This window comes from Calliphora vicina, chromosome 1, assembly GCF_958450345.1.
Source record: "Calliphora vicina chromosome 1, idCalVici1.1, whole genome shotgun sequence".
In the NCBI taxonomy this organism is placed as follows: domain Eukaryota; kingdom Metazoa; phylum Arthropoda; class Insecta; order Diptera; family Calliphoridae; genus Calliphora; species Calliphora vicina.
The window spans coordinates 49,572,110-49,644,198 of record NC_088780.1 but is presented as its reverse complement, the minus strand read 5'-3'; the positions used below and the strand labels follow the sequence as shown (position 1 = coordinate 49,644,198).

Genomic DNA, 72,089 nt, shown 5'->3' with positions numbered 1-72,089 from the left:
TCCAGGAACCCACATAAACGTTATTCTATAATGTCTCGCTATCTCATTTAGGGATAACCGGCATTCTTCGGTTAACCTAGATGTCGTGAAGACACCCGCTATACCGTTAACGGCAGCATTGCTATCATTGAAGTTGTTTACCAATAAGTTGTTTGTCGGCAATTGGAAGGATTGCTCTTACTAATGAGCAATCCTTGAAGTAAAATGGACTTTACTTTGATTATTCTCACCACAGCTACTGATCCTTGGATGCACCGATAGACTAGATGATAGTAGGCTGGACTCTCAGTCTGAGAGTCGTGGGTATCATTCTTGCCAAAGCTTCTGGATGTTTCTGCAGTCAAGGCATAAAAAATAGAAGCCTTTTGTTCGATATTAGACATAGAAGTTAAATTTATTTGGAATAAATTTAACTTCTCTGTGTAAGACTCTGTTAAGAAAAACAACCATTTGTGTTATAGTTAATTGGCAAACCCACCACGTAACTATCACATTTAAAACGTTTGTGTTGATGAAAACTTTTGCGTGCATAACGTCATCTATTCAGAATTATAATTCTTGTTGTTGTCGTCGTCGTCGTAATTGTGTAGAATTATTTATATTTTGGGGCGACACCAGCCAGCCAGTCTTTTTTTTTTGTTTTGTTGTATGAAATATTGTATGCTTTTTCTAACATGTAAATAAAAGACAGCCAGACATAATGGCATATTTTCCATTTTCATACTCCCATTTTTACCAACTGCTGTTACAGTATTCCCATGACGTACTCTGTCATTTAAATGAAGTGTGAGAGTGAAAGACTTACTCACACTAACAAAGGCATAGACACGCATACACACCCTTGCACAATTCAAACTTTGTGATGAGACAACATTTTGGCGCTAATTTCTTTAGCTTAAACAAGTAAGAAATATTAATTAGTTTGTAATAAGAGAATGGTTATAGAACTATTAACTTCACTATATAAGATGAAGGCTGGGTAATATATTCTTTGAACCTATATAAATAGAAACCAAACTAAGGGTCATATTTTATAAATCCAAACGTGATAGAAATAATCACTTTCTGAGTCGACTAATCGATATCCGTTAATACGTCTGCTGGCTGATTTGCTGTCCATGTAAACCTTGTGCGCAAAGTACAGGTCGCAATTTTGAAGATATTTCGATAAAATTTGGTACTTATAACTTTTTGGACCCAAGGACCAAGCCTATTGAAACTAGCTGCAATCGGTTCACTATTTCACCCACAAATATCCTTTCGAAATTGGACTTTATCATATTAACATCACTTGACGACGAAATTATGGAGAACTTTAAATTGGCCATGTAAAACATGTATACCAAATATTATTGAGTGCGGAAGAGTAAACGTTACAAAATTATTTTTTTATTGTAATTTATTAGTCCAAAATTTAAACTAATCAGGTTTAAGTTAAAAATTCTTTGTACTCATTTATTACTCTATTATAACAATCAAGTAAAGTTTTATTTAATTATCCACCTGTCACTTTAATTATAATATCTAGCAAATGAATATTTAACAATATTAATTAAAGAAATTTAAAACTAAGAAATTGTTTTTTGTTTCAAAAGTTGTTTTTCTATTATTTAAAACAGTAATTAAATAAATTAAAGTTTCAAATTCGTTTTTAAAAAAAAGTTTTAATTGAAAAAAACAACTAACATTATTTTGCTCTGTTACTGTGAGTCGAACGTAATGTAAATTCAAATGAATTTTAATAATGGTTACAAAAAATTCTCAACTTTTTGTTGTTATAGTAATAGTAGATAGAAAATGAGAAATTAATGATGTCAAGCTGATGGCATGAGTGTCAATGATTGATGATTTTTCTTTTAAAAACAAAACAACTTGAAATAAAACTGAATTTAATAATAAAAAAAAGTGATTATGTTTGTGGTAAAATAATTATAAGATTTCAACAAAAATAAAAAAAACCGAAAGAAGTCATCGCATACAAGGACAACAATGTAATGGTCAGCATGATATAAAATCAAAAAAGATTATAAAAACAACAATTTAATGTAAAAGAAAATCATTATCATTATTATCATCATTAACATTAAATGAAAACCATTTTTAATAGCAACACCTAAAAGTATGCAACAAATGAAGCATAAAAAACCTTCATTTAACAGCAACAGCAAGCAAATCAAACAACGATTAACTGCCCTTAATTACAGCAATAAAAACAAGCAACAACATCAGCAGCAGCAGCAACAATTGTCTAACAAAATAAATTAATACAAAATTATACCAACTAATACTATTATACAATCAACAGCAAACCGACAACAGATCAATTTACATATATAATTAATTTATAAAAATCAAAAAATCATTATTTATCAACAAAAGCACAAATAATTTAATTTCATACTAATAAAAATTAACACCAAAGTTTAAAATTTCTCCAAAATAAAACGAAACCAAAATATTAACATCATTATTTTACAATTACAGCAGTACTTAGCAGAGAGACTAAAATTTAATTTTATCATTTCTACTTATTCCATATTTCAAATATATTTGATTTAAAGTTTAATTTTTTATAGTCTTTTTCGTTTCCTCTTCAATATCTACTACAAGAGAAAACATTTTCATTTAAGTGTGTATTAATTTTCTTGCCATCATCATCTAAAACGAATAACCACAAAATCATTAAATTAAAAACATAACATAAAAATCAAAAAATATATGGATTTCTTCATAAAAGTGTTTTAAAAATACTTTGAAATATACAAAAAAAAATAAACGAATGTAAATGGTATGTGCTTGCAAACGATGATTTTCTAACTGAAAGTAGTTTTAACTCAAAACTTCACTAACATCATTAACAGGAATCGATAGAAAATTCCAAAGCAAATCACTATAAAAATCACATCAGCAATTATCACCAGCATTAATAACATCAACAGCATTGAAGCATCAAAAATATAGTTATCAACTTTGAAGTAAAGGTTTGTATGTTTTATTTTTCGAAAAAAAAAAATTAACGAAAATTTTGTGTAAGAAGATCAATTGCACAGTTTTGTGCATAATTTGCTTTTATATATCCCGGGAATTCCCGGCTAGAAGAAACTAAATTTTAAGAATATAGACTTCGTTAAAAAGCTAAACAATTTCTTTTGTTTTAAAATGTAATTGGATACAAATAAAAATATCCAATAAAAATTTAATATAAAGAGACTCGATATCTAATTTTGGTTATAAACAATCCTGTCACCATTGTCATCTGTATTGGAATGGCATAAATTTCCATTAAATTTTGTTCTACCTTCATTAGATTCCATTTAATTCTGTTAGTTCGCAAAAAATATATTTTATTTTTTATTTTGAATTGGCAATGCACAGTGCTTTAGGAACTTTTTTTTGGAAATAATTTGGTATCTTGGGAACTATTGGAGATATTGTTACGAAATGTCACATGGTCTGAGCTGAGATGTTTTCGAGTTGATTTGTACAGCTTCCTAGCGCTAATGGGGGTCAGTAGCCCCTCAAAGTTGGATTTTTTAAAAAAATCGCCAAAAATCCATTTATTATCCGAATGAGCTGAAATTTTGAACATAAATAGTCCTTAATTTGTCGCTGAAGCTGAACAAACGTAAATCAACTCGAAAACACCTCATCTCAAACCATGTGAAATTTCGTAACAATATCTCCAATAGTTCCCAAGATACCGAATTATTTTCAAAAAAAAGTTTCTAAACCACTGTGCAACAGCAGACACTAGAGGTGTGAAAGTATTGAGTATTTGGTTTTCCTGGTAATCAGTACCAAAATGTAACTACTCGATACGTTGTTTCAGTGTTGCAGTTTTCAGTCAAATAAGGTAAAAAACTTCAATATTTTTCAGTGAAAAAATGCAACTATGTTTTTAAAATAAAAATTTATATTATCAAATATTTTATGTTTCTAAATTATCATAATATTTAATAATCTAGCTCAAAACTGAAAAGACGTTCGGTTTTCATTATGTTAATTTTGGAAACTCAAAATTTCAGTTATCTACAATAAATAAGCATCTTAAAATAATAGAAACATTTGTGTTTGAAAAAAGGTACACTAATGATAGCGAACGGTACACACTTTGAAAATCAAAGTACACATATCCCTCGATTTACACGATAGATGCGTTCCTGAAAAAATCGTGTAAATCGAAATTAAAAATTTTTGTATGAGAAATCGTGTAAATCGAAAAAAAGGCTCAAATACAAATAAATTAAAAATTTTGTTTAGAAAATTAATTTATTTTAAAATAAAGTATATACTGTAGTTAAAGCATTTAATAAAACAAAATAAATGGAACTCATAAAAACCATGTCAATTCATTAAAAAAAAACAATTATAAATATATTTCTCTTATTTATAGTATATATCAGTAATTAAAAAAAAAACGATTTCCCAATTTTCAGCCTAAGCCTTCACTAATATTTCTTGTTGACAGTGCTACTGATTTCGTAATTCCTTCATCGGAAGGAACATTTAAGTCTTCAATATCACCTGCACAAAATTCATTAAAACCTTCTCACAACATCTGGCCACAAATTTTTCCAACGGCCTTTGAGTGTTGATTGCCTGTGTTATAAGTAGTTTTTTGCATTTGTGACAAATATATTATAGATAAATATTGTTGATAACACTGTGCTAGTTAAAAACAAGTAAGAAAGTATGGTCGGTCAAGCCCTACACTAACTAAGTAAAAAGCAAAAACATTTTAAAATTTCAATAATTTATATTTTTGAGTGATTTTCGGAAGTGGGCCTTATATGGGAGCTATGACCAATTATGGACCGATCACCATGAAATTAGGTCGTGTAATTTATGTCTATATTAAAGTTAACTATGTTGAATTTTGTGTGTATACCTACATTTTCAAGCGATTTATGCACCCTCCCCACTATGGTGGTGTAGGGTATAATACGTTTATGCAGAGGAGGTTGCACAACATATATTCGCGTAACTCAAAAACGATTTAGTCTATTGAACAAACTGAAAAAACCGAAATTCCACAATAAAATTACCTTAAGTAAGGCTTGACATGTTTTTAATCCTTGCAGTTATTTTAGATATATTAATTTTTTTTAGAAACATTTCGAAATTTTTGGTTTTTATTTAAAACGGCATTAAAATTTGGAAAATGAATATACGCTCTTAATTTTTAAATTCAAATAAATATAACTTTGGAGTCAGTCACGATTTGTAAACAATTCTTTTTTTGTTTGATATATACATTTGTAGTTAGTCCCGCTGTTATCAAAAAACTGGAGTATAGTGGGTAATTAAATTATCAACATTAATTTAATTTTCAAATGCGAATATCTCCTAAGCTATAAGAGATAGTTGATAGCCACGGCGAGGTTTTTTGTAGTGCTCGATGAGGAGGTTCTATATGTATAAGCTTTTTGAAATCGAAACACAAATAGGATCGTTTTAAAAATTTATCATACCCGAGTCCTACTATGGGGACCCCTGGCCGCACCTCTTGTGGGCTTATGCGGTCAAAATTCAAACCCTACACTCGACAACACTTCTTCTTTGCACATGTCAAATTTCATTCAAATCGGACTAAGTGTTTAGATTTATTTCCCTCTTTTCTTTCTATATCGTTTTTTGGTTGAAAAACAATAAAAACCATTGTGAAATATTAGGACTTATGACAATATGACATGATAAGAGACCTTGTGAATTGACCAATTATATAAACATGTTGGATAATTTACTGAAAAAAGTATCGTGTAAATCGAGGGATAGGTGTAAATTGTTCAGTATGATTAAAATACGCATTAAAATTTGTTAGTTAAAGCCACATAATTTTGATGTGAATTAAAATGTTCAGTCACATTATTGTAACGATCGCATTGTACTGATAGCAAACAATGATATACGTACCAGAACGCGACATTGGAAAATGAATTTAAAGCTTCAATTTAGAATATTCATATGCATATCCATGTTTTTTTATATTTCTATCCATCGTTTCATATTTCTATTTTTTGTGCGCACATTTAAAGTTGTCCTGATAATAAAGTATATATCTGAATGTATATATGTATATATTCTTCAAATATACAAATATATTAAGTTACATACGATTGTGTACATTTTATACATATGTGTTGACTTAGACCGCATAAGTTTGGTTTTTACAACTAATTCTATTAGTTGCCACGTTCACATGTGGCATTTTTCAGTTTTCAACACAAATTGTGGCTTCATGTTGTTCTCACTCGTAAGTGATTGCGAAAATAGTTTCGAATTTACCAAAAAATATTTACTTTATGTGTGTTTACCAAGGTCTTTAGTGGATAATAAATACAATGTAATAAGATAAAGAAACTATTAGGCCACATACAAACATACTGAGGTGTAATTATAGTTTAATTAACACGTTAAATAAAATTTGGAACATGCAACATGTAAAACAACATGGATTAAATTGGCATATATAACTAAAAAAAATCGATTAAAATTATTTTTATTCTTCAACTTTTTAGCAGCAGAGTATGTAAAATAAAAGTTAATGAATATATTGAATTTTTTCATACCCTACACCACCATAGTGGGGAGGGTATTATGCGTTTGTGCAGATGTTTGTAACGCCCTAAAATATTAGTCTAACACCCACCTTAAAGTATACCGACCGACTTAGAATCAGTTTCGACTAAACGATGTCCGTCCGTCTGGTTGGCTGCCTGTCCATGTAAACCTTGTGCGCAGAGTACAGGTCGCAATTTTGAAGATATTTCAAATTTCAAATTTGGTACATATTATTTTTTCGGCCCAAGGACCAAGCCTATTGAAACTGGCTGAAATTAGTCCATTATTTCACCTAGCCCCCATACAAATGTCCTTCCGAAATTGGACTTTATCGGACATAAAAAATATTCTCAAATCTTTCGAAAGGCAGTTAAATATTATTTGAAGTTAGTTTAGTTTTATATAAAACTAAGATTCGTAAGATTTATTTTCCTTAAAATGTTTGGTAAAATCCATTCTTGATTTATGTCCATAATTGATGAGATGCCGAATAAAATTCTTCATTGTCAATCAAATAATTTCATGCTGGCATTAAATCGATTTTACTTAAGAAATTTCCACTCAATCTTGGGTATAAATTAAATGAATATTAGTAAAAGCTTGATAATTGCTATTAATATAACTCGTTCCCGACCGTTTCCAGTGCACCAAAAACTGAACATTGGACAAAAAATTGGAAAAACAGCATCATAGAATTAATTAGACTTTTATTTTATTTGGGAACAACTACAACATTTCTATCACCACCATCAAAAAAGATGGGGGTATATTGATTTTGTCATTCCGTTTGTAACATATCGAAATATTCAAAGACGAACTATCAGAACCGGTTAAAATTTAACATGAGCGTAGCCAAGGAGTCGAGTTTAACTTATTAAAATGGACCCTATAAATTTCCCAGGGTCGGCGCTATGGGGGCTCAAAGTATGGTTGGTTGGTGTACGTGGTAGTTCACTACGTGCGAACAATCAAGTAGAATCGAAGGGACCCCGTTTTGATGAGACCACACCACTCCTCAGATATAATGTCGTTTGCTAAAATGTGCTAGCTAGACCCAACCTGCAGCTTTGAGATATCTCAGTATGTCATTGAGTTTAGACCCGGCTACCTCACCAAGGTTGGTCAATGTATAGTTGCCCATGAATTTATGTCTCTTGAAGTATGGTACCTTGGACATGTACAATTTTTAAACATGTGCCATTTCCCATCAGATTTTCATATTTTTGGAAAGCGCTTTCTCATAATATACAAAAGATTTCAGAGCAATATCTATTATGGATCAAAAAATAAACAAGTTTCAATTAAAAAATTTTAAAAATAGTAGATTTTTGCTGTTTTTTGTGCGAAAAGGTGACTTAACTCTTTTTTATTTAAAAAAAAATTTTCAAGAATAAATAACCATTTTATGTTTTTCTATAAGCTACTTTTACGGAGAACATTTTGGTATAAAAAACATGTCCTATTTTTCGAATATGTCGGATGTATCCTTTAAAAATTGAGCTATTTTTTTTACCAAAATTTAAATTTTGGGCCACATGTTCTAAAATCCCAAAGCAGGGATTAGAAAACCGAAAGCAGCCTTGGAAACCTTGATGAGCTTTCTATTTAACCCCAAAGTATTTTCCCAGCCCCGAAGGAAATGTGGACCCTATGTGCAAAATTGTAAAAAATACCATTTTTGGGATTTTCGCTAAAATTTTTAGGAATTGCATATTTATATATACAAGGTGGCGCAAAAGTAAACTTCCGATGTTTTTTGGCTGTAATTAAAAAAAAAAATAGTCAGCAATATTCCGCGTTCTGGAGCAGTGTAGCGTAACATTGTTTATTAACGTGTATTTCGCATGTGTTTACTACACAAATGTCAAAACAGAACTGACATTAGGGGCCAATCGCAAAATGTATAGCATTTTCTGATAAGAGGATTACTTTTGCGCCACCTTGTACATATTTATTGAGTTTTTACAACTAAAATTTGTATCAAAATATTAATAGAGTTGCAAATATTAGGAGCAAGTTGATCCACATTTATTCCGAAGTTAATTTTTGGTCTGACAAAAAAAATTCAAGTCAATATCTCAATTGGATTCAAAAATATGCCACTTTAAATCTTCGTCCTTAAAAATATTGCACTTTTTTATATCAAAATTTTGTATAAATTTTGTTAATATTTTATTCAACAACAAGTTGAATTTATACAAAATTTTGATATGAAACTGGCATATTTTTGTATCTAATTCAGATATTGACTTGAAATTTTTTTTGTAATACCAGAAATTTAAATAAAAAAATTAGTTCGGAATAAATGTGGATAAAATTAATTGATTTCCTATTCAAATTTTGATACACATTTTAGTTTTAGAAACTCAATAAATATTTAATATGAAATAAAATTTTTATTTATTAACAAAACTCAATGAAAGGTTCAATGTTTTTTAAATTTATCATTCTAAATAACAAAGTGTTTCCAAAGCAATTCCTAAAAATTGAAGCTAAAATCTCAAAAATGGTATTTTTTACAATTTTGCCCACAGGGTCCACAATTACTTCGGCGCTGGGAAAATACTTTAGGGAACACATCAGGGTTTCAAAAGCTGATTTCTGTTTTCTGATCCCAGCTTTGGGATTTTAGAACATGAGGCCCAATATTCAAATATTGATAAAAAAATAGGTCAATTTCCTAAGAGCGTAAGACCGACATATTCGAAAAATGAAACATATTTTTTACACCAAAATGTTCTTCGTAAAGATGCCTTACAGAAAAACATAAAATTGTTATATATTCTTAAAGAAGGTTTTTTTAATAAAAAAAGAGTTAGTCAGCTTTTCGCCCAAAAAACGGCAAAAATCGACTATTTTTTGAATTTTTAAATTGAAAATCGTTTATTTTTAGATTGATAATCGATATTGCCCTGAAATCTTTTGTATATTATTGGTAATTTAGTTGTCTAACTAACAAAAGTACTACCTATATTTTTAAAAAAGCGGACGAAGGTATGTCAAAATGTTTAAATTTTAAATTGCCTATAACTTGGAAATTATAAGAGATTGTTTTCCCAAGACCTAGCCGAGCGCTTTCCAAAAATATAAAAATCTTTGAAATCCAATGGGAAACAAAAATGGCACGTGTTTAAAAATGTTACATGTCGAAGTTACCCTACTTTGAGCCTCTGGAGCATATGAAGCCCCATTTTAATAACTTAAACTCAAGTACTCCTTGGCTACGCCCATGTCAAATTTTATTCCGATCGGACGAGCCGTTTGGAATGTCAGATTTATTGCCAAAAAATATCGATTCTGCTCCACTAGGCAGTAGAAGCTTTTACTTATCAACAATGTTGATAGCATTCAGTTATTAGCATTGTTTGTGAGTATGGCAGCACTAAATATTTAAGCTGCTAATAATAACATCGAAAGCTCTAGAATTCGAATATACGAGTTTTGACTGTTAAGAACAATCTAGGCTACTCGAATGAAGATGGCAGTATGTATAAATAGTGATAAATAGTCAATTGTTTTGTCCATTATAAAGAGTGTGTGTATTAAAAACACATAGTGACTATTTAAACTGCTGTTATGTATATTTGAATAAATAAATAGTTTTTTGCAGAAAAATCTGTCACGTGTCACGTACGATATTAAATTTTATTTATTATAAAGTCATCTAAATACTGTTTTTATTTAAATATGACGGATTGTAAATATTTCGTTTAGTGTAAGAAATTAAAAGACAAAATAACGCATCTCACGATTCGAAAATTTTCGCATATTTCTACATGTACCTCAAAATGACTTCCGTTTTATGTCACGTACGATATACCCTTATTTCGCTCGGTATTTTGGACAACAATGTTTCGAAAGAACTTTTTATTATTTTAAAATATAGTACTCTCTGAATAGAACATAAAGACCAAATTATTTTTCAGATACTCTTATTTTGTCAAAAGTTATTCCAATCCATAGGCGTATAAATGTCACGTAAGATGATATGGAATTGCCCATATGTGATTCGTTAGTGTAACGTATTATGGTTACCACAGTCATGTAATGATTGTGGTGATAATGTGCAACTATGTATATATTTTCTCTGGGTGTAAGGTTACTGTAAAATACTCTTTCTACATGGCTGGCTTCTAACTAATCTAAAAATTGAAATTCGTGAAAATTTGAAACACATATGTACAATGTAATCGTATTCGTAACAACATCCATCATCAACCTCATGTTTACAATGTTGCTAATAATGATGTTGGCAATTTATAGCGATGTACATACATACAAGTCTTATTTGTCACACGGTCACGCTTGTCCTGCATTTATTGCGTCAAGTATTTTTTTTCTCTCTACACTTCTTGTTGAAAACATTAAAAACGACACTTTTAAGGATGAGCTTGTTTGGCTGTGACATGGCAGTAAAACTTTGCAACTCTGTGGTAGAAAAATAAAGAAATAAAACTTGTTATACAAACTTAGAACTCTACAAAAATGTAAAATAAAAAAAAAACTTTATCATTTCCCTTCTAATAACTTTTACGAGTACAAGCTTGAAGGTTGTGTAGATAGATTGTTTCAAAAAGAACTCGGAAATGCATTTGAAACTAAATGAATGTCTGTTTTTCGTCTTCATCGTTTTTTTGTTTTCTCTATCACTAGCACGTAATTTTTGCCTCACTGTTGTCAACAAATCCGGCTAATGTAGTTTGCTACAAGAAATTAAAGTTTTACTCGTTTTATGTACAATCTAAAACTCTATAATTTATGTTTTTTATGGGAATTTATGGGAACAGCAATAATATAGCACTAAATACACATTTAATCTAATAAAATCTTGGAAAATTGCTTAATTTAATATAATTTATTTCCTCTTGATGCGTATTGATCCTCTTAAAAATATGTTCATAAAATATTTTATTTCTTTTTTCCCATTTTTTAGGTTGTTTTCAGTTGATTTAAATGCAAAATTATTGCGTCTGTTCCTTTGTTCAATGTTCACTTATTTACGCTCGTGTATTATTTCGTAATAAAAATCTACAACTGTTAAAAAGAGTGCTGCTTTTCGATAATCCAGATTTGATTTTATTTGTATTTATCGCTAAGCCTTTTGAATCGATTTTAACATTTAAATAAATAAAACATAAAATGTCTTTAGGCAAAATACTTTGTATACTTTTATGGGGTTTTTGCTTTAAAACATTTCACGATGTGTATCTTTAACCCTTTATAAGGCAATGGGAATATTTTTGTTGACGTTTAGTACAGACAGAGAAAGTTCATTTGTTTAATTCACTAAAAAAAAGAATAGACATAGAGTGGAAACTCTCATGCCAAGGACCTAACTCAGTTGTGAGCATGTATTAGTTGAAAAAACTATGTGAAAATAAAAACAATACTTGTATGATTATTTTGAATAATTTTATTTTGTTTGAGTTTTATTCTAGTTTCCGCTCTATGATTCGCTATGTTCATAAACGTTTACATATGTTGAGTTAAATATTATTATTTTGCTTTGGCAGCCGCTATTCAAAGAAACTTACTTAGGCCAATCCAAAACTGATCCCATTGCGAGTTAATAGCAGATCTCTTATTCGGCATTCGTTGTTTCCATAACAAACCAACCAACTTCTGTCATGAAAGTATAGCCGTATCTAAGACTTAACGTCGACAGCTCCTCCAACCACTAGAGGATGCCAAATAAACGCTCGCTCATATGACAGCCGTTGAACTGCACACTTAGCCTCATTGGGGTCGATCGGACAAAAGTGATAATAAATCTGTAATTTCTAAACTACTAGTAAGATTTCAAAATGATTTCAAAGTACGCAGATGCAGTTTTTGTTTCCATCCGTGGTATAGCAAGTCTGTGGTATAGCAAGTTCTTCAGAGGTCTGTTTCCATTGAAATCTTCTTTACCAAAGAGCTGCCTTGTATTTTCGAGATATTAATGGAACAAAGATTCAAATATTGATGTTAAGTTCTTGACTGAGAACTGTAAACTACTTGGTGGATTTCTATAAGATATATGGGGGATTTCATGTCAAGTGAAACAATTTTCAAAATCGATGTCTATCGATCGGGATGAAATTTGCACCAAGGTTAGACCTATTGGATACTAATTCAGATTTTTCAACAAGATCGGTCAAGAACTCTCTAACCGATAACTTATTACCTATTTTTCTTAGCAATAGGTAATAAGTTATCTTCAATCTTTCGAAAAAAAATATCTAAAAAAAAAAAATTTCAATATTTTTTTCCGAAATCAAACTTTTTGACTTTTTTTCAAAATGTGCCCTTTTTTCTTAAAAGAAAGCTTAGATATTTTCCTTGAAGACTTAGTTGGTCGCTTAGTGGGATATCTATCAAAATAAATGTTTTGTAATTCAAAACAAGCTTTTTTGACATTTTTTGCAAAATCAAAAACTTTGTTCCCTTTTTTTAAAAAATGTTTAAATTTTGTTAGCTGTTTAAATTTTTTAAGCTTTCTTTTGAGCAATATATTTTCATCCCGATCGGAAACTTCGATTTTAAAAATTGGTTCATTTAACATGAAATCCCCCATATTCTTCGGCCGGCGAACGACTAATTATGAAAAAATACGGCTATGGATAAAATATGAGGAAATCAATTCTTCTTATAATCCGGTCGGCTAACTACGAATTTTGGCTACGGTATTAGTACGAAGTAAGGTTGTACTCAAAGTATAACTAGATCGGTAATTCGCACAGTAGTTAGGATCTTTTTTTTTCGGAAATATTTCGGTATCACGAGAACTATTGGAGATATTGTTACGAAATTCACATGGTTGGAGCTGATGTGTTTTCGAGTTGATTTGCGTTTGTTCAGCTTCTTAGCGCTAATGGCGGCCAGTGCGTAGCTCCTCAAAATAGGTCACCTTGGGTCTCAATTTTTTTTTTAAAAAATCGCCAAATTGATTATTAATCCGAATGAACTGAAATAAATATAAATAGTCCTTGAGAAGATCTACAAAAATACGCTTACATGTGTAGGTTATCTCTATTAGTTGAAGAGATACTCAGGTTTATTGATTACACAGAGGAACAAAATTGACATTTTGGTTTGGTGCCGCGGAAAATGTTTTTGGTAAAACATGATTGGGACATTTCATAGTCAAAACTATCTTTAGTTTTTTTTGAGCAGCTCTTGTTTTTAAGGTTATTTATATTTTATTTTTTTGGTTATTCTGTATTTTTTTCTCTTTTTGTTTGATTATTTCATAAATGGAGACTAAAATTAAAAATTAGTTTTTGTACTGCTATTCTACACAAAATTATCTTTTCTTTGACATCAATTTTGTTTATCTAAATTTCAGGATATATTGGTGATATCGCAAGGATCTTGAAAATTAACTTTTTTCAGTTTCATCCTTATAAGCTTGACCGATGTTTAAAGGGTTAACATTTTTGTCACTATATACAATAAAAACATATCAATAAACTAATTTATATAAAAATATTGAAAATTCGCTGAAAATATACAAAACTATTTGGCAAATAACTCAAAGTTTTACAATATTTTTCAAATGTTTTTCGTATTAAAAAATTATACAAATGTTCGTAACTTGAATGTTTTACACCTGCAAGATTATACATAAACTAAAGATTTAATGAAAAATGTTTTTTTTTTTCCTAAATATAATTTCTCTCGTTATATTATTTCATTATAGCTAGTAAGATGAGATGCTGTGTTAAAGATCCTAATATGTTTTCTTACATTTGTGGCGAATATATATTAAAATATCAGCGAAAATCAATTACATACCCTGTTTTCCAATTGTATTTAGCTTACTTTGGTATTCAAATTATCAACTTAGACAATTCCTGGATATATAATGTAGAAATAAATCTATATGTTTGTAAAAATTTTAAGATATTTTCACCAAAAACGCTGTAAATCACGTAAATACAAAATTCGCAATATTTTAAAAATGTCAAATGAAGTATTTATATAGCTGTAGTTAGATCTAAATGTGTATTAATAAATAAGACTAATGACTACCTAAAAATTTACTTATAAAAGAATTGTTTTTTAGGATGTAAAATTCCGGGATATTATCTAAATATTTCATTAAATTTTTAACTAATTTTTCATTTTAATTAAAACTATGTTCGCTATAATGCCTTGAATGTTCAGTGCTAAATTTTTATTTAAAATTTTCATAATGCACAATTTAATTAAGGATAAAGATAAAAGAGTCAAATTTCAACTTTCCTGAAAGATCAGACAAATATGTCAAAACATGCATTAGAATTATTATAGTCAAAATACGTAGACCAGTCTCATGCTAAAAAAAATTTCACATTCTTAGCTGCATTACCCAATTTTTTTAAGAAAAACACCAAAAAAATAGGGTATTCAATGAAAATATAAAAACCGCGATATTTCGAAAACGCTAGCTGACTGGAAAAAAAACAGTATAACATAGTAATGAGGGATCATCAGCTTGTACAAAACGTAGTTCAAATCTCGGGCACCAAAATCTCTTTTCCGCAGTGTTATTTAAGTTAAATTTTGCTCGAACTTTTTATGGTTTTTCAGATATGGCGGGCCTACAGCGGGTCGAAATTTATTTTTAAAATATCAGCTATACTGGCGATAAAATTCTAAATAAAATAAAAACCACTTGCTAACAGTAATCTCGTCCCTATAAAAAGTTATACGCGTACAAAGTTGGAACATGTAAAAAGGGCCGTATTTTTTAAGTTTTTTCTCAAAAAAGTGCATATATCGTCGTTTGTAGAAAAAAATTTTCTTTGGGTCAATATAAAATTTTTATATGATCCGGAAAAACAACTTAATGCTAAAGCGTGTAAAGTAAAATTTGGCTCACTAAAGCAGTTACAACACCTCCCAAACATATAAGAACATGGCCAATTTTAAAAAAAAAAAAAATCGGTTTGAGTAAAAAATTTTAAAAAGGTAAAGCAGCGATCCCCGAAAGAGCTCCAGATTTATATAACCTCATGTTTTTTAAATAATTACAGAGTTTTTTTACTATCACCGGTAAATAACGTCACAGTAAGCAATTTTCTAAAAATAATCAGTTTTTGGAACACATTTTCCGTTTTAGGAATTTCGGTATTTTAAAATAAAAAATGTCAAAAATTATAACACCATTTATTTAAGGACATTTGAGTTTATATTGGTTCCAAATTTCGTTATGATATCTTTAACTATTAAAATTTTACATTAATTCAAATTCTATATTTTTATCCATGGATAATCACCATATTATATTTTTTTTTAGTTTTTAAGGAAAATGACATCCGAAAAATTTATAAAATTATTTAATTTTACTAAAATATCTATCTTGAAGTCCTAAGGTTTTCAACAATATCAAATACTTATATAAAAATCCTTTATTTACTCCTCAGAATTTCCACAAACCTTGCCCCCTTTGACAAATTTATAAGTTTTTTCATATGTATATTCCATGCAAATCCTAACAGTTCTATCTGGAAAATGAATTTTAAAGCTTGCATGAGGAATGTCAGAAAGGGCTCAATCTCCTCATCGCAGCCCATCTGGCCGATCATTAATTATAATCAGAGCACCGTAAGGGTGTCTTACCCTGCAATTTATAGTCAATCTTGATGGCGAAATTAACTGCAGAATTGCTACCAATTTAGCTTCTCATAAAATCTCTTTAGACCTACAATGCAGATTTTTTATTCATAGTTTATTTTAAGTGAGAAATACTATCTTCATATTAATTTGGATAATCAAAGTTTAATTGACAATTAATTTAATATTCGTAACCTTTTGCCTTACTTCTCGTACACAAAATTGATAAAGATCTGTTATTAAGTTTTTCATGTTCCAAAGAATTTAGTTTTTTCTCTGAGAATTTCCACAAACTTTCCTTACAATTGATTGGCAGGTTTAGTTGCAGGATGTTTATTATTAAAAAGATACAAACACGAATTTAAAAAAAAAAAACAGTTTTACAAAGAATGATATCTGTCGTGTGAAAAAAACTTTAAATAATTTATTGTTTTTTTTTGTTACTTATTGACTTTGTTTGTACTTGAAGGTATTTACAACATGCAGCTATTTTTTATTTTTTTTATTTAAATTAACCACCAAATATTTCAAATAATTTACTTTACTAATTACCTACAAAATATCATTCGAAAAAAAGTAAAATGTTTATTAATAGCTGAGGTTTTTTATCTTTGTTGCCAGCAGGCCTGTAATTTAAAGGTGTTTGTTTCAACATTTTTCTTAATGTGTAATTAATTGTTAGAAATTTGTAATATTTTTTTAAGTACATTACTTTCATATAATGAAATAAAAACGCAATATATTTTGGTTAATAATATGTTTAATAAAGTGGAATTTTTCTACCTTGGAAAATTGTAACTTGAGAAAAAGAAAATCATGTGACAGATAGTAGGTTGAAAAGTCAAGTAGGACATGAAAATTTGAACTGTAATTTGAGGACTACATATTTAAATGCAAAAGACCTAGCAACAATATAAAAGAGTTTGACTAAAAAATGTGGGTTGCTGCTGTTTAATTAATTTCGAAAGTAAATATTTTCCAAATATTTCCAAATATTTCCAAATACTGTTTTCTATACGAACTGATGCATAAAAAACCCCAGAATTTCAATCTGCATCATATTACGTATATCAATATGGAGGATGTTTAGTAAAATTAACAAGTGTTGCAAAGTTATTATGGCAGATAAGTTACGATTTAACTCAGAGCACACACCCAGAGGAAAAATATAGTTTTACATGTTTACTGTAATCATTTCAATATATTTAGAAGATTTTTTACAATTTTATAGTTAGAATAATTACTTATATGATTGTGGTAACCATCATATGGTAAAGTTAAGACTCACATGATTGTTTCAATCATATATATTGTATGACTGTAGTTAATAAAGATATGTTTATGGCAATCATGTTTATAATGAATCTGTATATCATATGTTGTTCTCAGATTATGATACCAATAAGCCGAGAACAACATAATCATAAAAATGGTTGTCATCAACATATACTTATTTATTGAAATCATATATATGATTGCTACAATCATTTCAATCATAACATTACCATATTATGGCTACCGCAATCATATACATAATTACAGTGACCATAATATTGTAAAAAATCTTCTAAACATTTTGAAATGGTCACAGTAAACATGTACAACAATATTTATTCTCTGCGTGCAGTGGGCCGGATCAAAATATTTTGGAAATAAATCTGCGATTTCTAATTGATAATAAATTTCACACAGTCGTAGCAGATGACCATTCGAGCTTACTTAATGAAGACATACACACATCGAAGAATTCTTAGGAGATACACTCATAGATTAGGGCACCTAGAACATGGAAAATGGATAAAGGTTTGCGAATTTTTTGTGGTTTGTCTAAAATCAAAGGTATTGGATGTGTGACTTAAAAACGCGGAATTTATAATAGATGACGTATTTTTTGAACGCGGCTTTTGTTTTTAATAACTTATTTGATAAGCCGCAGATCAAAAGGTACTTTTTGAATTTTTTTACAAATTGATTTTTTGGTATTTTTATAATATTTGGGTTGAAAAAATCAATTTCCCAATTTTCCAAAAAGTACCTTTTGTTCTGCGACTCCTCATTTGTCATTTCTAAGGGTATATATCTGTTATTTATTCTCACTTAATTATTGAATATTACAGTGTAAACAACAAAGTTTTTTTTTGCTTCGAAACTATCGTATTTTACTTGTTTAATTTGAAAAATAATGCCGCTGAAGCACACCTATTGCTAACCAAAGCTTATGGTGAATTTGTTCAATCGGTTTCAACGTGCGAGAGATGTTTTGTGAGGTTCAGAAGTGATGATTTTGACACGGAAGACAAAGATCGCTCAGGCCAGCCCAAAAAGGTGGAGGACCAAGAATTCGAGGCATTACTCTATGATGATTGTTGTAAAACTCAACGAGACCTTGCAATATCATAGGGAGCTACTCATGCAGCAATTTCAAAATGTTTGTAAGCAGCAGGATTCATCTAAAATCTGGGAAAATTATTACCATACGAATTGAAACCGTTAGAATTTGAAAGACGATTTTGCATGTCTGAAATGATGCTTCAACGCTATAAATGAAAATAACTTTTCCACTGAATCATTACTTGCATTAAATGGATCCATTACAATAACCCGGAGCGTATGAGGTCGTATGTGAAGCCCGGCCAACTAGCCGAATCGACACCAAAGCGTAATTCTCAGTATTTTGTGGGAGAAAAAGAGTCATATCTATTAAGGGATGCTGAAATCTGACCATAATACCACGGCGAACCTGTATCAAATACAACTGATTCGCTTGAAGCGAGTATTGGCCGAGCATTGGCAGAATATGCTGCCAAACTCCATCATGACAACGCTCTACCACATATTGCAATATCTGTTAAAAAGTATTTGGAATGAAGTGGATGATAAGCTTTGCCTCACCCGCTTTAAAGTCCAGACCGTACTCCGTCCGAATACTATTTGTTTCGATCGAAGCAGAACACTCTCTCTGGGATACAATTCACTTTGGAACAGAGTATCCGATATTGGCTTGATTCGTTCTTGGCCTCAAAAGATTAGCAGTTCTTTTGGTTCGTAATCCATATGTTGCCAGAAGGATGGGAAAAAGTTAAAGCTAGCAATGGCCAATATTTTCAATAAATTTATGTTGTGCAAATATTTCAAAATGAAAATGTCATACATATTTCCGATTTTGTGAAATGCGTTTCACAGCAATATCTTTTAAGAGTCCAAAAATAATCGGTTTTGAATTTTAAAATTAGGAATATGTTGAATTTTAATATTTTCATATACATATTTTGACTATTACAGAAACACTAAATTTCATAGATTTTTAGTCAAAGGCCCACGTTCAAATCTCTTCTATATTTAACCAATTTTATGTGGAAATTTCAGATTTATCTTATTTGTTTCAAAATCCCATAGCAAGCACTTCCAAACAGAATATAGTTTTATATTCTTCAATGTGTTTAAAATGTGTCATATAAACCTTTTACCAGCTCCAAACCAAATGTGGTCCCAATGGGCAAAAATCTTAAACTTCACATTTTTGGGAATTTTTAAATAATTTTTGGAAATTTTTATCAGTTAACTGTTCAGAATAACATATTTCACCTACGATATTATATTATATATTGTGAAATACTTACATATTTAAAGTCTCTTCTAAAACCCCAGTTTTAAATAACATTTCCGGCCAACCAAATTACTCCCAGATCATGAGTATGCTATCTTTTCTAATATCATAACACTATTCATTTTCACTTTGTTTTCAATTCTTAGATATTTGCAAATAATATTCTGAAAACTTAACTCTCACTCTATAGAATATTAAAATTTTATACAAGTTGGTACACAAGTTTTAATCAGTTCTATGTATTATTTAGTGCATTCATCAATCGTCTTCATTATGATGCTCATTATTTCCTTTGTACACCCTGGCGTATGTTTAATATTTAATTTATCTGTAATAACAATCATACGCCTTCCCATCTTCGCCTTCCATATAATCCCTATGAATATCTGTGTACACCCAGGCGTATGTTTAATATTTAATTTCTCTTTAATAACAATCATACGCCTCCATATCAAGAAACAAACAACTTTAATTAATTCAATTTTTATATGCTTCCATTTTAATATCATTTCAATTCTTATCATTAGACAAACAACACAAACAGCCTCCTAAATAAATAAAATGAACAATTAGAAATAAATTTCTGTTAAATTTTAAATGAAGCAATCTCTTGTATTGGGCGCTATTCAGAAATTAATGTTGTGCTTGTATCCCTGCCGCGCAAAACAATTTAATTTCGAGAATAAAACACCACTTAAAAATTCCATGCTTTCAAATGCGAAAGGAAACGATATAAAATTAACTAAACAATTGTCTAGCAATAAAATTGCTGTAATAGAAAATGAAAAGCGTGGAAAAGATAATAAATTTGATTTGAGAAAGCAAAATATTCATGCCATAAATAAATGTTGTTACAGATTTACGAGCCAAATTCCCCAAACCTTTTGCGAACAACACCTTTTCTTTGCTGCAGCAGCATCGTCTTAATTTATTTTTTGTTAAATCAAACCAATCTTAGCATAAACCCTAAACCTCTTACTGGGCCAAAACTCTTCCTCAACTTCTGCCTCAATTGCTGTAATTTATAATTTTAGCCAGCCAAAGAGTCCCTAAAGGAAAGAAGACAGAAAAAAACATGATAAGATGGCAAAAAGTAAAAACTCTTCATTTACAAACATTTACTTATTTACCTTCTCTCTTCCTTTCGGCTTGATTTTTATGTTTTCAAAACGCACAAAAGTAATAGAAAAAGAAGAACTCTTCGAGTAGTAAACAATTTGTCCTTTATCAAACTATGTTGGCTGAATGAGATAAATTTAGAGAAATGAAAAATGCAGAAGAAATCAAATGAATCCAACCAACAACAAATATATAAAAACAACTTAACCGTCAGATAAACACAACAAAATGACAACCAAAACAACACGATACCACAACAACAACTATATGGCAAATAGCCAAAAGGGAAAAAAACAATTTTTAAACATTTTTTGTAGGGCTAAGTCGTAACTAAAATACACTAAAGCAATTTAAATGGTTTTGGAAGTGATATTTGAATTTTAAGGTATTTGACCTGAAAATAGAAACTATATTTATGAATTTTTATGTAATACCTACACAGAATTTTGATAGGACCTGTAGGATTAGAATATTGACAAGAAAAGACTGCACAGCGAACTCTGTCCTTGTTAGCAACTATCGGCAAAAGACACGGGCATAGGCTCGATCGCTCTCAGACTGCTAGATGCCTGCATTGTTTTCCGGACAGAGGCCTATACCATTAACAAAGCCTCGATAAGAATCCAGGAATGAACTGGTTTAAGGAAAACATCCGGGGAATTTACATTGCTGATGTATGTGCAACTAACGGGATATTCAAACTAATTCACCTTGGTTCAGGTATTTCAACCCAATTTCACGGCAAATGAGTTTGAGCTAGAAGAATGGCCAGCTTCAGCAGCCCAATTCGATATTGGTCCTGAGGATGTTAATAAAGTAATTAAAAAAAAATTGCGATTGAAAAAATCACCGGGATATGATTTATTAACACCATCAATGATTAAAAACCTGCCAAATGTTGCATTACTTGTGCTTTGTATATTTTTTGATGCGATCTTGAAACTATGAATTTATCAAAAAAATTGGAAATTTTATCAAATAATAATGATACCTAAACCGGGTAAAGATTTAACCTTGCCATCTTCTTATAGACGTATTAGCCTACTCCCTTGTTTGACGAAGCTATTCGAGATAATATTCCAAGAAAATATCATACCTTTCTTGAATGATGGCAACAGTATCCCAGTACACCAATTTGGTTTCCGTGTACGTCAGGAAACCATTGAATAGGCCAATCGATTAACTGGAGAGATTAGGAAATCTTTTGAATTAAAGAAATATTGTTCTGCCGTCTTTTTAGACGTTACTCAGGCTTTCGACAAGGTATGGCATAAAGGTCTAGTACATAAAATCAATTATTTACTACCACTATGTACTAATATATTGCTGGAGTCTTATCTATCGCATAGACTTTTCAGAGTTAAGTACAATGATTATGTGATGAGAGAATACAAAATTAGAGCTGGGAAGTGTACTAAGACCTACGTTATATTTGATTTACATCTCTGACTTGCCTACGTGCGATAAATTAACAATTTCAACATTTGCTGATGATACCGCCATAATTAGCTCACACGAAAATCCACTCATGGCATCTATTCAACTACAAAATTATCTCGTACGTGTGGAGTCATGGTAGAAAAACTGTCGAATAAATGTGAATGAGTTGAAAAGTAAACATATTACGTCCGCTCTAAGGATAGGAAATTGCCCACCTGTCACACTCAACAACGTTAATATACCGCAGTCTGATTATGTCACCCACCTTTGTATTCATCTAGATAGACGGCTTACTTGGCGCCGTCACATAGAAACCAAGAGACTTCACATGAAGTTAAAAGCCTCTCCAGCTTTCATTAGTTAATCAGTGACCAATCAAAATTAAGCCTTGAATATAAAGTCATCCTGTATAAGACCGTTTTAAAACCAATTTGAACATATGGAATTCAATTATGGGGAATGGCTAGCAACAGCAGTGATCTTATACAGAGGGCCCAATCTAAAATTCTTAGGACCATAACGGGAGCACCATGGTATATAAGAAATGAAAACATCCATAGGGACTTAGAAGTGTCATTGGTTATGGAAGAGTTCAAGAAAGCCCATAAGAAATATATTGTAAAGCTGCAAAGCCATCCCAATGAACTTGCAAGACAACTTCTGCAGATCCAAACCGGATCCAGCTCCGTAGAGCTAAGATGAGTGTCAGTTAACCATGAAGGCTCTTTTGTTGAAGAGCAAATAGTTTTTATTTTAGTTATAAGATTTAAATACTTTTTGTAAGGTCTATAAAAGACAGGTGCAATAAATAAAGCGTTAAAAAAAATCTTGGTTCAGGTATCTTTCATGATCTGGACTGTCTCAGGTTTAGAGCTTGCAAAAAATATTCTGCAATCGTATTCACTATGATCCCCACGATTTTCTTTGTACACACAGTCGTATGTTTAATATTTAATATAATTTTTATAACAATCATACGCCTCCCCATCCGCAACTTCGATATGATATAATTTAATTGTTCTGTAATAACTTTAATTAATTAAAATTGTATATTCTTCCACTTTATTATCAGTTCAATCAATTCTTATCATGAAGAAAATAATAAAACACAAAGGTGATTTGAAATCGTTTTCGATCCAGGAACTATGTTGCAAGGTATTGCGACATGTGGCCGAGCGTTGTCATGATGGAATATTATGGTATCATGGCATATAGAGGCGTCCTGTTTAAACCACATGTGGTTAGTGTCCATATCATCAAATTAAAGCCAAAGGAAGTTAGTAATCATCGAACTATATCGCTCGCCGTTGACAGTGATGACCAGCCCAAAATCGGGATGCGTTGTAAGCTCAATAGGTCCTACGATTTTTCATGTTGACGTACACATTCATCCAGAAATGGGATTCGTCGTAAAATGGTTGAAGCAGCAGGAACGTTGCCCGAACAGAACACTAATTTTGATAAAACTATTTTACCATTCGCACGTGTTCCTTTATGTTATATCAGTTCATGGTTATTTGACAAAACAAACTGAATAAATGTCAGCCAATTCGATAGATGTAGTTTTAACAATATGACCGCTATCAACAGTCAAAGTTTGGAACAACCTATTATTAAATCTTTTATAAAATAAAGCTAACTATAATGCAATATTTCAGTTTGAAGTTGAGGCTGATACCATAGTAGTTTAATGGTTTACATTATTGAAGACTATAAAGCAGATGAACACTGCAGGACACCAAAAGTTTATTTATATAAATAGCTAAATATATAATATTTTCATCGGATTATTACTGTGCTTCTCATCCTAATTTTCTTTTACTTATTTCTCCATAGACAGCTAAAAACCAATATTGGCGAGTTGACACTTTCATCATTCCGAAGAAATCGACTATCATTTTAACAAATGTAAAAAATATAAACATAGTCCTACCTGTTTTCGTGGCCGATAAAACCATTACTCATTTAATACAATAAAGTTCGAGTTGTCGGGATTTCATGTATTATGTTGGTGGGAATTTTTTTATTCAGTTCATGAGAGGTAATGTTGTCGTTTTCTAATTCTAATGGAGGTTAATTTGCACTAGCAGTATTATTTTTCTAAAGTGATTCATCCTGGCACTGACTAATCTCGGACTCCCGCTCCTTTCTTGACATAGGCTGGCTGTTATCTATGGTTTCATCTCGTTTTGGGGAAGCTTCTCTCTGTCGGAATTGAAGCATTTATTTTTGGAAAAATTTCCTTGTAACAAATAAAATAACAAAGTGTATATAACCACATAATTTAGGTGGTAGTTAAGTATAAAAACAAGTTAAAGGAGAGAGAAAAAATACAATTTATAAAAAGTGTTGGTATAAATTTCTTGACATAAAGTTGTACAGGAGTGTTTGAAGGTATACATTTGTATTAAACGTTAAATGAAAACGAAACAAAAGTTGGCAAAAAAAAAAACTTGGCTACATTTAACAAAAATATTTGTTTTTTGTTTGTCTTGTTTTATAGAAATACGGTTGGTTAAATTGTAAACTTATTTATGTGAGCCTGTGTTGTAATTTCCTTCGTATTTATGAGTCAGCTTGAAAATATACCCAGCAGTTTAACAAGTGGTCCATGATAGTAATTTTTGGATTAAATATTAGTCAATTGGTTACTTTATACATCCGAGGTATTATATCGTGTAGTCAATTCTAAATGTCCTTAGTGTCCCTAAGTAAATGGACCACACCATTTTTATCCTCAGACTACACCATTTCTATTGTCAGGCCGAATGAGATCGGCTATTTATATGAATACAACACGAGCGTCAACAAAACTCACAACTAAGAGCGTAAACAAAACAAATATTTTATTCAGTTGCATGCTTGTTCCGCATTGTTTGCCAATAAATATCTAGTTTGTGTTTAGTATTCAGAACTGCTGGGATATCGAAGCTTGGTTGTGTGTTTGCTTGTGCTTTTGTAATTTGTTGTAGACGGTTTCCAGTTAAAAAAGCATGACTTCTATTTAAAGTACATTTTCTTAACATTATTAAAAATAATATTCTTTAACTTTTGTTGTATTTTTGTTACATTTTCTTTCTTTTCAATATTTTCCTTGCAAAATATTTTTTATATTAATATTCTTATACACGTTATGACAAAAAAAAGGAATTGCTTAAATGGAGGTAATAAATAGAGAAATGATTTATAAATTTCAAAGCTATGAATTGGAAACATCTGCTAATATTTAGAAAACACAAGACTACAAATAAAATTTTTTTTTTTTGGTTTATTGAATTAAACACATATTTTTTTGATAAATTGATTAAGTCTTGTTACGAATTTGTATTAGCGTCTTGACTTTATCGGTCTGTAACGACTGCTTGCTACATTCATCATGTTTATAAACATGACCATCAGTAGAATCTACTTATCAACAATAAAATCTCTAGTATTCGAACATTCTAGTTTCTTTGTCCGTTAAGATCATTCATGAAGCTACTGGAAGGAATATGGCACTGTATATAAATAATGGCAGATGTTGAAATCGGTGGTCAATTTATCATAGGCGCTGTTAGAGTTCACATTTACTGCATTCTTGTACATTATAAAGTGCAATTTAAGTGTGTATATTATTATATATATTATATTGTTGTTGTGTAAATTTGATTAAATAAAGAGTTGTTACAATTGTAAACTACTAAACTGCTTTTATTTGCAATCAACCGTATCCGGTTTATTTAAAGGATATAAACCACCATTTTTAAAAGATAAAAATGTAACAGCATTTTTACTACCCAGGTCATAAACAAATATATGTATGTACGTTTAAAGTATCATAGTAATTTTAAATTTAAAAATATTGTTATGTTTTTAATGAATAAAAAAAATAGTTAATAAAATTCTAATGACTAATTTCACAAAATCTGCACCACTGTCTACGTTTTTAAGGGGACAAAAAACTCGAATTTCTTTGAGAAAATTTAAAAGCACACAAGTTGGAAAGTAAGTCGGTCAGCCCTACAAAATGAGCAAAAACATTTTTCTTTTAAAATTTCATTAATTTTAATTTAATTATGAGTGATATGACTAATTACTAATTAGTTTAATCATCATTTACACAACAGGTGTATTTTTATAACCTACCCCACTATAGTGGGGAAGGTATAATGCGTTTGTGCAGATGTTTGTAACGCCCAAAAATACTAGTCTAACACCCACCTTAAAGTATACCGATCGACTTAGAATCACTTTCTGAGTCGATTAAACGATGTCCGTCCGTCCGTCCGGTTGGCTGGCTGACTGTCCATGTAAACTTTGTGTGCAGAGTACAGGTCGTTATTTTGAAGATATTTCGATCAAATTTGGTACATATTATTTTTTCGGCCCAAGGACCAAGCCTATTGAAACTGGCTGAAATCCGTCCATTATTTCACCTAGCCCCCACACAAATGTCCTTCCGAAATTAAACTTTATCGGTCATAAATGTTTAATTTATAAATGTATCTCCACAAATTGCGCTCCAAATTGGTTTTATATATACAAAATTCATGTCACCAAATTTTGTTACGATCGGTCCATAATTAGTCATAGCTCCCATATAGACCCGCTTCCGAAAATCACTTTAACGTGCATAAATCGCTTAAAAATTTGGTATACTCACAAAATTCAACATAGTAAACATTCATATAGACATAAATCACACGACCTAATTTCATGGTGATCGGTCCATAATTGGTCATACCCCCCATATAAGGACCACTTCCGAAAATCACTCAAAAATATAAATTATTGAAATTTTAAAAGAAAAATGTTTTTGCTCTTTTACTTAGTGCAGGGTATTATATGGTCGGGCTTGACCGACCATACTTTCTTAATTGTTTTTTTATAAAATTTTACCTAAATTTCTTACTTGTTATACCCTTCACCTTCGTGAGAAGGGTATATATAAGTTTATCATTCCGTTTGTAATTTCTACATTTTTCATTTCCGACCCTATAAAGTATATATATTCTGGATCCTTATAGATAGCGGAGTCGATTAAGCCATGTCCGTCTGTCTGTTGAAATCAATTTTCTGAAGACCCCATATATCTTCCGGATCCAAAATTTCAATAATTCTGTCAGACATGCTTTCGAGAAGTTTGCTATTTAAAATCAGCGAAATCGGTCCATAAATAACGGAGATATGAGCAAAAAACCGGGACAACCTCAATTACTAAGTCATTAATATAGACAATATGGATATCTAATGATAGATATTTCAAAGTCCATTGCAACGATGTAGATAAGGCTATAGTAAGTTCGACCTACAATGGGTCAAAATCGGGAAAAATATTTTTTAACCCGAATTTTTTTCCAAAAAAAAAAAATTAAAAAAAAAAAATTAAAAAAATTTTAAAAACAATTTAAAAAAAAAATTTTGAAAAACAATTATTATATTTAAAAAAATTTATTTTAAAGTATAATTTGGTGAAGGGTATATAAGATTCGGCACAGTAGAATATAGCTCTCTTACTTGTTTTTTTATAAAATTTTACATACATTTTTTTGTTCGTCCGTTGCTTCTAAGTTCTTTTCTGAACTTTATTCGACTTCAACTTAGCATTATCTTTGGCTCTGAATACAAAAGAATCAGAGCATTTTGCTTTACGAGCTGCTTTCCTGATGGAAGTGTTCGGTGCTCTTCGAAAAGGTTTTTCGACTTCTTTTGCCTTACCAATATATCTGTTAGACAGTTTTTTCTTCCTGATCCTTTCCTTTCAATGCTAAAGTCTTTCTGATACTGTTTAATGGCTTCGGAAACAGTGTAACGATGAACCTTCAAATCTTTTGCTATTTTGTTTGAATTTTTAAAAATTTTGTTAAAAAAATTTCAGAATTTGTTGATCTCATTGGGATTTATTGAGAATATAATAGGGAATAAAAATATGAAAAAATTATGAAAACACTTCCTATAGTTTTTCCCTACCTGCGATTTAAATTTTGCATATTTTCGATAAAAACCAATTATTTGGCCATATTTTGGCGAATGAGTTCAATTTTCATGCTATTATGAATTTTAAGTAAAACCTATTCAGAATATCATAGTCCAGATAATTGTGAATATATAAAGTTTTACCAAATAGTCAAATTTTTCAATATTTTGAATTTCTAATGGAAAGATAGCGAAATGTTATATATTTGTAGGCCGATTATGATGAAATTTAAGTCAAATATAACATGAAATCTGGTATTTATAATAACAGCACAAAAATGGAAATTAACCTTTAATGGCACTTGAGGTTAAAATGACATCAAACTTTTAAAATCATTATAAACATTTTATATTTCAATAGTGCTGATAAAAATTTGATTTTTAAAGGAAGCTAACTTAAAAATATTATAGTGTGTATTAGAAAGTGGTAAAAAATGTTCACAATTTTTACTTTTTTATAAAAAAACATTAAAATTAGCCCATTCATATTGACTGTATTTTTCGAGATTTTAAAAGTTGAGTGTCATTTTAACCCCAAGTGCCATTAAGGGTTCATTTCCATTTTTGTACTGTTTTGTACTACTACTTATACTACTTGTACTACTTATATAAAAATAATGAAATAATTACCAAAAAGTAACAGATAAACCTTTAAGTTAAGCAGACATTCGTTTTATGACTCAATTTAAAAACCACAGCGGCTATTTTGCTTGTCGTCTCTTGTATATTTAAACCATAAATATGGTATTATTTTTATATCGCCGCTATAATTTAAGAACAACTGTATTTGAAATGTAATAAATCGTAAAGAAAAATCCGCTAAAGAAATACAAAACAAGAAATAAATAACAAAAAAAACACACCAAAGTAATAAAGATGTGAAACAAACAAGGAAGGAAAATAAATATGCTGCGTTATTAAATTAGAATCACAAGCAACATAAAATATTGTTAAGACTGACTACAAGCTGGAACAGAAATAAATACAATATTTAGGATATTAAACTTTCTCCTCGAATATCCTTCTTGGGAAAGTAGCAACATATTTAAGGAAAGTGATATAACTCGTATAAAAACTTAAATATAGGAGTATACGGATAAATGATAATACTATAGTAACAGTTGTGTACTTTATTATAAATGAATGTCGGAACTGTTGCCAAGACGGAGGATATCATAATGTAGAGTGTAAACAAATTTTACTTGTACTGTTTACACATCATACTTCCTTAGCTAAATATGTATGTATTTATATGCAAAAGTATTATGAAGTCACAGAAATAAATTCAGGACTCAGCAGAGCTGGAATAATAATCTTTTTTTAAGCTTTTTTGATGTGTTGGCAACTGCGAATGTAAACGAACAGCTTTTTAATATGGCTTCCTTTTGATTATTAAAAAAAAAAATCTGGCTGGCAGACATTTTAACAATACATGACTTGAGCTACATAAATTATGATTTATTCTATTTTTAAGATACCTTTTTTTAACAAGTGTGGAGGTGGAGTAAAATAAATATGATTCATCATTATCATTTACTACTTTCAGAAACTCAAATTATAAAGGGTCCCAACACGGGTCAATGACTCATCTGATTTTATCGTTTTCGTCTCAGCAGTTATAACAGACATATTCCAGTTATAACAGACATCATCACCATAATATCTTAATAGAGATAATACGAGAAACTTCGACATATTATACTATTAAATCTAAAGTATTACTTCAATTCTATTTGTAATCGTTCTTTAAAAGTTTGGGAGAAGAAATATTACATAAAAATTTCATATATCTGGAACATTCCATAATTTCAGCAGAACATTTTCCATTGTATTAACTATAGACAAATTAACAATTAACAGGCATTCAGTCAAGGTCTACTGTGTCCCTATATATAATTCAAATGTTAATAATATTATTCAATATGTAGCGGATTAGTGGATTTCAATTCAAATCTTTTTAAATATTTTTTTTACTATTGAGGTGAGACTGTCGTTGAAGAGTGCAAAAACAATTTCTGAAACATTAAAAGGTCTATGAGTATCTTCGATAATGTCGTGTTTTCTACTAAATCCAAGTTGATGATTTGGGATACATCTATTCAACTTTTCAGTAGTGGCTTCTCAGATATCATTGATATATTCGACTACACAGTGCAACAAACACACAGTCATGACAACATAGGTTCTACACTACTATTAAAGGGTAGTAAAACCCTTTACTTAGTTTGGCGATTTTGGTCACCAATTTTTTTATGGGGCTCCAAAATTTCTAAAAATTACCTCAAAAAAAGGTGTCATTAGTTTTTGCCCAACAGCTAATTCAGACTTGGTGATACTGCTTAACTATATATGGCAATAATATAGCTAAGAGTCCACCAAACAAATTTTGTTTACAAAACATAGCTGTTTCGTGTTTTTTTTTAAATATAGGAAGAGCTTTTTTCACTTTTTTTAAAATAACTTACAGGAAAAATTGGAACATTACAATTGTCGCCCTTCTTTGTTTTCAAATACCGAAATTCCTAAACCGAAACCCCAGTTTTATAAAAACACGGTTTTTAGTTAACCGACAGACCGTATTTTTTTAAAGTCAGATGTTTTAATATCTTTTAAAACATATGAAATGCTATTGGTCCAGAACACTTAATATATTGAGACCCGGTAGGATGCGATCTAAAACTCCTCTAACTTCAGGCAGTAGTTTATTGCTTTCCAGCAAATGCAAATTACAGCCAAAATGTTTATCATTCTTTAGAACAGATGAACTTGAATAACTAGTTTCATCTTTTACTTTATTAACAAATACCCAGAAGATTGTTTCTCCCACAACGACTAACAAGAACTTTACTCTAAGAGCCTATTCTCTATTTAACAATTCTTCACACAAAGTAATTCAAATTAGTTAACACTTACCATTCAAACGATTTAAATCGGTGGATATCTAATAAGATATCTATTAGAGTAATATTCGTTCGAATATTCAAACAAAATCTTACGTATAATTATTCGTATAACACAGGTCAACAGCAAAAAAGTTTTCACTAACCACTATATAGATGTGATGCATCATAGTTACCTAAGTACAAAAATGGGAAAATTTTTTAATTCTATGGTAGCTTTTTTTAATTTTTTTTTTCCTAAAATTGTGAATTTTTTTTAGATGTTTCTCCACATAATGTAGGTTAGTCCGTTAATATTAAAAGAAACTTAGAAAAGATTAAATTTACATAACCTTTAATCCGTTTATATATTGGGTTTTAATCGGCTCAGTGATTTCGGAGTTAAAATAACAAATTGAAGCAAAAAATTTATATTTTACGTGAGAATAGCAAATTTTTGTGTTTTAAAAAACACATGAAAAATCGAAAACGCCGCAAAGTTGCATATAATAGCAACAAAATGAGATATCGGAGGTAAAAATCTATTGATTCTTTTCGAATTTATTCACAATTAAGTGAATTCGGTAATTTTCACAAAATTTAACTTTTTGTGTGATATACATAAAATGGAGTAGTTAATGTTCTTCTTTCGATTGATTGAATTTTGAAAACATTTTTCCCATGCTATGTACAAATTTTTACATGTATATTGCTTTTCAATCGGCTCAGTAGTTTCGGAGTTAAATTAACAAATTGAAGCAAAAAATATATTTTTTACGTGAAAATATCAAATATTTTTGTTTGAAAAAAAAAATCATGAAAAATCGATAACGGAAGAACGTATTCAGGTTTATTGCTTTATCGCAAAGCCACATGTAATAGAAACAAAATGAGATATCGGCCATAAAAATCGATGGATTATTTTCGAATTTATTCACAATTAAGTGAATTCACTCATTTTCGGAAAATTGCATGTGCTTACAAGAGTGTACTTTGAGTGTAAATTTTACATGTTTTTTCTTATTGTAACAAAATTTTTTTTTTTTAAATTTTGTTTTTGCTCAAAAGAAAGCTTAGGTCTATTCCTTTAACAGCTTTTTGGTCTCGTAGTGGGATTTCATCCCGATCGGAAAACATCGATTTTAAAAGTTGGTTCACTTGACGTGAAATCCCCCATATACATAAATCACACGACCTAATTTCATGACGATCAGTCCACAATTGGTCATAGCTCCCATATAAGGCTCACTTCCTTAGTCTGCATTTACACACAGCAAGTTTACTTGAAGCAAGTCTCTTCGATTCCCTTTTAAATTTGCTCGTCTGTTTACACAACTTTGTATGTCAAAATCTAATAGACGCCATAGTGAAAATAAAAAAACAAAATAGAATTGGAGAGACTTGCCAGTACAAGCAAGTGTGTACCCCTCTTCTATCTTCTTGCCTCTCTCTCCTATAAACTCAGACTTGCGGCAAGAAAACTTGCCCTGTGTAAAAGCAGACTAATATCACTTTAACGATAGCAAATCTTTTAAAAATTTTGCAATCCAAATATAATTTAATAGAAATAAGTTTCATATAGAAATTCGGCCTAACCTCAAGAAGATCGGTCCTTAATTGTTTCTAGCTCCCATATAAGACCAACTTCCGAAAATCACTCACGAAAATAAAAAATTAATGTTTTTGCTCATTTACTCAGTATATAATCGGGCTCGACCGACCTTAATTTCTTACGTTATATGAATACAAAAGTTCGACATAAATGAACCGTCACAAAAATAGGAAATATAGTGGAAGAAAAGACTCTACTTCATTGCTTGCTAGCAGCGATCTACCATGGTAATTAATTAGGTGATATCTGGAAAGTTCCGAATAATTTTAAGGTGTTTTTTAAGGCCTCTCCTTTTTATTAATTGGCGTTACAATAGCATCATTTTAAAAAAAATAAATTTTGATATCCGATAAAACTCTTTTAAGCGCACGAGATCTAAAAATAAAAAAGGATCAGTTACTAAAACTTCAAGCAGCAGTTTATAGCTTTCTGACTAGCGCAAATTACTTGCAAGTAATTCAGCAAAAATGTTTATCATATTTATCGTAATACATGCATCACAATTATAACAAATATCCAGAAGATTTTTCTACCCCAAAAACTAACAAGAGGATAAATCCTATTTAACAGTTCTTCTCAGAATAATCTGGATTTTTTTAGTAACGAATCAGTATCAGCGTATTTATTGCATTGTCAGAATATGTATGCTGATGTATGCCAGCCAGCCAGACAGAATGACGGAAATCGATAAATCGACTCAAAAAATGATTCTCATTTACTAGTCTTTTAGATAATCTAGTTATTGTGAAAGTGTTGTTAATGGAATGAGAAAATCAATATACCACCATCTTTTTGCTGATGGATATAAAAGGAATCCATTTACTTTTCCCAAAAATTACAAACTTCAGCAATTTTCTGCAATTGATTTCTCATCAAATTCTAATTTTATATTGAATCCTTATTAAGAAATAAATGAAATGTTTATTCTTTATTTGTTTTATTATGGAAATCGTACAACATTTCCACTTCAACGACAACTAGATAAACAAATATTTAAAACAATTTAATTCAATTCAAATTTTGTTTGTTTGTCAGATTCTCAGAATGAATGTGTATTTGAATGAATATTAATTCCTTTAAATGAAATGTGGTCGGTCCATGATGGTTTTATCAGTCATCAGCTAATGCTGTTTAAATTTTGTATAAATCTGTAACAGTGTTTATGGTTGTGAGTTAATGAACAGTGGTAGCGATTAGGAAAATAAATGGTAGTAAGTAGACATAGGTTTTGCGAACAACTACACTGGTGCATATTCCTAAAAACGCACTTAATTTTTTTCTGTATTTTTGTTATATCTTTGTTGTTCTCATCCAAAAGCAAAATTTAACTTTTTTAATGAGAGACAACATAACGGTACTTTTTGAAATAAAACAAATTTTTGTTTCTTATTCTTGTTGTTTGCCTTAATTATGCGATCAAAGGTTCTTGGTGCTATTTGAAGTGGAAGATTCGTATAAACGCAGACGTGAAATTTGTTTTTAAAAAAGTTACCAAAAATAAAATTTAGTTTTTTTCTAATAGTAACATCTCAATTTACTGTAACTTTTCTATTTGAAACTAAAAATTTCATCACTTTTAAAGATGCCCAAGGGAACTTTTTTGTCCGATCAAGAAAAGATTCAAATTAAATTTTTTCACGACCAAGGATGTTCCAATAGAGAAATTGGATCGATCGTTCGGAAAGTGTTGTGCGAAATTTCTTGAAGAAAGGTCAAAATTATGGAGTTCGCAAACCTACAAAGGGAAATACTAAACTAACAAGAAGACAACTTAATCTAATCCCAGCAAAAAATGGTGCTTCCTCGGAAGCAGGTTTGTAAGGCAGAGAGCACTTGTATACTGCTACCACCTCGCTTTAAAGATTACATGATTTTTATATGGGATTCCACGCGTAGAGGCTCTGCATAAGGAAACCAAAATTAGCATATTTCACAGCTTTAAAATTAACCTGACTTCATTGAATTAAATATCTGCAAACAATTGTGCACATAGATTTTAAAGCTGCTGAGAAGCAATAAAATCTTACAGACCCAGTGATTGCCTAACAAGAAGCGCTGATTTTTTCTAAGTTCTTCACCACCTATACGAATAGCTTAATGTATGCCTTCCAAAATCATTTTTGTAAGGCAATAATTTTAGGATGCAATTAATGTAGCAGTAGAAGATGCAGTAATCATATTTCTTGCTTCCAAATCCAGAATATTTTTTGCTGGGATAAAACAAGAAGCAACCCGCAACTAATTTAATTCCACACAAATAAAGAATAAATTGAATCTTCGAGTGACTTCCACATTTTACGAAACGATGAAAACATAAAATGGAAAAAGCCGAAATGTAAACCAATGTTAAAAAGCACCATAAAGAAAATCGTCTAAAATTCGCATGAAAATATATGAAATCGACAGATAAGTGGAAAAAAGTAATTTTCTCTGACGAAAAACAATTTAATTTAGACGGGCCTGACTCATACTCATGCTATTGGCACGATTTGAGATCAAAAGATGTTCGGATGTCAAAACGTAATTTCGGTGGTGGCAGTATTATGGTTTGGGCAGCATTTTCTGCAGTTGGCAAGTCAAAAATATGTTTTGTTCCGACAAAAATGAATAGTGCGATTTACAACGAACTATTGGAAGATGCTCTTCTCTCACTTATGGATGTAAAAATGGATGAAAATTGCATATTCCAAGAAGATAATGCTGCAATCCATGTTTGTAAGCAATCGAAATCTTGGTTTAATGAACATAGCCTTCCTCTGTTGGACTGGCCGGCTTGTAGTCCGGACTTAAACCCGATGGAGAACTTGTGGAGATACATGGCCCGTAAAGTTTATGCAAATAATGCCCAGAATGAAAGCATAATGACTGTGACAGAGCTGAAACTAAGAATTAAACAAGTCTGAGAGGAAATTGTTTCCAATCTGTTTAAAAAATTAGTGGAATCAATGCCAGGCCGTATTTTTTAAACAATCCATAACAAATGATCATCCACACATTATTAATAATGCTACAGTGGCCCATAAATTAAAGTGCGTTTATAGGAAAATACCCTTAAAAATGGCTGTTAATCTCGAAAATTAAGTAAAAAAAAAATAAAGTACAAATGATTTTTTTTTGTAAACAATATTTTATGTGAAGTCTTATCTAATTCAATAAACAAATTTGTAGACCTCTAAATAAGTTCATGTTTAATTTTTACGATCTTTTTAAAAAAAAGTAGTGTGCGTTTATAGGAATATGCACCAGTGTACTATTGTGAATGTTACAAAATATGAAATATTAACAATAGTCCATTTTAATTGGAAATTGTTTAATAAAATTGAGAACGATTTTTTTAACTTTTAGATGGAAAGGCATCTATCCTTACCCCTTCCAGATCAAAGATAAAATCTGACTTAAAGTTCTAAAGTTATTAACAGCTTTACTTTAGATATAGAAACCAAACGAAGCCAAATTTTTAAATTCTGGAGAACTTTAGATTTTATGGTATGGCCATGGTAAACATGAATACCCAATATTAAATATCTACTTCAGAAGAGTAAAAATTCAATTTTAGCACAGTTTACTTTACTTTTTTGCACTTTTCCCCAGAAAAGATGGGAGTGTTGAAATTCATTATTCATATGCCAATGTATCTATCTGCCTGTTTGTTTGTAAATTTGTCTGTCTGTCAGTTGTGTGTGTCTATTTGAATTTTAGTATTTTTTTTTAGATTTTGATAAATTACAATTTTATTGGCATCATTTTCACAAAACAAAAAATAAACAGACTGAAAGAAGGCCACATAGAGAGAGAGACTATTTGAAAAACAAACAAATAGTCAAAAGGATACCCAACCACTTATACTTTCTGTCCGCTCTCAAATACCGAGAAATTATTGAAAAGGACACATTACGCGCAAAAGGGATGTTTGATTTTTTGTTTGTTCTTGTTTTTTATTTTATTTGTTAAACTCATAAAAACAAAGAAAAAACTGAATTTTTATGGCTGTAAACATCAAAACAAAATTCATTCATAACAAATTGTTATTGAGGCAGTTTGTTCCTTTGTATCCCGACATTACTCAACTCTGTTCCACTTTACTTTGCTCCACTTTATTTTACTTGGTTTTTTATTGTTTTTACTTGTACTACTTTTTTTGGATGGGGGGGGTATTTCGTCTACCGAAATACGGCTCCGGCAATTGCTTCTTTATTTATTTTCTTGTTGTTTTTTTGGAGGATATATGGCTGGCTGTTTGGTTTGTTTGTTTTTAATTTTATGATGATGTTTTTTTACGTTTCTGAAAATTTATTTGTTTGTTCTCCTCTTTAAAGATGATATTTTGTGGCGCAAAAAAAAATTTAACAGTTTCGAAACAAATAAAAAAGCAATAAATTGCTTACAAGGAAAATCTTTATGAAATAAATATTAAAGAATTAGAATTTCGGGTTTGTTTATCCGTTTTATGTTCATCCTTCATCATCATCATCATACTCAAGTGTAAATGTACAGATGTAAGTCCTTTTTAGTTTAAATTGTGTGTTAGGTAAAGTTTTTTGAGGAAAATCAAGCAATAAAAATTCAAAAACTAAACAAGTATTTGAACCCACAATAAAGATATGTTCAAATTGTATAAATATTTGAACACACATGACTTTTGTTCACTCCTCTTTCCTAAACATGTTTTTAATTCAAATAAAGTGAAATATCTTCTGATTATTTCTTCAAACACTTTTATAAAGTGCAGATATTTTAACACTTGAAATTAATTTCAATTAAATTTTAATTACACATTTTATTTCTTTATATTTCCAGCAATATTAAACACCACAAATTCATGCCCCAAGAAACATCTTTAAAAAAACATTTAATTTTGGGTCAAGATTTTATTTTCTTCATTTGTCTCATCATTTAAACGTCATACGGCACAAATCTCCCAAATCTCCTGGAAAATAAAAAGCAATATATTTTTTAATTAAAAACTGAAATCAGCATTCTTCTATCAATAACAAAAAAGTAGAATATAACAAAAACAAATCAAAACAACTTTAAGAAAAACAACAAAAACAAAAAAACTGTAGTAATTTAGTAGACTTCACAAACAATTGTTGTACTTAGAAACAAACACATTCAATCCCTTAAACATCCTCCGAAAAAATAGTTTTTAAACTCCAAACCATATACCCACAAAAAAGACAAACGCACAAATTCTCAAACCAAAACCAAACCAACAAAACCAACCTAACAACGTTTAATTAAAAATAAAAATAGAAAAGAAAATTGCAAACTGGCGTTCTTTCAAAATATAATGTGGAGCACTATTTCGCCGACAAATTCGAAAAAACTTTTAATTGGCAGCACACGCAGCGTTGACTATGTCGGTGACAATTCTACAACAAAATCTACAAAGATCTCAATCGCAATGGAAATTCATATACAAAATAAGTGCATTTCAGCATAGCGCATCACTCTGGAGGGTGGTGCAGAGCCCCCATGGCTACAGGGCCCCCTTAAAGCGGCATTTTTGGGGGCCACTGGCGTCGGTAAAACAAGTATATTACAGGTGAGTTTAAATACTTTTGTTTTGTTTTGCTCTTTGTTTAATACCTACATACGTATGTATTTATATTAATCTAGTATCAACCGCAGCATGCTGTCATTTTTTATATTTGTTAGTTTTAGTTTTATCCCTCTATATGTATAAGGATACTGAACTAACTTTGTTATATACAATATCCTTATTATCCTTTTTGTTTCTTTATAAACATATGGCTAGCATATAATTTTTATTAGGTTGTACGTCATTGCTCCATTTTAACCAAAGTACTGGAGCAGCAACCAACACCATTGGTATTTTACTTGAACCTACACTATGGGTATAACCGATACTCATGCAGTATATTGAGTTGGAACTAGGAAAATAGGTTATGATGGGAGAGGTAATAAAAATAAAGGTGTTTGTACACATTCGCTTTGAACTTTAGTTTATACAACTCCATTGCAATGCTACAGTGAACAGTGGACAATTTTGTTAATTTTTGGATAAAAAATCTGTAACATTTTAATGGATGAGGATTTTTGTAAGATTTTTTCTGTTAAAGAGGTTGGACTATAGGCTTTAACTCTTTCAGCCACGCTTTTTTGTGTATAAGTTTAAAATCAAAACAATTGCATTTTTACTTCAATCAAGGTTAGTTTATTATAAAAAGTAAGAAAAAAATAATCAGAACATAAAAAAATTACCCCATTCCAACGGTTTTTGTGGAGTGAAGTGGTTAGTTTACTAGCCACCGTGGCGGTTGGCATTAAAAATAACTATGATAAACATTTTTGTTTCGTATAAATTTTTTTGAAATCGAATATTTTTGAATAAATTTTCTGACCAAATAACCGAAATATCAAAGTAACACTGAATTCGATGAACAATAAACACTATGTGCTTTTTATACCCTACACCACCATATAATGCTTTTGTGTAGATGTTTGTAACGCCCAAAAATATGAGTCTAACACCTACCTTAAAGTTTACCGATCGACTTACTTAGAATCGCTTTCAGAGTCAATTAAACCATGTCCGTCCGTCAGGCTGGCTGGCTGTCCATGTAAACCTTGTGCGCAGAGTACAGGTCGCAATTTTGAAGATATTTCGATAAAATTTGGTACATATTATTTTTTCGGCCCAAGGACGGAGCCTATTGAAACTGGCAGAAATCGGTATATTATTTCACCTAGCCCCCATACAAATGTTCTTCCGAAATTAGACTTTATCGGTCATATATGTTAAATTTATATATGTATCTCCACAAATTCCACTCCAAATAAGTTTTATATATACAAAATTCATGTCACCAAATTTTGGTTACGATCGGTCCATAATTAGTCATAGCTCCCATATAGACCCGCTTCCGAAAATCACTTTAACGTGCATAAATCGCTCAAAAATTTTGGTATACACACAAAATTCAAAATAGTTAACTTTAATATAGAAGACCTAATTTCATGGTAACCGGTCCATAATTGGTCATAGCTCCCATATAAGGCCCACTTCCGAAAATCACTCAAAAATATTATTGAAATAAAAATTTGTTTGCTCTTTTACTTAGTGTAGGGTATTATATGGTCGGGCTTGACCGACCATACTTTCTTACTTGTTTTGTGAGCAACATGTGAAAATTTAAAAATTTTTAATTATTTTGTTTATTCCCAAATTTCTATAAAATTTAAATTGTTTGTACCAAAGTATAACAAGTAGTCCAACTCTTTGACAGCAGTACCTAACTCTAAACATGTGTTAGTGAAAAAGTACCTAACTCTAAACATGTGTTAGTAACAAAAATGTACATGTGTTGGGTTTTTTCAATTTTCACCAGACCTACAGAGTTCTATAAAATTGTGTAAAGTTTCAACTTGTTTCATTTTCAATACCAAAAATTTAAACTCTGTTCCATGATAAAAATATAGAAGGTAGTTTCAATCAAAATTTTTTTTTTCAAATAAGGTTTTTTGAAGTTTCCTTATTTTGTGAGCATTATAAAAAGCGTTGCCACATTCCTAAAAATGATTTTTATTTTAGAGAAATTTTTTACAAAAAATGTGTAATTTATAATTTAGTATTTAAATAAAAATGTATTAAGTATGTTGTGTTGGAATATAATGTATTAACTGATATATATGGCTTTTAAGGAAATGGTCCGAGCACACCATTGGCTCTTTTGGCAAATCTTCTTCGCAAGTTTTACATACATCCAGCCACTGTTGTCGTTTGTTAGGTAATGTAGGGACTTTAACAAAATTTACATTTGAATTTTTGCAAAAATATTTGGTATTTTCGCAGTTGGGGAAAATGCAACTCATGTTTGTTAAATCTAAAATAATGTTCACAAATTAGCTTTGAAATATTTGAAAATGAAAATCTTACCTTTGATCCCAATTTGATAGTAAATATTTTTTATATTTTTTTTAATATTTTTCAAATTAATGAAAATTATGTATTAATTTTTTCACAAACTTCAAAGAATATATGGGGAAATTTTTAATTAATATGGTATTACTATTTTAACGAAAACGTCATAATCCTTAAGCATGTCAGACGTAGAATTTTAAAAAATAAAGAGAGAATGAAACTACCTTCTATTTTTCTACTATGCTCTGTTCTATAATTGAAATTCTACCACAAATAAAATTAAGTGTCAAAAATTAAAAAAAAAAATATTTTTTTTATAAACACTTTTTGGAAATAAATGTGTGCTGCAAATGTTTAAAAAATTAACAAAATATTGTGTAAAAGTGTAATAACGTGGTTCGTCCTTTATTTAGCCGGAAAATAGTTAAAATTTCAAGTATTTTGATGTGTTTAATTCTCTCACAATGGTGTTGAATTCACACGCTACACGTATATGTGAGAGAGTAATTTTAAAAAATTGTGAGTTGAACTACTTGGTATACTTTGTACCATAGAATAATATATCCATAGAAGCGTTACTGAGAGGGAAAAAACCTAAGTCTGTTGTCAAAAACCTAAGTCGTTAGAATGTATTAGTACATAGTTTTGAGGTTGTATTGGTGCCTTTTTAATTTTCACCAGACACACAGAGTTCTATAAAAATGCTTAAATTTTAATTTATTTAAATTTTCTTGTATTTTCAATACCAAACATTGAAACTCTGTTCTATAAATTAAATTCTACCACAAATAAAATTAAGTGTCAAAAATCTATTAAAAATTATTTTTTTCATTTGAGCAAAATTAACGTGTTTCGGAAATAAAAGTGTGCTTTAAATTGTTAAAAAATCATCAAATAGTGTATAGAAGTTTAATAAAGTGGTTCGGTCTGAATTTAGTCGGAAAATCAAAGGTAAAATTTCAAGTATTTTGATGTGTTAATTTCTCTCACAAGTATGTTGAATTCACATATCACAAGTACGTGTGAAGAGAGTAATTATTGTTACTCTCAGTTGCGCCTCTAGTTGTACCCTATGGTTTGTACAATTTAAATTTGTGTGAAAACTAGCAGTATTTGCAACCTCTAAGGATATTTATATTTAAGGAAAATAATTACAATAATAGTGGCTTAAATTTGTGTATGTACTTGAGAAATATTTGAATAATGATTAAAATTAGGAGTATGACAAGACCGGTCAAATGCCACTATTGCTTCTTTATTTCAAAAACGTTTGTATTAATTGATATAAATTTTATTATTTAAAAAAACCAATTATTAGAGATATCATAACTATACTTTTAAGCAGTCTATTTGTTGATATTTTGGTAATTGTTAGCGAACAAAACTGAATGTATAAAACTTCATCATGATGAACAGTAATTCCAAGATTTGTTTCAGTGTGAAATATATTTTCAGTTTGTACCAAATAAGTCATTGGTGTACCATTGCACAGTGGTATGAGAATAAAAAAAGAGGGAAATAAATCTGTAACTTCTAAACCCATATTCTTTTTAAGTTATCAATAGTTGTACAAATGTTGTTGATAATTTCTATATAAATATTTTGTACAACACCTACAACATTTTTACATATGAGGGGCTTAGAGCACAAGGGGTTCAAGTGACTTATGTTTAATAATGAGAAAAAAGAGGTTAAAGTTAATTTACAACAAAAAATGGTAGATGCTATCTGGAATATTACTTTTTAATTAATAGAGATCCTGAGATATATTTTAATCTAACACGATAAAAAAATACCATATTTTACGTATACAAATACCCAAAAATTACCTTTGAAGTAAGGAAAGTCGCATTTATACCCCTTGCGCTTTAAATTTTTTTTAAATTTCTGAATTACCTAATAAGAAAACTACATGGACTCAATTTGTTTATTAACATTTCATTAAGAAAAGCTTTTATGGTTCTTTGTTAATTTGTTTAATTAATAATCAGATTCCACGACATCATTAGGGTCATCTTCATCCTCACTTTGACTTTCGATTCTTTTCGGAATTTCTTCAATTCTATCTTGAGGAAGTGCTTTAAACCATTCATAGTAAATTGGTGGTATATAGCAAAGAAGATCCTGTAGGTTCTTGAATTTCTGGAAAATTATTTATTTGACGCTGTTTTTTGGAGGAAGTTGTGGTAGTAACTACACGACTCGGCCAACATTTCGAGCTTTCATATTTTCTTTGGTGAAGTTTTATTGCACATTCATAAGATCATCTTTGTATGAGATGATCAGATTCAGAAAATTCGTTATTTTTAATGATTTTACGTACCAAAAATAATAAAAAATCAACAATTATTAATATACTCGATTCCATTATTTTATGTTACTTTTTTCTTTTTTTTTAAATAATCCACAAAGGCATTTGAAACAGGTGTTTTGATAACAAGTGATGGAATTAATCGCTAAATTTTAGCTGATCACTCATCTGAATTTACTAAATCAGTCCATGTGAAAAATTAATTTTAATATTTGCTTAGAGCACAAGGGGTTTAAGTGCTCATGTACCCCTTGTGCTCCAAAAGAAAAAGGTATTTTAATGACAAGTGCTAGAATTGGTCGCCATATCTCCCTAATGGATGAGAATCCCACATTCAACTCTTGTGCTATGAACTTCACCTACTAACCCCATATGTTAACTCAATTTAAAAAAAAATGCCACTTGAATCCCTTGTGCTTTAAGCCCCTCATATGTTTTTCGAATGTTGTATGAAAATTTAAGTGTTACCAAAAGTTCATATTTATACATAAACAAAAAAAATTTTTAATTTTAGTGTAAAATAACAACCAAACGGTAACACTGAAATCAGTTGATTTATTTAATTTATGAAAAACGATAATTTGTTTTAAATATATGTCAATTGTTTTAATTTTTACACAATTTAGACATTAGTTTGCTATTGTTCGCTGCACTGTTAATTTTACATATTAATAGACTATGGAATGTTTTGATCTGTTTCTTTTTGCATTTTCAAGGCTTGACAAGGTAAACATACGACTTTGCTAAATCTGTGTTCACAACCACAATAGTTGTATCATACAACGTACAACATACAACTACGTTGTGAATTGGACAAATATTTTTCGGCATTGAATTAATATTGAATTATAATAGAACAATATTGTCGCCTTATTGAAAAAATGTGGAAAGTTATTGAAATTATATTTTTTATTTTAGAAATAAAATTTAAACACTATTAAATTAAGAATGAAACAATTTAATATTAAGGTTATTTAGCTTTGATTTAATATTGAAACATTATGTAATTTAAAATTCACACTATTGATAAAATTTTTTAAATTGATGCGCGTATTTATTTAAAGGCCTAAGGTGGATGTTCTGACAGTTGGTTTCTTCAACAATTATGAATTCAACCCGATTACAGTTCTGGAAGCGCTGCTTAGTAGTATAAACGTCTAAAAGCGCTCTTTCCTTAGAAGTTTCTGCCAAGAGTTGGCAAATCCTAAATAGCATTGAGAATAGAATAAAATTTAAAAAAAAAAAAAATTTGGTTTTTATTACTTTATGGAAATAGCTTGTTGCGGAATTTTGCAACTCCCAATGCATTTCCTAAAATGCTTTCTGTGTACAATAAACCATCCACTGACTTAAATTTCATCGATATTCTTTTAAAACGTCCACAACAAATAAAATTTTACAACTTAATAAAGGGGGAATCAGCTGATAGGGTTGATGTAAAGTGTTGGCATATAGATTTTTTAATGTTTGTTAATAATTTTATATTTTGCTATTTAAATTTCAACTTAATTATGAAATTATTGATATAAAAATCTTAAAATAATATGTTTCAACTTTAAAACAATGTTGATTCAATGTATCGCACGAAATAAATAAAAACTACATTAATTCAAAGTTGAAAATTATTAATGTATTTTATTATAAGTCTTCTATTATATTGAAAATGATTGAATTAATATGACGCGTTCTTATTTTTAAGTTGCAGTTTTTCCCTGAGTGTGGTATTGAATGCGTTTATCAGAAAAGCCATTGATAGATATTAATCGGCAATTTTTTGTTAAGAAAAACGATAATCACCTAATGAGAAAATGGCCCTAAGTCTGTTATAAACTTTTTGACTGCGTATTCACCACATGTGTAACAAAACACATTTCGGTCATTGCTACAACTTTTATGATATGAAGACATAATGTTGAAATCAAGATATTTATAAAAATGTATATATAAGATTACGAAAAGGGCACACGATTTTACTTATAACAGCCAATATTGAAAAATGAAAGTAAATCCATAGTTACACATAGGATAAAATTTAAAAACACTATTGGTGTTATCAATGCACTCCTAATACCGAGGTATATAATATATATATATATATAATACCACTATATAATTGTATATAATATAATTGTTCGCTTTTCATTATATTTTTTTTTTTCTAAATTATTACAAGTCACATTACATTTTAAATAGAAATTTAATATTTGTGAATACATATTTTTTCATTGTTGACTTTATGTAAATACAAATATGTATGTAATTTGTGTTCGCTTTTCATTTTCCATTTTCTATTTATTTGTTATTTGCAGCAATTTTTCTACCATGATTTCCCCAAGACACATCAAACAACAACCAGAAGAAAAGTATACAAGAGCTGCCTGGTATGTGATACATGTATACGAGAGCTGATGGTAATCGATGTTCCACCCCAGGTAAATAAATTACTTGGTTTTATCGTAAAATGTCACCGATACACAACAGACTAGTAAATAAATAGTAGTTGTTCTACACTCACAGAAATTATGTTAATAAATGGAATAATATATATTTTTAAAAATAAAGATTAAATTAAAGTCTTTATTTCAATTTGATGCTATTAATGGAATATTATAATTAATTTAATATTTATTGACAACATTAAATTATGCAAAGTTTTAAAATGAATAAATATCAATTCGTTTGCTTAAAGATGAATAAATTTAGAGAAAATTGTTTTTCCGTTCTAATGTATTTAACAAATATTAAAATTTCTTAAGTGTAAACATTTAGCAAATGAATACATACATTGTTTTAAAACTTTAAACATTTTCCACCAGCTATTAGGGGTTTCACAGTTTGCATGGGTCGCGGTTGCTTAAAAGTTTATTTTAATAAAACTTTAACAAATAATTAGCATATTTTAGGAGCTTATAATGCTGCCTGAAAGCAAGCAAAGTATTTCCTAAGTTATTATATCCTTCGCCATGAGTGGCAAGGGTATATATAAGTTTGTCATTCCGTTTGTAATTTCTACATTTTTCATTTGCGACCCCACAAAGTATATATATTCTGGATCGTTATAGATAGCGAAGTAGATATATCCATGTCCGTCTGTCCGTCTGTATGTTGAAATCAACTTTCCGAAGCCACCAAATAACTTACATACATGATTCATACATCAATATATCGGGAATTCTTCCGGCTCGGTTGCTGAGATATTAGAAAAAAACCGGGAAAACCTCGATTTTTGACCTATTTATGCCCTACACCACCATAGTGGGGAGGGTATTATGCGTTTGTGCAGATGTTTGTAACGCCCAAAACTATTAGTCTAACACCCATCTTAGAGTATACCGATCGACTAAGAATCACTTTCTGAGTTGATTAAACGATGTTCGTCCGTCCGTCCATCTGGTTGGCTGGCTGGCTGTCCATGTAAACCTTGTGCGCAGAGTACAGGTCGCAATTTTGAAGATATTTCGATCAAATTTGGTACATATTATTTTCGGCCCAAGAACCAAGCCTATTGAAAATGGCTGAAATCGGTCTTTTATTTCACCTAGCCCCCAAACAAATGTCCTTCCGAAATTGGACTTTATCGGTCATAAATGTTTAATTTATAAATGTATCTCCACAAATTGCGCTCCAAATAGGTTTTATATATACAAAATTCATGTCACCAAATTTTGTTACGATCGGTCCATAATTAGTCATAGCTCCCATATAGACCCGCTTCCGAAAATCACTTAAATGTTGGTATACTCACAAAATTCAACATAGTAAACTTTCATATAGACATAAATCACACGACCTAATTTCATGGTGATCGCTCCATAATTGGTCATAGCCCCCATATAAGGCCCACTTCCGAAAATCACTAAAAATATAAATTATTGAAATTTTAAAAGAAAAATTGTTTGCTCTTTTACTTAGTGTAGGGTATTATATGGACGGGCTTGACCGACCATACTTTCTTACTTGTTTGGATCTATATCTGGATAGCTAAGTCATTAATATAGACAATATGGATATCTAATGATAGATATTTCAAAGTCCATTGCAACGATGTATATAAGGCTATAGAAAGTTGGACCTACAATGGGTCAAAATCAAGAAAAATATTTTTAACCCGAATTTTTTTTTCATCAACAAATTTTTTTTGAACTAATTTTTTTTCTTTTTTAAATTAAAATAATTTAAGAAATTTTTAAAAAAAATTGTAAAAAACGTTTTAAAAAAAATTTTGGAAAAAAAAAATTTTAAATAAAAATAATTTTAAGAATAATTTGGTAAGGGTATATAAGATTCGGCGCAGCCGAATATAGCTCTCTTACTTGTTTTTAATAAATACTGTGAAGTCCATTAATATAAATGGGATTTCATCCTCATTCTGCTTCCCCTTTTCATACGCAATCATTTGCATTTTCATTAGAATTGAAATAGCACCAACTAGAGTAGAAAATATTATTAAGAAAAAATAAAATGTGTACTATGTACTGTTATTTAGTATGCTGTACATAAAATGTTTGGTCAATTAAAACTTTTCTAATTTTCTTTAAATTATACCCAACAATAATATCAACATTCAACAGAAACGATTTCCAGCTGATAATTTTGCTGAATGGAACAACGGCCATCCACTGGGGTTGAGAACAGTTCATGCGTATGTTTTAGTGTTTGATATGGGAAATTTGGAAACATTTCGGGTAAGTTTTCTTTATTCATTATTATTATTATTTTGTTTTTTTTTTGTTGTTTTATTTTCATTATTATAAAAATGAATATAAAAATACAAAAGCAAAAAATAACTGGCCGGAAAAAGTTATTTTGAATATCTTTTAAAAGTACTGCTGCTACTACCTGTTAGTTATTTGGCAATTATTTATTGACAAATTTATTAGCCTTCTCTAATGACACAACTTTTATTTTATGCGCTCAAAGTAAAACAGAAAAAGAAAAAAAAACATGGAAAACTTTTTAAATTGCCAGTACTTATTTTCATGCTATTAACACTTTATAAACTTTTAAATGTTTTTTTTCTTCACATTTTATTATATGTATTAATTTCATTTTATTTTGTGTTTTTTTTTCTTTTCATTGCAGTATTGCAGATCTATGAGAGATCAAATTTTGGATAGTTTTAGTCATCGTGATTTTAGTATAATTGTAGTTGGCAATAAATATGATACAATAACTGAAACACAAGCAAATTCACAGGTAAATAGAAATATATTCAAATAAATATTTTATTAAACCATCCCACTTTACTTTGTCCAGTAAACCTAATGCTTCATACACTAAAAGTAACCATACATCTTTTTTCATATTGCTTGGACCAGCACTCTGGGAATGACTGAAAATAGGTTATATGAGGGAGGATTTTTTATGGATATTAGATTTGAATTTTTCTATATTGTAAGTTACAGAAAATATGGATGTAGCCGTACATTCCGTAAGTGGAAAAAATAATAAATCATTTTCCATGCAGTATGTAGTGCTCGTGTATTTAGGTATTAAGAGAAAGTTACTTAATTTCTGCTGAACACATGCCATTGTAGTATCGAAAATAACCTTGAACTCGTCTGATGAGATCCCATCTATAACAACTCGTATAGTGTGATATATGTGGAAGCTCCATATAAAGCGTGAGAAGTTTTTACCGACACCAAATGCAATGAGTTTCGATAAAAGTGTATCATGCCTTGGAAATATCTAGAGCCACTGCCTTACTATCGCCAAAACGGTGAATGAAACAAAATCATTTTTTCGATAAATAAGCTAGCAAGTCTCTTTTTGGATCATAGATGTGCAACAAGATGGTAATTTACCACACTTTCCATAAGTGCAGAGCCAATTTCTATTGGGCGATAATTTAAAACAAAAATATATTTGGCAAAGTTACTGCTACTCTCTCGTGCTTGGCAGTGGTTGATAGTTTTTCGGTAAGTTCAGGTAAATTGTTAGCTTTACCAATTGTACAAAATCATCCACTTCATACTTAGCAGGGTGTGAAGTTAGAAACAGTTCTAGGGTGTTGTATTGATGACTTTTAACGCATGAAATAGGCATTGGTTCACAGTCATGATTCCCAACGAGATGTTGAAGCAATTAAATATCGAAAACATTAGGGGTCCCAGAAACAAGGAAATATAGGAAGCCATTTATATATCTCTGATTTCAATTACCACCTAATACATATCTGAATGTAGTGGTTGGAAAAATGTAGTGTTATTATTATACCGGAAACACAAGTCAGTTTTTTTTTTTCTTACGAAACTTTACAGTTGATTTGTTTTTGCTCAGTTTCATATCGCTAATAGGGTACAGCGCGTGACACCTCAGAGTCGGTCACCTCGGGTCAAAATTTTTTTTTAAAAATCGGCAAACATCCATTTATGACCCAAATTTATAAATATAAATAGTCCTTGAGAAGATCTACTTACATGTGTAGGTTATCTTCATTAGTTGAAGAGATATTTAGGTTTTTAGATTTATTTTTTTTATAATTTTCCTCGACAATGCAGTGTCAAAATTTATTTTTAAAATATCAGCTATATTGGTGATAAAATGCAGTTATCTCGTCCCTATAAATAGGTACATGCATCCAAAATTGGAACATGTAAAAAGGGCCATATTTTTTACGTTTTTTCCCAAAAAAAGCCCATATATTTTTTTCTTTTATAGAAAAAAATTTCTTCGCGACACATATACAATTTGTATATAATCCGGAAAGAGATCATAGCGTGTAAAGTAAAAATTGGCTCACTTAAGCGAACATAACACCTCCCCCACACTTATCCAAAATTGGACAATTTAAAAAAAAAAAACAAGTAAGAAAGTATTGTCGGTCAAGCCCAACCACATAATACCCTAAACTGATTAAATGAGCAAAAACAATTTTCCTTTAAAATATCAATACTTTGTATTCGTGAGTGATTTTCGGAATTGGGTCTTATATGGGAGCTATGACCAATTATGGACCGATCACAATGAAATTAAGTCGTATGATTTATGTCTACATGAAATTATATACCAACATTTTTAAGAGATTTATACACGTTAAAGTGATTTTTGGAAGCGGGTCTATATGGGAGCTATGAGTAATTATGGACCGATCTTAACAAAATTGTTGGTGACATGAATTTTTTATATAAAAAACTTATTTGTAGCGAAATTTGTGGTGATACATATATAAATTAAACATTTACGACCGATAAAGACCAATTTCGGGAGGACATTGCATGGGTGCTAGGTGAAATAATGGACCGAGTTCAGCCAGTTTCAATATGCTTGGTCCTTGAGGCAAAAAAAATATATGCACCAAATTTTATCGAAATAACTTCAAAATTGTGACCTGTACTCTTTACAGGGACAGTCAGCCATACGGACCGACTGACGGACGAACATCGTTTAATCGACCCGGAAAGTGACTCTGAGTCGATCGGTATACTTTAAGGTAGATGTTTGACTAATATTTTTGGGCGTTACAAACAGCTAACCACTATGGTGGTGTAGGGTATAATTAGGTTTGAGTAAAAAAAGAGGCAAAGCTCCATATTTGCATAACCCTACATGTTTCTTAAATACTAACAAAGTTTTTTTTACTATCATACGGTAAATAAGAGTTTCGTGTTCGGTTTTAATCGGTTTTTCAAGGCCTAAAACCGAAATCGAAACCAACAATTATTCTTCGGTTTTTACTTTTAAACTACAAATTCAAAATTAAGAAATCGTAAAACCTGACGGTGGGTCTTTGATGGTGTGGGAGTGGTGTGGGCTGTATATCAGCTGCAGGATCTGGCAATCTTGTATTCATTGCAATTACTTACAAATTTTAAGGGACAATCTGAAAGAAAGTGCTGAAAAATTAGGTCCTGTCGTTCAGAAAGACAATGTCCCAAAGCACACCACAATAATTGTTAAGGAGTAACTATTGTATAACGAGCATAAGCAGTTATATTGACCTCCGAATTCTTCAGGCCTTAACCCAATAGAGTTTCTGTCGGAAAGTTTAGATCGGAATAATGGAAAACGAAACATTTCATCTAAGGACGAACTCCAAACCCTCTTTAACGGAAGAGAGGGGCGAAATTACTAAAAATATAACCAAATATCTTGGAAAGTCTATGAAAAGGCAACTAGAGGCCGTAATTAAGCTAAATGGGGACCAACAAAATATAAAGTTTTTATTTTCGGCTTTTGGTGCTATAAAATAGAGCCCATCAACTGTATACTAAATTTTGACTGTTGTTTTTAGGTACTTTTCTCTTTTTCTCAATAATTTTCCACGAAATCAATTTTAATTTGCAAAGATTTTTAAAATAATAAAAGATTAAACTCTAAATTTAATTTTAAGTTTAGTCAAACTTATATATTTTTTTTCTATAATTAAAATATTTAGCTTCACGGATGAAAATGCTTGCTGTATACTTTTAACTCTGACTGTATATACAATAAGTAAGACCCTAACACTTGAAACTACATTCCTACATTATCCACTGAATACTCAATATATAATAAATTATCACAAAACCGAAATCATATCTATGTTACCCTATGCTAGTATTTATATAAAACTAGATGTCCCGGCAAACGTTGTTCTGCCATAGCTCACACAAAGTTTGAAGACTCCCGCTATAATAGTACTCTAAATATGCAATAAAATATTTTTACTTCGTATTGGAAGTGCCATGTCCATTGTTCCTCTATGGTTCAATTGTGAATCTAAACCATCCAGGGACCCACTCAAACACATACAACAAATTTCATCGAAATCGGCCCAGCCGTTAAGGAGGAGTTCAGTTACTAACACACGTACAGAAGAATTATATATATAAAGATAATTTATTTTTAAGAAAAGCTGTTATAATGTTAATTATTTCATTAAACATATCTTGAATTACTCTATTAATTAGTGTTTTTTTTTTGTTGTTGTCCCTTACATTTCAGGAATTAAAAGATATTTCAACTTTAGTGCGAAAACATTGGCGCTGCGGTTATGTGGAGTGTTCAGCACAGTAAGTATTTTAAAACTTTTTAAACCAACGTGCGAAGGGATGTTAAACCAAACATCCATCCTTTTGCTAGCAGTGATTATATAACAATATTTCATTTCATTTTTTTGTTTTGTTTTTTCTTCTTTCCTTGAACTTTTTCACACCCAATTAGATACAATTATAAAATTGGTGATGTGTTTCGTGAATTAATGGGTTGTACCAGTAGTGGCGGTGTCATTGGCACTGAATTTTCACAATCAAATAGAAATAAAGGACGTTGTACAATACTTTAGCAATTTCTGCATAAGTTTTTTTAAGTGCATCAAAAATATTTTAACAAATTTTAATAATAAAATTAATAATTTAAGCAAAAAAAAAAGAAGCAAGTAATAATACTAAAAGCAAACAAACAAACATCAACAAAGTAACAGCAAATAAAGAAATTAAGTATTAAAAAGATAAAATATCCAACAACAACATTTTAGATGTCAGATATTTTATGAAAACAATTCAAGGATTAGATTTGAATTGAATTGCAGATATTAGAAAAGATAACAACAACACATATTTATAAGCCAATTTGAAACTGAAACTGAAAATATAAGTAGTTAAACAAAATTACTTATTATTATTACTTATTATATAAAATATATAATAATAATGTTAGGAAATAAACAATAATTACTTTAGATAAACTTATTTAAGAATAATAGAAATGAAACATTTATAAACTAAATTTAACAACAATAAATTAAAAAACCCACACAATTCAATGATTTTAAAAAAACATGTTTTGTAAATATTTAATTGTTTGAATAAAATATATTCATTATACAAGTACGAGTAATTATTATAACAATACAAGTATTTAATTCATTTACAAAATCTTTTTTGTTTTTTTTGTTTTCTTTCCTTTTTTTAAAATTTATGTATGGTTTTTATTTGTTGAACAATTAAAATGGCCAAATTGTTTGTAATTTTACAAACCACAAATCCCGCTACTAATTGGCATACAAAACTACTCAACTAAATAAAACGGCATTCACAATCACAATTTATTACGTCTATGGCGGGTATTTGAAAAAGGGGATTCACAGTTTTATATAAGAAAAATGCTTGGAAACGCATTTCAAAAAATACAGTTCTTAAATTCCCAAACAACAAAAATTGGGTTAGCGGATCTCAACATAAATAAGTCTCCTGGGCCTGATGGTATACCAGCACTGGCCTTGAAGCAGTACTCTTCAACGCTAGCTAGTCCATTAGCACTTTATACCGTGCCGGCAAATTTCCAGTATGTTGGAAGGTTGCTAATGTAACACCAATTCCTAAAAAGGGTGAGGCTAACAACCCTGAAAATTATCGCCCATTAGCAATTTGTTCCGCACTTTCCAAAGTCATGGAGAGTATGGTTAACTACCATCTAGTGAAATATTTAGAGTGCACTCAGCGACCGGCAGTATGGATTTCGTAGAGGACGCTCTACGGGAGACCTGCTAGACTTCCTATCGGAAAAACGTTGTCGTTCCATACACCGTTTTGGCGAAAGTAAAGTGGTGGCTCTGGATATTTCCAAAGCGTTTGATAGAGTATGGCATGGTGCGCTTTTAGCAAAACTTATTGCTTTTGGTGTCTGTAATAGCTTCTCTCGATTTATATCGAGTTTTCTCAGAGATCGCACTATACGAGTTGTTATAGATGGAATCTCATCAAACGAGTTCAAGATCAATTCAGGGGTACCGCAAGGCTCCGTTCTTTTTCATACTCTATTTCTTATCTTTATAAACGACCTTCTACGTCAAACTTCCAACCCTATCTACTCTTTTGCTGCAACATTTGCCATTCATATGCATTCAATTATAGACAGCAACATTTGCCATTCATATGCATTCAATTATAGACCAAGCCTGCCGGAGATTGGGGCAATGAGGCAAAACATGAATGATACGCTTAACCAAGATCTTGTAACAATCTCTGAATGGGGTTGTGCGAATAGAGTCGATTTCAACTCACGCAAGACTCAATGTTGTATGTTAACACACAAACACACAACAGATTATGTTGCTCCATCTGTTTTCATGGGTGGTGTAAATATTAAGGAATCAGAAGCTCTTGATGTTCTAGGCATGAGTATTCAGTGCGATGCCCGCTGGACAAAACACATTTTTCGAGTGTCGAAAGAAGCATTCAAGTGCCTTGGTTTCCTTAAACGGTGTAAGAACTACTTCACTCCATCTGATCTCCTTACTATTTACACCACTTATATCCGACCTAAAATGGAATACAACTCTCATGTGTGGACCGGTGCTTCGAAGTCTATTTTGGAGTTACTCGACCGTGTACAGGAGAGGGCGAAGGTGCTTATCGGTGACAGTAGGCTATCCAGCTCTATTGGAACATGTCTGGTCGCATATTCTGGGCGTTTTTCGCCCAATGCTCGCTTCAAACGAATCAGTTGCGTTTGGTCAGATTTTTGCAACTCATAATAGATAGGACCCTTTTGCTCTCACAAAATACAGGGACTTACCTTACTGTCATGCTTGCTTTGGTGTCCGGGCTTCACATACGATCTCTTACACTTCAGGCTATCGTAATGGATAAATTTTTCATAGCTTTCAAGCAGCATTTCCGAAATGAAAAATCGTCTTTCAAGGTGTCTCGGCTTTAATTCGTATGGTACCCAATTTCCTACCTTTGGATGAATCCTGCTGATTGCAGACATTTTGAAATTGCTGCTTAAGTAGCTCCTATTGATCTTTATGTAGCTCCTAATTATTTTTCAAGCTCTTGCTTTCTTCATAGTTTTAAATATTAATTCACAAATTCATTGAAATGTATTGTTGGGTGATAAGCTATTTCCAAGTGTATTTCACTCGCTTCGTTGGGCATCAGGAAACCTTTGCCCAAAGACTTTAGGAGAGCTGAATAGTATCCATATACTCGTAAATAAAACAATAGAGCGAATGAGAATGGCAGACTCAAGGGAAGATCCATGTCAAAGCGGACAGCAGTCGGATTTACCATCTCCGATTTTAATGAAATTCACCACATACATAATATATCCAATATGTCTCTCATATTAGTGACTTTTTCAATGGAAACTCATTCCAAAGTAAAAATATCGCGATTTGAAAATTGAAAAATTTTTTAAAATTGTCTAAAATTATATACACATAATTGCCTATAACTTCGAAGCTACTCAAAGTCCAGCATAATTTTTGATTCCATTTTAAAGGCATACATATTATCCTTAAAATGGTGTGAATAAAATTGTTTACGTCCAAGAGGTTATTTCAATGTAAAAAATACCAAAGATCACGGTGTCAAAAATTCAAAACGGAAAATTGAGGAATCCTTTGGAACTGTAAAATGTTTGGTAAAATTCATTAAAATCGAAGATGTCAAATCCGAAAATATCAGTTTTCTGTCTGTTTTGATATGGATTCTCCCTCAAGCTTTATTTGTAAATATATCAAAGCTTTTATAAAATATCAACAAGAGCATTGTTCTGTGGGAAGCTTCAAGTTCCAGAGAATACTGATCAAATATCTTGTAATAGAGGAATTGCTTATTAGCAGTATTGGCATAACAAGAAGTGATACTGTAGAGTAAAATTATTTAAAATTTGAAATTAATCCAGTTCAAAAATCTCTCGCATTTTTGAGATCTTTAATGAATAATCTTAAATTTAAAGCTGGGATAGTCTTTCTTTTTTCTGTTCACTGATGGGCCTGGACGTTGTTGTTTTTCTCCAAAATGTTTGCAGTAGCAAAGAGCAATTTGTCTTCTAAACTCTAGTTGTGACATACATATTTGGGTATTATTTTCGGGATAACTGCAAAGCGTTAAACTCTGATTCCCACCACTTTTTTCCTTTGAATTCTATTCTATAAAGGGATTCATTTTGATCCATTCGATCTACACTGCACATACATTTTTTGTAGTTCATTATTGAAGAAGGACGTCGAATACTGATTTACATTATTTTCTCGCGGCAATACCGTGAAGTATTGGACATAAGTAATTTGCTATAAATAGAAGAAGCAACGCTTACCACACTATTGTCCACCCATTTTACAAGGTGTATACCACTTTTTATTCGGTGGTAGCCACACAAAATCCACGACAATTTGTGGAAATAATATTTGCAAGTCGTATTATCAATTAAATCAAACATTAATGTCTAGACTATACACTTCCTATTTAGATATATATTCCAATCGAGAAAGTCGTAGGTAGTTTCTTATATCTCAGCCAACTATGGCAAAATGTTGCTAACATTGCCTGACCAACATTTTACGTGGGATATCTGAACATATTTCAGATTGGCATATCATAATCGATTGCTTTATTCATAAGTCCCGGTCCACACTGTGAAATAAGTATTGTAAAATTACAAATGAAATGATAAATTAAAATGATAATTAAATTAATTAAAAATATTAGGTTCGGTTCAGACAGCAGTACCAGTATAGGGGTTTCCATTAAGCGCTTCCTGAGATATCATCATCGACATTTTTTATTCGTTTGTGACTTAAGAAAATTTCATGGTGTCCATATCATCCAATTCAATCTAAACGAAGTTGGTAATCATCGAGCTATAGCGTTCGCCGTTGACGATGATGGCCTGACCAAAGTTGTTCTCAAAGAAATATGGACGGATGATTAGGTACCCTACATGTAAAGACAAACAACTTTTGCTGAAAATACAATTGGGTCAATTCACAAGGTCTCCGTCCTATCATGTCATATTGTCAAAATTTCCTAATATTTCACAATGGGTTGAAAAAGTTGTTATTGCCTTTCAAGCAAAAAATTTTCTAAAATAAATATTCTTTCATAGAATAAATAACGCTTTGTATTACGAACTCCGTGAACTTGCATCCAACCATGCTCTTATATAAAACTGTTAATTCCAAACTGTTAAATCAAACCATTGTACTACAATTTAGTCACTCTTTTGTTTAAACTCCTCTTGACATTAATATATATTTAAATTTTTAGGTATAAATTTATAAATAATAAAAAAAATAAATCCCACCATTATTTACAATATGTAATCAAATAACATTTTGTGGTTCTTTTTTTGGAGAAAAAAAAACTAATACAAATATTAAAAGTTTTTGAAAAAGAAATTTAGCAAATTATTGTAATAAAATAAAATAAAAATAAATAAGCATTAGTGATGTAATACATACATACACATACAAACAAACATTTATAAACATAGATATTGTATCTACATAAATAACAAATTTAAAGTTGTGATCATTACAAACTCATAATTGGATAATGTAAAATTAGAATAGTGTTCATAAGCAAATCATATTCATAGAGACATTTAAGCATTTTTAATGTCTGTAACATGATAACGGCATTCTCGACAGCCTGTGTTTTGCTTTTATAAATTTTACTAAAATAATTGAAATACGAAAAACGATCTTTCCACTTTCCAAAATATTCTAGCCATAAACCTTTTTTGTTTAGCATATTTGCTGAACTAAGAACATATTGTTTCATAATGAAAGCATTATGTATGATTTCGGCTAAAGAAACGTTGTAAAGAAGACGTAATTTTTTTCAGTTTTTCAAAAGCATCTAAATATTGAAAGAAACAGTAGTATTGCTTAAATTATTCCTTATAAATCAGCCGTTTTTGTTGAGTTGTTAAAACAATCAGACTATGCTTAAATGTCCTTTCACGCATTAATGTAGATCATAAGAACTTCTAATTAACGCACAAAGTATCGTGTTATTTAAACAAACAAAATCAGATGTTATTCGTAGTTAAACATACGTTAAGAATTGTAATAAAACATTTATAATTAACACAACAATATGAAATGAATTTAAATGATATAGAAAATAAAACTTAAAAAGATCACTCCCATTGAATAAAGGTTGATAGGTTTAGTTGTAAATATAATTATAAATACATTAAAGTACATAATTTAATTTCAATATATATTATCGTTGCGCCCATAACAAGTCCTACAGTTTATTTTGTATAAGAAAGCCATATAAAAATACAACAAAAATCTGCTTCATTACTTTGGAACCAATATTTGTGAGTAGTTTAGACAAGTAAATGGACGATCAAATGATGGTCGAATGAAAAACAAGTTTGTAAAATTACTCCTGAGACTTTTTTTAGGCTCAACGAAGTTTTGTTAATTAATTGTCACAAATGGACATCTCATAACTAACACATTTTTTCCAATATAGTGATCGCAACCAACGTGTAATGGAGAAATCGTTTGGCATTATCTCATTTTGAAAACATAAAAAGTGACCATTAATCTGTTACATTTAATATTTAAAGGTTTTGTGAAATTAGTTCTATCTGCCAATGAAAAGATTTTTTGCGAATCTAATAAGGAAGCACCACTCAAACGATACTAATTTAAATTTTATTCAATTGATCACTTTAAACATTCCTTTTAGAATAATTTATATGTCTCTTCATCTGTCTGAAATCAAGAGCTATGCAAATATGCGTCAATACATATGAAAAAAAATTAACTTAACAGCTGTTCGGTCGAAATTAACATTTTCTTCCTAAAATAAATTTTATTTGATATAGAAAAAAACTGGTTATCAGCGACATTCGTTGTCTGTGATACACAGATAGATAGAAGAATATTTTGATCTACAAACCACCTCGCCTTTTTATTCGAGTGAGTTTTCCATATCCAAACGTCGACGATTTATGTTTATGACCAACCGCCATGATCCAATTCCACATTTCTCCCAGAGGTAACGTTTAAATTGTGTACTTTCTTTGAAGTACATTGTTCACTGCAATTATTTTCACAAACACCTTTCATCTATTCACTAGAGACAAATACTTATTTCCACGCGCCAAAGTTCCGTGATATTACAATTTTTGCCAACCGTTATATAGAATTTAGAACCTTTTCCTATACTGATTTGAGGCCAGATGTTAGGCAATCAACAAGTAAAGTTCTGCATATTTAGAAATATTGATAGCGTTAGCACGATAATCTAGTCAGGATGAAACGCCTCTATACAACCTAAGCTCATTACAAATCTTATAATTGAAACAATTCAATGTTCCAAATGCGTAGAAGACAGACGATCCCATGAAAAAGATAATTCGTTTCAGGCGCTGTGACCACGCAATGTGACAGGTCTCAGTTATCTTTATATATACATATAATTCTTCTGTACGTGTGTTAGTAACTGAACTCCTCCATTAACGGCTGGGTCGATTTCGATGAAATTTGTTTATTTCCCAATTGACCTATATAGGTACAATAGGCGTGGCACCTCCCATTTTTATTTATTTATTTTATTTTCGCACTATATACATATGTATGCCTGGATATCCAATAAATATTACATGTGACTCATCTCATAATCACCAAGTGTTCAGTCGTCGTCCTGCACCGAAGTCTTATCCTGGTAGTTTCTGTTTTGCAATTTCGTCCCCAAATATTTCTATATTTAACCCTTTCATTAAGAGATAATACTGTTTTCACTCTTAAGAACAAGGTTTTCCAATGCCCAAACGTCGATTCGACTATCAATGCCACCCAATGAGACAAGCCATCCAAATTAATATGAGAAGCTAAAATTTGGAATCCTGGTAATTTTAGTATGGCAAACTTGTCTCATTGATATTTCCCCTATATTCCAGTTAAGCTGTTCAGCAATTTCATTAAGAGATGATTGGCAATTATAGATTATTTTTTTCACGATAGTTCCAATGACATAACGACTATCTAAATCAGCGAAATGCAAACTCACACCACTACAGTTTTTAGATATTGTAGTTGTATGAGTTGAGAATTATTCTCTGGCAAAAACAAAAACAAATAGCTGAAATAATGAAATAAACAAATATAAAAGCGTAACACAACCTGCTTCTATCAATGCTCATGCGAGACTGAATGTTTTTATACAATGTGTGTGCTTGCATACATGTGAAAATAAAAACAAGAGAGCTCATTTGAGAGCTCACTGCAGCTCGCTGATCTAAATAGACTTTCACTGTAGTTGTGCGGACGACAATCCATCTTAGCCAATCCGCAACTTTCTTAATACTCAGAATCTCTACTAAAAATCAGAAACACTGCAGTTATCACATACACATCAGAGCAGAAATATGACATCAAGCCATCGATATTAATGAGTTAATACGCCCTATAACCAGATATGGCAGCAGTTGCTTGAATATCCTGCAAACATTCCTAGTGACCCATTTCATATTTACCAACTCTTCAGTTCTACATTGAAGTCACAGTCACGTTTCCCTGATATTTTCCTGTATATTTCACTTAAACTTCGTTAAGAGATGTGTGATAATCAGATTCTGTTTTCACTCTCTAGAACGAGGATTACAATGATACAACAACGGTTCGACAATATTAAAAGACTTTCGCTGTAATTGTGGAGATGACAATCAATCTTAGCCAGTCTGCAACTTTCTTAATATTCAAAATCTCTGGCAAAAAAACACTGCATTAACTCGGAGTAATAAGTGTGTAGAATCAAGAGTAAAATTTCGCCAAGCTTCCCAGGACTGTAGCGGCATTATATAGAAAAATTGCATAGTGCCATGAAAGATCTTTTCAGTTCTTTGAGAAGTACAAAGAAGGGGAATTGTCGAGTTTATCGCCAACTCATTGAATACGCATCCGATGGAAACGAAAAAAAAAATTATCAGGGAATGGGATCTTTTTCTGCAGAACAAGGCACCAAATGCATATAAATTGGACGAACAATTGCAATGTATACTGTACCCCTTTTTTTGCAGGAAATATTATCCATCTGCATCGATTTTATTCTGAATATCATGGATATATTCGAGAAGTTTCATTTCTAAAACAGGAATGTCCAAAGCTGAAATTGCGTTTGTGTTGGCGGGCGAGATAGAATTGAACTGCAAGAAAAGTTTAGTGATCAGTTATTTATCAAGCTTCATAGTTTTACAATAATAATTTCTACAATTTAATAAAATTGTCTTTTAAAAAAACAGAAACTGTGAATCCTTTTGGTTTGTCTGAACCTCAGATTGGTAGCACACCAGTATTTCATTGTTTTTGGTGGTTTCTTAAGATCGCCGAAATTTTAGATAAAAGCATTACTCGTATTAAGTAATTTAACAAACCTCTCAAAGTTTCATGAAATACATACACAGAAAAAAGTTTCAACATAAATATTATGATTCGAATTCATTGATTTCAATTCATAACATTTATAAATAATTTCTTAAATAGTATGATTTTTTTTTCATATTTTATGTTTTGAAATAAAATCTAGAAGGCTTGAAAAATATAATTTCAATTTTATTTATATTTTTATGTTGTTCAAAAATGTTTGAAATTTTTCATGGAAAATTTTAGCTTTTTTATGATTTTCAGCTACAAAATGAGATAATAAGCGCGAAAATTATTACATTGATTTTAGAGGATGAAATGCTTTTATGTTTATGAATGTTTTGTTATGTTTAATGATAATTTTTAAGTTTCAGATATTCTTTATTTATCTTAAAATATTGGCCAATATATGGCTATTATGCAAATATTTTTGCACTAATTCATTATATAATACAATTATAAAGCAATTTATTAAAAAAATTACATAAAAAAAGCAAAAATTTCCGTCATGTAAAATTTTATATTATTTATGAACATGTTCTTATTCTGAATGAAAAAAGTTTGGGAAAAAAAAGTCAAGTTCGATTAATAATATTTATTACAAAATTCATTCCAATTATGAATTTCTTTTTTCTGTGTACATAAATTGAATATTCTTAATTTTATTCAAACTTTTTTATTTTATAAACTAAAATAGTTACTTTTATGTAGTCTCAAGTTCAAATTTCATTAGTTCTTGAAGTATCCTCATAATCCAACTCCTCGAGTTGGCGTGAGATCATCCTCTTCTCTGTAAACAGACTTCGCTCATTATATCATCAAGCAGGATGGTGAGCAGTTTAGGTGGTAAGATGATTCTTGTTCTACTCCAGCGTTAGTAAGAAATGGTTGACTGATGTTCGCGTTGTAAAGAACTGAGAGTTCAGCATCCTCGTACATAGCTCTGATCAGGAATGGCAAATGGAATTTAAAAATTGTACCAATCAGCATCAGAAATTGTACTTTTTCGACTGTAATTGTACCAAAACTAGGGTTCTTCCACGCAATTTTTTTTTAAAGTTACAATGAACAAATGAACAGTTGTAATGAATAAAATTGGATCGATTCCATTACATCCATTCATTATTTTGGTTCTAGCAACATATATTCATATATGATATGAAGCATCGTAGTTTAAATTATCGAATTTTTGTCACCCATCTAACATTTTTAGCCACAGCAGAAAAATTCTGTCATTAAGAATTACAAATTCTATGGATATTCATAATCAACAGGAAATAATGGCAATAATAATGGCTTAAATTTGTTTATATACTTTTTGGTTTGAAAAACACTTAAAATTACGATCGTGACAAGACTAGTCAAATGCAGTTGTTTCTTCTTTATTTCAAAAACTTATAAGTATAATTGATAGAGAACATAAATTCGTAAATTGGTTTTAATATACATATTATCTATGAAATAAATTTTCAATTTGTATCAAATGAGTCATTGGTGTACTATTGTACTTTTTAAGATCAAATTGTGCAAAAAGAAGTACAATTGTACCAATTTTGCCATCCCTGGCTCTGATGATTCTAATTATTTTCTGGGGTACTCATTTCCTTATGGCGTCGAATGCTTTCTTGAAGTCTATGAACAATATATACAGGGTATACGCCATATTATAATGCGTAGAGTATTGGCCGGAAATCTGTCTGTTCATCTCGCAAATTGTTCTCTATTTTGTTTTGGATTCTCTATTATGATTGCCCGTATCTTATATATGGTGTTAGGCAGAGTAATTCCTCTGCAGTTGCTGCAATCTTTCAAATCGTGGATTTACAAGGTATCCTATCATGTCATATTGTAATAAAGTTATATGTGTTATTTCGGTATTCAGTGTAGGTCTCTGTTGGTCCGTTACGACAGTCCAAATAAACATAGCATGTATTATTTTAGGACATTTTTTCCCTTAAAGGCAATAACAAAATTTTTAAACGATTGTGAATTATTAGAATATTATGACAGAATAACTTGTGAATCCACAAACAGAGTTTAATGAATTTGTAGGTCAGCTCGGTCCGTCTTTAGCACTCTACTTAGCCGCATAATGCAAAATAGTAAACATCATCTATTTATCCCACATTTTGTAAAAAAAGTAAATTATTGAAAATGATTCAACTCATAACGTTGACTATGCCTGTCAGAACAGTGCTGAAGTCTGCCGCCAATTCCCTACATTCTGATATATTTTTATCATTATATTAATAAAATTTAAACTTGAACCAGAAAAATAGTACCTTACTTAATAGATATTTATTTAAAAACAGCAATATATGTTTTTATACATCAAAATTAATTTAATTTTTTTTATAAATTTCTCACTCATTGATATTCAAACCATTTTGTTTTTATTATAGAAAAATTAAAGTAAATACATACATAAAATAAGGCTGACTTTGTATATAAAATGAAACTTACTCTACTATTTATAAGAATAATAAAAAAATATATATTATAACAATAACAACCAATAAAAAGCAACAAACTTTCTATAGAACTTTAGATGTCTGAAGGAAAAGTAAAACGTAAAAAGTAACTTTAAAAAATGAAAATTAATAGAAAAAGAAATTGGAAAAATTAAGTCAGTAATTGAATTTAAAATTAAATTCAATATAAGTTCAAAATAACAACAACTTAAATATATTTTAGTTAAAATTAAGAAATTTAAATTTAAAATAAAGCAAACAAAAAAGGTTTTCCAAAGAAAAATGGACTAAATAAATAAATTGTGTATATTTTATAGAGTTTACTTGTAGTTACAACCAAAACAAATACAAATTAAAAAAAAACCTAGAATAATAATGAAAGATATGGAAAAGAAAAAGCTGAAATCATTTGCTTAAATTTGAATACTAAAAATAAATCTTAAGTTTTTTCTTATTTATTTCCATGACAAGCAAATATAAATTGTTAAAAAATAATGCTTCCCATACAATAAATAAAAATTGGTAAAAATGTATTAATTAAAAATAGTTATAAATAAAACAAAACAATGTTATTTGCTTTTTTGCACAAAATTTTTTGCCCTGTTGAATTTGAAATTAAAAACAAACAAAAGAAAAAAAACAAAAATATTTAATTTTAAGGCTTAAATTAATAACATAAATGTGGTTTATTATTATTACTAAAAGCAAACAAAAAAAATACTATTATTTTAATTGTTATTATCATTATTAAGAATTTTATGTTAAACCATTTGAAAATTCGTCAAAATGGCTGTTAATTTAAATTTAAATGAAATATAGAAAAAAAGGAATAAAAAAGCAAAAGCAGTATTAAAATATTAAAATAAATTAATGCTTAATAAAATAAAAACAAAAATAGAAAACAAAATGCATAAAGCTTTTTAAGCAACTACATCAAAATGTTGTTAAATAATTGAATAAACTAAAACAAAAGAAACTAATTTAAATAAACATCATCATTAACATCCTTCATCCTGCATAAAAAACAACAAATTTTTCCTTTAATTTTCAATACCTTTTTTTGTTTTGTGCGCTTGCTTGTGCATGTTATGTGCAGAATTGAACATGTTTTTATATGTAGATTGTATGATTTCATTATTAATCTACTCAGTAAAGTCGACTTTGATACACCAACACAATAAAAGTTATTTTAACCTGATAATATAACTTACCTGACTACTTCCTGTATGCTTTCTTGTAATGTCTACTTTCCAGAATAGCTGTAATGAAGCATCCACATAAGTGATGTTATTTTGTGCTGTTTGTTGAAAGCAAATCTATGATTTCTAAATCATAATGCAGCTTATATATTTTATTAATCAATCATCTTCAAATACCTATTATCCCTGAAGAGATTTTTCCACACTGAACATACATTTCCTAACATCAGTATCAGAATTATAGCATTAAATCAGTAGATAACTAGTCACTTGCAATATGAATGTATCCTGCAAATAGTGCAAATCATATTTGTAAAATCTGTTATTTCATCATTGCATTAATCCATCAATTAGATTTCAGCTATGTTTGATAACAAACAATAAATCACTAATAAATGGTGTAGGGTGGATAGAACGAGAAAAGTGGGTATAAAAAAGAATTAAGTCATTATACACTTTAATAGTTTGTAATTAGCATAATTGTAATTTGAATGCAGTTTAGTGTACATTCAACTAAATAAACAGCAACAAAAAACAACTATAAAATCCATGAATGGCATACATAATGTTAATTTTTTTTTTAGTCATATTTAGTGTAAATATATTCTAAATAAGTGGAGAGAAATATATTTCAGTGGGTAACAACAGAGATGAAATTCTATTCACCTCAGGATTCGTTAATATACTACTTGAAAAAGAACGATATTAGAACATGCAATATTGCGAAAATTCATAAAATTTAAAATATCTCATTCATATATTTACATCCAGTGTACGATATTTACAGCCAGTCAATAGCCCTCTTGCATCACTTCTATAATATCAGTAAGATTGATGGAAGAGAACGACTACCGATTCGCTTAGATTTATGTCAAGTTCCCGCAAAACCATTTTGGACAGAAAGTTAATTTTTAAATCTTTAATAACACTCTGCTACAAAATAACACTTTTTGACAGAACTTGAAAAATGACCTAATGGAGGTTGTAGACCTAGGTGAGGACATACTAAAAACGTTTTCAAAGATTTTAGGATTTTTTTTTAGGATAGGTCGTAGTACTTTATTACCTCTAATTCATACATTTTTAGACCGATTTCAAAATTTTAAACAATTATGGATTATTTTAATTTTTTTCCATGAAACCCTAGTTTTTTGGCACAGTGTTTTAAAGACAGTTTTATATAGACAAAAACTAGTTGTTAAAATCGGTTTATACTTGCCAAAGTTATTAAACTTTTTCGAAAAAAGTTCGATAAAATTTACCTTGTAAATTAAAATTTTTTTTTTGTATAGTTTTTTGTTTTTTATATTCATATGGACTGGAGGAGAAAATACTAAAAAGGGTGTTAATGAAAAGTTGAATAACTTTTACAATTTTGATCCAATTTGAGTAATTAGAATCATGTTTTGTTAATAACTAAATTTCCTTTATACATTAGTATACATTTTTATAAGCTTCCATATCAAAATAAGCAATGAGAAGCTATTAAAGTCAAAAAAGTTGATAAATTTTGTTTTTCTTTTAGACATTCTTAACAAAAACAATACATATAACTTACAAATGTATCAAAAACAGCACGCCCTTTTAAAGCGTAATCAGTTTTCTTTTCAAAATCGTTAACAAATTTAAAGTCTAACAAAAACTGACTGAGTTACAGATCTATAAGTTGACGAACATCACTGAATACGGCTTTTTCAGGATAACTTCTGAATTTGATGGTGTTTCTGAAATTTTTTGACACGATTTGTAATGTAATCAGCAAGCTATATAACTGACGCTAGGTCGTTTTCCAAGTTTTTTCAATCGTAGCAACGTGTTATTAGTAGAGTAAGTTCGGGAAATTTTTAGAATCTTAATTCGATTGGAACAGTTCTCAGCTGGTGTTCTAATCCATGAAAGTAAAAAAGTCTTTTAAGTTCAAGTTCTAGAGAAATTTGGGAAAAAGAGAGAAAACCTATAAACAATCCATTGAAAAATTTGGCGGGTAATGTGGTGTATCATGTTCTTTTAATATTGTATTCTAAACCACATAACCGATGCATATTATTTTAAATTGTAAATGATTTGCGGTATATTTAAACCATCTTCAGCAGATGCGGTTATAGTTGGCGGCTGACCAAGCCTACCAGAAGCTCCTCAATACATTCGTCGCATCGTAGGAGACATTGAATGACTGATACAAAAATAATGTCTATCTCGTTGTTTCTAATAGCTCAAATAGCTTTCTTCAAATCTTCCGCTGCCCAATGTCTTACTTCACTTTTCTTTGGCATATTATTTGTTTGAAATTCTTTAGCTATACCACATTAGCCGACCACGTGATTTATTGAAATTATTATAAAATTGGACATATACACTAAATATGCAATATTGTTTTTTTTTTTCAATAGCAAAATATTCCCATTTGATTTTAGAATTAAATTAATGAAGTTTAAAACACGTGATTTTAAAAAAAAAATATTTTTTAACAGATCACAAAGAAAGTCTACCACAAGATCACACTGATTTTTTTTAACTGACTATTTCCATGACCTGCAAAAATGAAGTACACTCACCCAATGTTAATTTTCTGAGATCATAAAACTCTTACGCTTGGTACCGATATTCCTATGCTCTTAGTTTTAGAGAAAAGTAGTCATACCACATTACCCGCCTATACCACATTACCCGAACTTACTCCATACAAAAAAGTATTATCAAGAAAAGTGCATGGATATAACCTACACCTCCATAGTGGGTGAGGTATAATGGTTTAGGGCTGATGTTTACAACATACAAAAATATTGTCCCAATACCCACCATAAAGCATACCAAACTGCTCAGAATCACTTTCTGAGTCGACTAAGCGATGTCCGTGCGTCTGTGAAACTTGTAATAAAACTACAGGTCGAAAATATAAAGATAATTCGACAAAATTTGGCACAAACCTTTATATTGCCCCAAAGACAAAGCCTATTGAATTTGGTTACAAACGCTCCATTATTTCTCCTAGGCCCCATACGATTGCAATATTTGAAAATAGTTAAGCTCCCATAAATATCTTATGGTGTTTTCTTTTCTGAGAAAAATGTTCCATTTATGTTACCATTGGCGGAGGTGTATGTTCCATTCTAAAAATGTATGCAAACATGTGAAAAGTTGCCGTTTTCCTTTCTAAATATGTTGCATAAATTGGTAAATATGTTACATATTTCACCCTCAATTATATTTTTTTGCAACTGCGTTAAGTACTTTTTTGCAATTGAGTAACAGCTGATTTCTATTATTGAAAATCAGTGTTGTTAATGCTGTTGGCAAACACATACAATTGAATGTCGAAAGTCGCTTTAATAGTGTTAAATATCGCTTTTTAATACAAAATTCATTCAATATTGGGCACGCTAATTATACATTAGTGTTAAGTGTAAAATCAAGAAATTATTTTGTTCCATTCTAATAGAAAAAAATGTTTAACTTTACAGAAGTCATTTGGATTTTGTTAGATTTAGGAGCCTTTATTGCTGACAATAAATGTTCAGTCAAGCCCGACTATATAAGACCCTACACTGAGAAAAGAGCAAAAATATTTTTTTCTTTTAAAATTCAACATTTATGACATCTTAAGTCTATGGTGGTGTTGAGTGTAAATATCCGTCTGCAAAACGGTTTTAGTACGCAGATTGGTATTGGTTATCCAGAGAAAGTCAAGATGTTAAGAGAAGATTTCAAAATCAGTGCCCTTTTATGTCATTCAATCATCTGTCAAGACTGTGATTACTTAACCCGAATGACTCAGTTTAAAGCCCAGTATTCTCTGGTTGGTGTACCAGTCTTAAAATGTCTATCAAAATTCTGCTCTATCGGATGGTGCCTTATGAAAAACGCCTAAATCTTAGAGCCTTGTAGTTTAAGAAGTGGCTGACTTGAGGAGTAAAGCTCATAGTGAAGTTAGTTATTATCCGTAAACATAAACATTATGCGATCTAAACTGAAGCTGAAAACGTGCAGTATGATGAACGAATTATTCGCTCAGTTGAGTGAATAGTTCAATTGAACTAGGTCATTCATGAACTACACAACTCTAAAATAAACAGTATTCCATTGCATTGTACGTATAACCCCCATTAACAAGAAGTCTGGTTATGCCTTAACTAATAGTTATATTGTCGGTTAAAATTATTTTTGTATGAAAACTGACAGTATAACTATTAGTTAAAACATAACCAGGCATCGTGTTACTGGGGGTAAGCAATATTAATTATAACAATCAATAACATACATATATTCATCATACGTATGAGAAAAGCTGATAGGTACAATAAATTAATTATATTAACAAAATTAACAAATGATGGGTAAAGAAGCAAAGGTGTAATCTCCACTATTTTAGTTCTATAATAAAAAAAAAATCTATACATATTTAATATATTACACTATGAGACAAAAAAAAGTAAAGTAGATATACCTGGAAAGTAATACTATTTTTCTGATAGGCTTTATCGAGTACAATAAGAATATGTTTTTGAAATTAGCAAAACACCTCCAAAATCTTGAGTTACGGGTAAAAACCGGTTTTTCATACCTTTAAGCACTTATAAGCCATTAACTAAGCTGATTCTCAATCGATTTTAATTTTTTAAACTGATTTAAAAAGAAAAACCATGTGGCCTTTCCAATGGTATATATGTATATTATTTAAGTATTTTAACAAAATTTGTCTGCATTTCTTCAACAAACATATTTTTGATTTTATTTTTTCACCATTTTCGAACTTTGAAGAAGATTTTACATAGTATTTTATAAAGGAACCGTACTATTTATGCATTGATTTAAATAAGTTTATTCATGCGTAAAACGCAATATTGATTTTAAAAATCCATTGGAAATTAACAAAGTTATTAAAGATTGTACTAAAACAAAATTTTTGAAAAAATTTCATTTCCAGGCATTTTATAATTTTGCCTCCGCTGCACCTTGAGTTAGGTTATATGAAACGATTTGTTAAAAAGCTTGATATAAACGGCGAAGCTTTCTGCTATCCTAAAACGATTTTCCCAAAATTAAGCGAAGGCAAAATAAAAGGAGGTTTTTATCAATATCATCCCAAGCCTTTTTTGCGTTTTTACCTGTTTTGATAAATCTTAGGTATTTTCATTGGACCTCAAATTCGAAAAATTATGAAAGATGAGGAGTTTTTCAATAAGCTAAGTTCCATTGAAAATCGCGCATGAAAGAGTTTTGTGTCGCTTTGTAAAATTGTTCTTGGAAATAAAAGAAGCCATATTTATGTCGCTGCATTGGTTCAAACTTGCATCATATCTTCGTTTAATTATCAAATACTTTGTTACAAACCATACAATAATATAACAAAGAGACAAAGGTTTTTCTCATTTATTACAGCAACTAAAAAAGTGCACATTGCAGCCTTTGCTTCTATGTCCCTCAATTTCCTTAATTCAATCTTATTAAAACCAGCTACAAAAATGTGTTTTATTTCTATAAAATATAAACTATCTACGATAAGTGTTTAATATCTAAAGTTTTTAACTATTAACGGTTTTCACCTATTATATCATGATATTCTAAAACTCAACAAAATTAAAGCTGACTTCATCCCATAAGTTGGCAGGGTATTAAATAAGACATAAAATATTCAAACACTGATACAAAAACAAACACATAAATTATATACATTCAAACATAGCAAATCAGACATACAAACATACATATATACATATAAAATAAACAATACTGAACAAACAGTTTAATACTGATTTATTGTTAGATTTTTATTAAATTTACAAAACACAAATCTCAAAATTTAATACATATTACATTAGGGTGGCCCTATTTGTATTAACGAACAATAAAGTGTTGATGTTTACAACTAAAATTAAAGTTTATTTAGTTTGAGGAGATCTTTTCTCAAAATGATTGTCCTGGCATCAGTATTTGGTGAACTAAATCAAAGTATAAACATGTTAATTTTTAAGTTTTTTTTCCTATTTCTTACAAAGGAAACATATGAAATATTGTTATCAAGTGAAATGTCTTTGTGACTTTCAATGCTGTATCAGAAATTTCCGAGTAAGTTCAAAAATATTTAAATTTTTGTAATTTTTGGCAAAAATTTGTAATTTTTTGAATAACTATTTAAAGCGCTGCAGCGCGCTGTTAGACTTCAACTGCTTTACCAGTGTGTTTTTAAAATGTGTGTATTAAAGGAAGAACATTACCTACTGAATTTTATGTACATCAAACAAAAGACTAAAATGTTGTAAAAATTTGCAAATTCACTTAATTGTGAATAATACATAATCAAGAGATTTTTATGATTGATATCTAATTTTGAGATAAAATAATAAATCTGAATAATTTCTACCGTTTTCAATTTTTTATGATTTTTTTAAAACAAAAAAATTTGCTGTTTTCACGTAAAAAAAATATGTTTTTTGCATCAATTTGTTATTATAAATCCGAAACTACTAAGCCGATTGGAACTCAATATATATATGAGAATTTGTACATAGCATGATGTTCCGAAAGAGGAACATCAATTTTATATATATCAAACAAAAAAGTTAAATTTTGTGAAAATGAGCGAATTCACTCAATTGTGATTAAATTCGAAAGGAATCCATTGATTTTTATGGCCGTTATCTCATTTTATTCCTATTACATGTGGCTTTGCGATAAAATTATAAATCTGAAACATTTCTGAGCCGATTAAAACGCAATATATGTGTGAAAATTTGTAAAATGCTTTCAAAATTCAATCAATCGAAAGAAGAACATTAAATATTAATTTGTATGTATATTCAACAACAAACAAAAATTTTGTGAAAATGAGCGAATTCGCTTAATTGTGAATAAATTCTAAAACAATCTATCGATATCTCATTTTATTCCTATTACATGTAGCTTTGCGATAAAGCAATAAATCTGAACCATTTCTGCTGTTTTCTATTTAAAAAAAAAAATGCTATTTTCACGTAAAATTTCTTCAATTTAGTTATTATAACTTCGGAACTACTGAGCCGATTAAAACACAATATATAAACAGATTAAAGGCTATATAAATTTAAATTTTTCTAAGTTTATTTTAATAATATCGGTCTAACCCTTTTTAAGTTATTATGTGGAGAAACTTCTAACAAAATTTATAATTTTACTTAAAATTACTTAAAAATCTCTCCATAAAATTGAAAATTTTTGCATTTTTATGCTAAGGTAGTAGGATATTTATTCGACTAATGATCGTTCGATTAATCGAATAATTTCTTACGAATAATTATTCGAACAATCTAAAAAGGGCCTTTTTCAAATAACGAATAATTCGACAAATTTTATGTAGAATAATCGAATAAAACGAATAAATGTTCATATATATTTAAA

General features: G+C 30.1%; 1 protein-coding gene across 1 annotated transcript; it reads left to right on the top strand.

The window, feature by feature from the left end:
- Positions 1–37,969: 37,969 nt before the first annotated feature.
- Positions 37,970–52,248, top strand: LOC135949024 (ras-like protein family member 10B). Its single transcript, XM_065498481.1, is given in 6 exon segments — positions 37,970–38,297; positions 45,258–45,380; positions 47,520–47,633; positions 48,031–48,144; positions 51,877–51,944; positions 52,096–52,248. Coding segments are annotated over 6 exon segments (795 nt in total). The 5' UTR covers positions 37,970–38,042; the 3' UTR covers positions 52,217–52,248.
- Positions 52,249–72,089: the final 19,841 nt, after the last annotated feature.